The sequence below is a fragment of the Lontra canadensis genome, unplaced genomic scaffold (assembly GCF_010015895.1).
Source record: "Lontra canadensis isolate GAN:19392208 unplaced genomic scaffold, GSC_riverotter_1.0 scaffold61, whole genome shotgun sequence".
NCBI classification, from domain to species: Eukaryota; Metazoa; Chordata; class Mammalia; order Carnivora; family Mustelidae; genus Lontra; species Lontra canadensis.
Genome location: NW_022631055.1, coordinates 6,292,622 through 6,364,710, shown reverse-complemented (window position 1 = coordinate 6,364,710; position 72,089 = coordinate 6,292,622). Strand labels below are relative to the sequence as shown.

Here is a 72,089-nt window from a genome sequence, read left to right as displayed (position 1 = left end):
ATATCCTACCTCCACAAACTTTTCGCACTTTACTGCCCTCTACTCCAGATTTTCACTTTTTAATTCATTCCCTCTGCCTGAAAATCTTACTTGCTCTTTAGTTCCACAAAATCATTTCAAAATATCTTCCTTACCTTGTTTCTTCAGGTGGATTTTAAATGCTTTTCTTACATAAATCCCTCAGAGACTTAATTCAGTTTAAATCACACTCCTCTCAAATCTGGCTCTAGTGATATAGTAATATAATTCCATGGAGAAGCAACAATGCTAGGGAGCTAAGGAGGACAGAGGTTATCCACCCCCACCACCATTTTGGAATCTCTAACAGAGTTCCCACACATATAGGCATCATCTTTGTACGCCTTATAATGTGGTATGTTGTGCCTCAAACCTTTCTCCTATGAATTTTACATAACACGATATCATTTCATATCACTGTTCTCCAATTCTGTAATGTTTTCTCTGAACTTTGACAGTCCCCTCAGGAAAATTAAGCATTTTCAACCTTCCCACACTGATTACCTATGGAAATAAACATCAATACCATCCATTCTTGACAGGCCATACACATAGGATGGGTATTGAAAGGAATATTTGAGTATTTTATGCTATAAAATATAAACCTACATTATATATATATATATATATATATATATATATATATATATATAGGCTTGCCTCCAAAACCATTATGATAAATAAGCATAAATTGCTGTATGTTCACACCATATCCAAATAAATCATGATTATCTAAAGTAATTAAGGAGAGGACAATTGTAATCATATCTCTTGAAAGAAATGGATTACGAGGTGATTCATCATTTTGTAAAATTTGGAGAGAATCTCAGAAATCAAGGACTTAACTTCCACCACTTTCAGTTTCAAGAAGCTTTAGGTATCCCCAGCACACAAGTTCAGATTCTTTCTTTCTATGACAGAACATTAAAAGTGATCTGAACCAAAATCTAACTTTCAGTTCTGCTTAGAACTAGAAGTACATGAAATTTCCCTCCTCAAGTAAAGATAGCTTTAAGAATTGGTTTTCTTAACTTTTAAAGATCTCCTTACTCAGCTTGTGCTTTTATGCCCCAAAGTACGTCCTCACAAAAAACTCTTATTGAAAGAACAAGTTTGAGGATACTGAAACTTGGGACACTAGGAAAATCTCTTTATAATCATTCCCTGTTTATTTCCATGAAGCTGCCCATCTTGTAGCCCACTGATAATTTTCTCTACAACTCACATAGCTAAAGTGGTCTTGGTCTAACACTGTGAGACATGTCATTATGGAGAGCATGTATTACCAGTGCTGCTTTGGACAAGTCACTTAAATTCAGTTCCTTCATTTCTAAAATAAGCCATAAGGTAAATGGTGCGAAATAAAGATAATCAAGTTTGTTAAGGACTTAGTCACTTAATGGGCTGGGCAAAAATTAGTCATTCTTTCCTCCTTGTCCGGTATCTAAAGAAAGCACTTGGCCATCCAGCCTCCTCCATTTTTCGCATCTTCCAGAACCAATCAGAGGGAGAGTTCTCAGGTTTTCATAATGGAGAATCGAGTACACAGGAGCACATTAGTACACGAAAAGCCAGAAGGATTGCACAGGCTTGAGGGTTGAGGTGTAGGAGACAGTCATTGTCTGTAGTCATTGAGAAGCAGGGAACATCAAGTTTAAGACATCTGATTGTTAAGTATCTTCTTAAACGTGTTTGAAAAGCAGAAAAAGATAATTCTTTCAAAATTGTTTTTAACAGAGAGGCCTGACTGAAAGAGTTCCCAATAGCCAAAACTAGAATAATTTGGGTAATGGAATAAATAATGATAATACTAGATTATAACTCACAGCATAAAATAAATATCCGTGAGTCCATAGTGTAATAAGTCATTTAACAAACAAATGGTGTTCCTTGTCTTTAGTATTATTACCATCTTACAGAATGATTCTAATTAATAAGTGCAGAAGGAATGAGGAAAACAACAAACTACCATTATAACTACAGAGTAGCTGTAATAAAATAATCCACAAATGGATGCTAAATTTAGTGGGAAAGGTTTAGAGGGAGACGGGATATTTGCAGATTTTCAGTAATTTTGAAGGAAAAAAAATTACTAACTTCATCATGGAGAAACTCAGCAGACACCATCTTAACCAAGGGGTCGATGTTAACATCACCAGCAGTAAGACAATTCAACATCATGTATCTCTTGATATGATGCACTGAGAAGAAAGATGTACCATTTACATAATATTCTTGTTAAAAATGCAACTCTTTGAGCCAATCATTAGAAAAGATCAGAAAAACGCAAATCAAGAGATGTTCTACAAACTAATTGCCTAATACTCTTCAAAAGATAAAGAAAGATCATGGAAATTATCATAGGGTGGAAGAGACGAAAAAGACATCATAATGAAATGTACTGCATCATCCTGGATTGGCTCTGGGGACAGAAGAAAGGACATTAGTGGGGAAGCTGGTAAAAACTGAATAATCAGGGGCACCTGGGTGGCTCAGTGGGTTAAAGCCTCTGCCTTCGGCTCAGGTCATGATCTCAGGGTCCTGGGATCTAGCCACAAATCAGGCTCTCTGCTCAGCAGGGAGCCTGCTTCCCTCCCCCTTTCTCTGCCTGCCTCTCTGCCTACTTGTCATCTCTGTCTGTCAGATGAATAAATAAAATCTTTAAAATAAAAACAAAAAACAAAAAAAACCTGAATAATCAAGTTGATAGTTTAGTTAGTAGTACTGTACCCATGTTAACTTGTTTTTATAATTATATCGTATTTGTAAGATTTTAACATTCTGAAAGCTAGGTGAAGCATATATAAGATCTAGCTGTACTCTTTTTATAAAATTTCTCTAAGTCCAATTATTTTAAAGTAAAAACTTTAAAATATTATTTTGGTTGAATAAATGATTTTTTTTTTTGTTCACTACATTATTCCAGGATAGAAATATATGAGCGTCATTAATTGTCCTGTTAATTTTCAGAGGCACAGGCATATTTACCATGAAGCTAATGCAGCTTAAGCTTTAGGTCAATCCCCTCACTTGTTTGGGCTCCTAAACTAAATTTTATAGTTGAAATTGTGTATTCTTGTTCTAAACGAGGCCTCCTCCCACATTTTATAAGCTTCAGATTCCTCAAAACAGTGATCTGTCTCTGCCTCACTGTAAATGAAATTCTAAGATTGGTTCCAGTCTATTAGGGAAGAAGAAGCTGGAACCTGGGCTAAAATAACCAACCTGGGTATAGGATCAGATGTCAGGTGCAATGAAAACTATTCCATTTTCTTTTTTTTTTTTTTAAGATTTTATTTATTTGACAGACAGAGATCACAAGTAGGCAGAGAGGCAGGCAGAGAGAGAGAGGAGAAAGCAAGCTCCCCACAGAGCAGAGGCCCGGTGTGGGGCTCAATTCCAGGATCCTGGGATCATGACCTGAGCCAAAGGCAGAGGCTTTAACCCACTTAGCCAACCAGGTGCCCCAAAACTATTCCATTTTCAATGTCTAAATAGGCATGGTAAACTCTAGCTTATGCAGACTGGAGCTGATATTCATGGGTCCTATTTGACAAAGGAATAAAAGCAATTATCAGCCTCATGATAATATGGGACATGAGATAGGTGGCAATATGTTTGGGTATCTCTCTAGTATTTGGAGGAAAAAGCCCAGTCACGCAAGAAATAGAGGGTGAGAAAGGATGTGGGCAAGAGCTTGGCAAGATTGCTATGAAGGGGTCTAAGGTAGAGCTCCAGTTCCACTGAGGATACCAAGAGCTAAGCAGTAAGAAGAAAGGACATGACAATGGAGAGAGAGCAAAGCTGGGTTTGGTGACTGTGTGAGGGTTCTGTACCTTCTGAGGTTCTCAGAATGAGGGTTAGAGTAATGGGGCAAGTTCTAGACTATCCTTTGAGAAAGGAACTTCTAATGTTCCTCTTGTTCCAGCCAGCAGAGGGATAGGAAATAGGAGACTGTGTCTTCAGGTAGATGTACCATAATTAATGCTGTACAAATCCTGAATGACGAGGGCACTTCTGTCCAATTATTTTGATTTCATTATTGATCAACAAAACACTCACTCTCACTACACCTAGACCTTGCTAACTCAAGGGTTTTGTTTTTGTTTGGGGTGGATTTTTTCATCTACAACAATGAAATGATAACAAGAATAATAACACAAACATACATATATACTGTTTTTGGAGAACGTTGTATGGATCAGACATTCTTTCAGGGACTTGCCTTAATAAGCTTACTGGTTTAAAATGGCCCTATGTTTCTTTTCTAAGACTTGACAACATTTGAAGCCCTAGAATCAGGGAAGTGAGGAGGGTAGTCTGTGAGAAGTCTGGGGGAGGAGATAAAATGGAATTATGAAATCTCAAGAGGAAACAATAAAGCCATAACTAGGAGAAGAAATCATTTACAACATATTATCGACTTTGGGGTATTTTTCTTTACATTTTGTGATTTATGTTACCACTCTAGATGTAATGTAAACTTCTTAAAGAGTAAAACCTAGACACTTAAGCACGCATTAAACTATTTAACACATAAATATTGCAGATTGACCTATAAACTGGCCAACTCTTTACCCTGAGGTGCGAGAATTTTTATTAAAACGATAAAACTGATTAAAAAAAAGAGTTCAAATTCTACTTCCTAAACTCTACTTATTTGCAAGAGTTATTTCTTGCGTATCAAATATATCTGCCAGAAAATTGAGTTTCTCTCTTATGAATTCCCTAATTTAAAATAAAGGTTAGGACCATAAAGTTATCTCAGGTGGCTTTGGAAAAGTGTGTGGCTGGAATCATCTAGCACATAAAAAATTCACTTTGAGCTCCTGAATATGTTTTTTTTCCCCTCTCCCCTTTTTCTTTCTCTTCAGACTGAGCTTTTGCATGCCAAATCCTAGCCCAGAGAGACTTCTTTTCTGAGATAAAGTTATAGGTCCTGAAAGGAGTCAGTTACTATAAAACTGCTGACAGATACTTATCTGACATGGCTAGTGGGTACCATTAAGGGGGCCAAAACAAAACATTCATACTATGTGCAATCTCTTCACCATGCTCTAGTAACAGTCAAATGTGTAAGATTTTCTTTACTATATAGAGCCCATAATCCAGGAAGCCCATAGATAGGTAAAGGGAAATGTTCTATGGGTTCACCATTGAAGCCTGGGGTCCTACTGAATAATTCATTAATTGGGACTCATCATCTAAGGGTAAGGAATATCCTCCAATAGGAACCCAGCAGAAAGTCCTGGGAACTCATATCCCATGGATTTTCTTTAATGCTTTAGCCATGATATGTAGTGGGCAGAACAGTGTTTAAACAGAATGCCAAGCCTACCGGGACTTTGCCTGTGGGTGACAGATCTCTCTACCTTGTTACATTTTTCTCCCCAAAAGAATTTATATTTAAGGACAGGAACCATGCATCCTTTGTAATCACTTCCCTCGTGTAGAGTTAAAAGTAGCACCAACACATGATGCTAACATTTTACAAATGATCATATGAAAAATAATTGTTCTGTTATTGATGTAAACAGAATACAGGAAATGATTTTGCTGGGTTATGCTATGCTATTTACTGTAACTTGATTCAACCTAATGTGCAGGTCATTGTTGCAGCGAAGTGGAATTACCTCATATAACACTAAATCAACTTTATAATCCTTGGTTAATAGCCTACTTGCCTTGAGTAGTATTTAATTCTGTGAAATTCCTAAACAACCAAAAAATTTGAATAATCTCTTAAGGGCATGCCAGAATCAATGGCATTGGAGAAACAAAGCATAGTAATGCTCTATTTCTCTCTCATTTTTAGAAGCTAAATACTTGAAGCAAATATGGTAATTACAGTATACATTTACTTTAAAACATATTTTTGACTTATATCCAAAGCTGATTTCACAAGGCATGAGCATCTTGTCTGGATATCATATGGATATTTGGTGAATTCTCTTAAAGTGGTTTTGAGTTTCCTTTCATATCCAACAAAAGAGTACCATGTTGGGAGTAGAGATAAGAGGATTAGTTAATTTGGATTAGTCCAGTTGTCCTTCTGATCTGGGGCCTGCACTTTATGATAAATGAAAATTCACTATAACTGTTAATTGTGCGAGACCAATCTTAAGGACAGACAAGGTGATAAGCTTCCTAGGCATTGTTAGGAATGCTTTGCTGACTCAGAATATCAATTTCTTCTTTCTCACAGTTTTTGCAAGTCAGTGGTGTTATTTATTTTTTTTATTCCATCAGGTAACTAGTAAAGATCAAAAATGTATGTATCCAAATGGAAGTATTATTATTTCTAAGAGGGATAATTAAACAAACTCTTATCAGATAGGATTTCATTGGAGAAGTCAACGGAAATCCTTTCCGGAGCAAGCCAAGGGATAAATAACACATATCAACAAAAAGGATTTGCTGGTGAGATGTATGTCTGTGTGTGCTTAGTTAAAGGAAGAGGCACCTGGATAATATTAGATATTATCACTTACGGATAACCCTGTAAGTCCCTCATCAGTTTGGAAACAACCTATGCTCTAATCAGGAACTCCCACTGGTTTCTCTGTACGCGGGCCCAATGCAATGTCTTTCAGCCTTTCAGGTGAGACCCACAACACAGCCATGTGCGAGCAATCTGAGAAAAATGGACTCATCAATTGCAGAACGTAACAGCAACACGGAAAGAGCATGCACTTTAAAGGCAGGAAGAAAAAAACCACCTGCGTGTGATTCATGGCTCTGTCTCAGCCTGGCCGTTTGTCCTTAAGTCAGTCTTTTGACTTCCCCAAAACCTCAGTTCCCTCTGCTGTAAATGAGAATAGCAAGTTTATCCTGGATGATCACTACCAGGATGAAATGAGCCAAAGTTACAAAAATACCCGAGCATCTACTAAGAATTCAGATAGACCAAGTCACAGATGTAATTAAGTATTTCCAATCACATAGGTTTCGTTTATCCTCTTTCAGGCTACACATCGCTTTTTCATTTTTCTCTCTTTGACTTGATTTTACTTCATAAATCTTTCCACCACCACCCCAACAGATGTGCTATTTAATCAAATTTAAACCTGTCTAAATCCACCTTATGTAATAAATCATACCTAACCTGTCTAAAATCCTTTAACACATAATGGCTTCCCATAAGCTTTTCAAATGAGTAAACCCAAGACACTAATTGAAAATGAACTTGTACGGCAGAGCAGATCTCTGCTGCTTCTCAGAAAGGGAGGTTGCAGGTCTCCTTGAAAGTGAAAGCTCTTCATTTACAATGCAAAAAAGAGAAGAAAAAGAAAAACAGAACAGAGTGAGATGTGCAGGGCTGTGTTTCTCAAAGTTTGATCTATAGATGCTGCACTGACGTCTTAGGGCAGAGCTCAGATGCCTGTGAAATGAACCAGGTCACTATACTAATTAGGACTGCTCCTGCACTCACTAATGTCTCATGACAAAGTAACGAGAACTGCCACAGAACCCAGCTTCTCTTCTCTTCTCTTTGCAGGGCAAAAGTTACTTTTAAATAATGGCAAAGTAGCTACACAAATTGACACAGAAGAGGTCCTCCCTGTTGGGATAAAAATGGTTTATATATCCCTTCCCTTTCCTGCAAGGTAAAAGCAGAGTCTGAGAGAAGTTGAATAACAACGATACGGTTTGTTTCATGAAGAGCCTACTATGAGAGTTAGAAATGCTATTAAGCATTCTTTGGGCAGGCAACATAGCATGAGTCAGCATACACATATAGCTAAAAAGACAACGTTAGAACAATTCTCTCACAATGTTTTCTACATTAAAACCACTTAATATAAAACCCAAAGAATGCATTCCTTACTCTCAAAAGGCAAAACTAAGCTGAAAATTAAAAAAAAAAAAAAAGTAAAAGAAATTTGATCAATGTTTTTTAAGGCTATAAAAGAAAATTCTCCATCATCATTTTTAACCACACTTACTAATGTAAATAACAAATGTACTACCCTGAGTATTGGCAGAGAATGAAAAAGAATGTGACTTTAAACTTGGGATTCTAATGAGATTTTGTTAAAGTTCACACTCTTCTTAGCCTGGGTACAAACCTTGTCAGTGAATGAATTAATTTTTGGCTATTTTCTAATCTCATTATACTTTTTGTCAGCCAAATGATTTATCAGAATTACAGTGCCTAATGCTGTATATCTTGTGAAATATGGTCATCTGGACCAAGACAGTATCCTCATTTGACTCTTTCAATATATGATATTTTCATGAGAAGCAGGATATTCATTTCTGCCCCTCTACTCAATAGGGCTATAAATAGAGAGGCCAGCCAACCAAATCACACAATATTGAAAAGGTCAAAGAAGTACAGTATATTACTATAATTTACAGGATACTGCTCATGAAGTATTAAAACTCTTGACACCTTATTTAGGTGCAGAGAAAATAATGAAAACATAAAGCAGTGTGCGATAATCGCCTGATCACTGCTGTTGATTGCAGAGACAATACTGAAGCTTTCCTTTGTAGTTCAACAGGAATTGAACAAGTACAACGGTCTAGTCAGACAGTCAATAATAAAATTAAAGTTGTACTTCCTTTCATTCAATCAATATTGGATCCTAAAGAAAAGGAAATGGGGAAAAAAAATAAGGAAAAGAAGCACACTGGTCAGGACAAAGTCACAGGCTATTTGCCTGGTTCCAGAAACTCAAACTTATGATCCAGAGCTGAAGACACCGCTGAACACACTTGTTTTGAATCAGGCACAGATGGATTAATTTTAGCAGGTCACACCCATGATACAGGATGAACACAGGTAGACACACTATGTAGATCTAAGTCTCATGCTCTGTTTTTGTTCTCAATAATTCCTGCTTGAATTGTCAAATTATTTGTATTACTGAATTAAGGTAAGAGCTAAAAGGACAAGTGCTCATGTGCATGTACGTGGTATTTGTGGGGCAAAGCCCATATAACTTCATCAATGAATGAAAAAACCCAAATCTTCTTCTTCAGTAAGAAGAGATTAAAGAGGGCCATAGTTAAAACCTTTCACTACAGTTTTCCCCCCAAGAAATTTTATCAAATCCTAGAAATTCTAATGCACTCATTCAAGGACATCAATTGCCAGATATTCTGTAAGATGTTTCAGAAAGCAGGAAGAAAACATAATTCCCAAATCTACCACTCTCTCTTCCTTTCCACCACCGCTGTCTCAATGTAGGTCATTCTTTTCCACTACTCAAAGGTAATTTTTTTTCTTAAATAGACAATTATCCCTCTAATGCATTCTTCATATTCTTACCAAAGGGAAATTTTCTAAAATCAAAATCTGCGGCACCTGGGTGGCTCAGTCAATTAAGCATCTTACTCCTGATTTCAACTAGGGTCATGATCTCAGGGTCCTGGGATCGAGGCCCCAGTGGAGCCCATGTTGGGCTCTGCTCCAGCGGAGAGTCTGTGTGAGGATTTTTCTCCATTTCCCTCTGTCTCTCTCCCTCTCACAACACCCCCTTACATGCTTTCTCTTCCCCAAATAATTAAATCTTAAAACAATAAAATGAAATAAAAATCTGATATTATTTCTTTGGGGCTTTAAACTTTTCCTTGTTTTCTCATCTTTTCTAGCATTCAAGCTTTCCACTTGCCATCCATGATCCTTTTGGATTTGAGTCCTGCTGGTCTCCTGCCAGGCCCTGCCTCAAAATTTCATTGGTACCAGTAAGCCCCTGAAACCACTCATAGAGATCCTATACAGAATTCCCACATGAAGCCTGCCACCTCAGCTCCTACATTACTAACACATTTCCTTCTTAAATGAACAGAGAAGGTTGAGAAGTTATAGCCCTTCTTCCAATTAATATCATGGAGTCTTCTTTATTTAAAGCCAAATAAGAAGTACCAAATAGTATTAAAAAATCACTACACTTATCTCAAGGTAGAATGAATACTTTGTGCAAACCTTCTCTTTAGATTTGCTGTTACATGCTGATCTTCCCAATATACTTACCAACTTAAAAGGAGACGGGAAAAAGCAGGGGGAAGATTTTTAAGAGGAAAGAAGTAGAAGGAGGGAAGGAGAGAGGGAAGGAAAAAGTAGTGATCTCAGATGAGCCAATCTAATAGAGTTTTTGTGACGGGATCAGCCTATTGTCTTGATTCTGATATGTGATGAGTATATAAATTGTGTCTCTAAATATTTCTTCAAAGGACAAAGCATGCCTTCCATTTCCTAAATGAGTCACCTCGGAATTTTCCTACAGAAAAACTGTTTTCTACTACTGACAAACAAACAAACAAACAAAATCTGTTATCTGCCACCAAACATGAATGAGGAATACCAGTCTGCTGATAGAACCGTGTAGACAATTGAAATCACACCCCTTTTAGTCAGGAGACATAAAGCAAACTAGGAAACCCTAAACGGTGCTGTGTTTTGCAATGTGTGGACAAAGTGTAGCACAGAAATCATTTAATTTGTTCTTATTTCTTGATATCCTGACATTACCAGGTCATTGTGATGAAAAGATCGAAACTGTTACAGTGTAGAGAAGGGAGGTCGTCTAAAGTTAGACGAATACCATGACAACCCCACTTAAAATGCCAGCCCAAGCTGCTCACATTTTATGTATATTATTTTCCTTTATTTTCTTGGCATCACATACATGTACCTGGAATGGTACAATCATTTATTATTGAAAATCATTTTCTCTGATGGAAGACAGCTGATTAAGACATATATTAGAGATACATTATGCAGTCTTCAATATTACTAAGCATTTATGATAATGAAGATGAATTTAATATATTTTAAAAGATAACAATAAAGGAACTAGTAGTAGCTTCCTTTGAGTCTTAATAAAAATGAAACACTTTTCCAAATTGGCTATCTTCCCCCAAAGAATGTCAGCACCAGCACCATACTGTTTCCTATCTCTTTGACCAGAATCTTTCACAGAATAGGTATATAATATTTGCTATTGTTAAATAAAAGCAAGATCCTACAACTCACTGTAATGTTTGCTACCTCCATGCTGTTCTACATGTTACTTCCTCTTTCTTGAAAGTATTTCCTTGTCTTCATTAATAGACAGAATTCTGATCTATCAGTCAAACCCCAACTCAGATGTTGCTTCATCCGTGATCCTGTTCACTGCTCGTCATTCCCTCCTCTATGCTCTTTTTATATGCAGGATGTACTTATCTATGCAGGATGTACTGTGCCCATAAAGTTAAATTATATTGTGTGTTTTCTAGTTTCTAAAACATTTCAGACTTTGACACTGGGCTCACCCTCCCAATCTTAACATTCCTGTGGTCTAGGGTGACCACGCTTCCTTGGTTACCTAAGACAGTGTCTGTTCATGCCTGTTTTTCCCACTGACCTCTTCATAACACCCTCTTATTCCAAAACGTGCCTCTGTTTGGAGAATACATCATGTCATTGCTCAACTCTTGTAACTCTTGTCAACTGATAAAATTCTAAGCCACCTTACAGAGACCCTTCAGTTCTATTTGATCAAAACTTGACTTATCTGATCTCCACCTCATACACTGGGGTCACAAAGAGCCCCACCTCTACCTTGGTTCTTGCCTTTCTAGGCATTGGACTCCTATTTACCAAAGTTCTTGACTTAACTCACCCATCTTTCCTGGCTGGAACTCCCTGCTATACTCCTGGTTCCACAGAGCTTTTCAGTATTCTAACACTTTTATCAGAGTCTGGACAGCTAGGTCACTCTTGACCTCATCTTGAAGATGAAATAAGGGTTCAGATAACCCATCCCATCCCTCTTTCTTACCAGATAACATAGAATTATTTATTTCTCTCCCCAATACTGAGTATACTTCCTAGCACATCGCAGAGGCTTAAAATATTCATTGAATTAAACTACAGAGTAACTGTGTCCAGGGCTCAATTGCATCCTCTCAAAATTCACATGTTAAAAGTCATATTCCCCAGTATGCCACAATGTGACATTTGGAAGGCGAGATCTTTACAGAGGTAATCAAATTAAAATGAGATTATTAAGGTGAGTCCTAACCCAACATGAGTGATGACCTTATTAAAAAGGGGAAATATAGACCCAGAGAAGATGGCCATCTACAAGCAAAGGAGAGTGGCCTGGAACATAGCCTTCCCTCACACCCTTCAGAGGGAATAAACCCCAATGGCACCTTGACCTTGGACCTCTAACCTTCACAACCATGAGACAATACATTTCTTTTGTTTAAGCCACACAATCTGTGGTACTTTGTTATGGGAGCCCAAACAAACTAATACAAACTTCAATGTATTTTCTCACATGTAAAATAGAGATAGTCACATTGACTACCTCACAGGGTCTATGTGAGGATTAAATGAGAAAGTTTAAGTAAAATGTTAAGCACAAAGATGAGCATATCCAATAAATGCTGTTTTTGCTATCATCATCTTCCCAGCTTGCTTCAATGGATTATGCATTCTTGCCTAGTCTATTCTTATGAGCTTTTATTTATTAACCTTCTAGCTAAGGTAAAAAAGCCAGATATTTTCCTGATTCTTAGAATATTTCCTTTTCCCTTTTACACTTAAAAACATTTTAGTTATATATTTAATTTCTAAATTCTATTTTATTGTACCTAAACTTAATTCTATAGCCCTACTTAAATGGGGAACACACTCCAGGAGACTTCAGGTAAGAGGTGTGTTTAATAATTCAAGTACATCAGTTACTAAATGATATGCTCTTGGTTGCTTTATACCCTAGTTATGAAAAATCTCTCAAAATGAGTGCCTTTGAAGAGTGGATCCCATTCATTACTCAAAATCATGTTGTCTGATAAAGAAGAGCTGATTCAGATGTGCATTAGAGATGTGATACCATGTGCTCCTCTAATAGTAGTAAAAATTTATGGTAATAAACTAAAATGTATTTTAAAGGAGTGTGATAAAGTAACTGATAATATCTTTCCTCAGGTATAATAAGGATGATCAATTTTACTAACATTGAAACACAGAAGTTTATCTTAAAATATAAAATCATGTGAATGTTTTAAAGGAAATTATAACAACTTTCTGGAAATCTAATATTCAGAAGAAAAATATATTCCTAGCATCAAAGTGGTAACTTCAGAAACAGACCATCAGAGTGGCATTTAGTACATCTAAAGGGCAGCATAGTAACCTAAAACTTTTGACATTTACATGTAAGCAATATCTTAAATATGGCAATATATTTTAGAAAGTTTTGCTTTTAAGCTAATATATTCTACTCATATTTTGTGATCACAGACTTATTTTGAGCAAGACAAGTTTTATAAAGAATTGTGGCCACTGAACTTTGGAAAGAATGTTCTAGACATAGGATGCAATCACATGTTGGAGACACACTACTTAACTAAGAGTCAAAAGCGTGGATTCTCATGGCCACTATTGCTTGTTTCAGTAAAGTAGCAGAAGCACTAGATGTCTCACTTTCCTTGTTTGTATACAGTAGAATACTATCTGCTCGGTTATTATCAGGATTGTTATAAGTAGTACATGGGGTAATGTGTGTAAAATGCACAAAATAGGGTGCCTGGGTGGCTCAGATGATTAAGTGTCTGCCTTCATCCCAGGTCATGATCCAGGGATCCCGGGATCGAGACCCACACCGGGTTCCCTGCTCAGTGGGGAGCCTGCTTCTCCCTCCCCCACCTACTGCTTCCCCTGCTTGTGCTCTTTCACTCTCTCTCAAATAAATAAAATCTTTAAAAAAATTTAAAAAATGCACAAAATATTTTACTTTGATGTTCGTCAATATAGTTTATCAGAGCAAAAATCAAGTTCTGCTCTGCATATACCCTGTGCCAACACAATTTCTCTGCTGTTTTGTTATAAGAATGAAGAAAAGAAATTTTGCATGATTTGTATGAGGTTATAATCAGAAACTATTATCCTATAAAACCTAACTGGCAATTGCTGGGAGTAGTCATGTGGAGGGACCCCTTGTCTTCTTGGATGACGATGAACTGTTTTGCCACTACCAGAGCCATTACATGTATGGAGAAGTTTGTTTGTGTGGTATTTAATGCTGAAATAGAAAATTAGGGTTTGTATTGATCTCTACAAATAAAATGTATTAAAATCCTATTAATGGGAGCATTATCACTGATAGACTGATATTTTAAACATTGTGAATTTCTTTTCTGTGTTTAGGCACTAGTGATTTGGTGGAACAAATAACAATATTGCAAGAGTTAATGCTTACTCTTCATATGGCCGAGATGAGGGATAGAAAAAAATATTTAATTTGTATAATAGAGGGAAGACTGGGTGTCTTTTTTTTTTTTTAAAGATTTTTTTATTTATTTGACAGACAGAGATCACAAGTAGGCAGAGAGGCAGGCAGAGAGAGAGGAAGGGAAGCAGGCTCCTGCTGAGCAGAGAGCCCAATGCGTGGCTCGATCCCAGGACCCCAGGATAGTGACCTGAGCTGAAGACAGAGGCATTAACCCACTGAGCCACTCAGGCACCCCTGAGGGAAGCCTGGGTGTCTTAACTGGTTAAGCATCTGCCTTCAGTCTAGGTCATGATCTCAGGGATCTAGGATCAAGCCTTGAATCAGGCTCCCTGTTCAGTGGGGAGCCTGCTTCTCCCTCTCCCTCTGTTTCTCCCCACTGCTTATGCTCTTTCCCTCTCAAATAAATAAATAAATAACTTTTAAAAATATAGTCTGTGGGGGAACCTGGGTGGCTCAGTGGGTTAAGCCTCTGCCTTCGGCTCAGGTCATGATCTTAGGGTCCTGGGATCGAGCCCCCCATCGGGCTCTCTGCTCAGCGGGGAGCCTGCTTCCCCCTCTCTCTCTGCCTGCCTCTCTGCCTACTTGTGATCTCTGTCAAATAAATAAAATCTAAAAAAAAAAATCTATGCAATCAATTAGAAACAAATCTTGACCTTCATTATGTCTCACTGTCTTCATTTGTCAAAGAAAGAGAGCAGTATTTACTTCTCTCACCGGTGTGTCATACAAATTAACTTAATAATGATTATAAGATGCTGTGAAAATTCAAAGAGTTCTCTATGTGTTTCTTATGGTTAAATCTCTCAATGTTCAACAGGGATAAGTCTATCTTAAAGACTTACCAACGTTATAATCTACGTTACGATATCCCATTCCTGTAGTTAGGATAATATAACTACTTGAAGTTCTTGGAAAACGTCTGTGAATGTTTATTTTTACATAATTTTAAGGACTTTCAGGTCAGTAAATTTTTTTTAAGCAAAATGAATAATCATTCATTTGTGTGACCAAAAGAGGGACAGATAAACTTTACTTCAATATGTATTTAGGGTTTAGTCTCTCCCATTTCTTTGATTCAGCATAGGGAAGAGAGTATTAATTAAGAGGTAATGAGGTTACACACTTACCTAATCTTTAGGCAAGAAAAAGAAAGCCCTCTCTTCTACTACTTTCATTATTACATCACTTCTAAATTTACTTAATGTTAGAATTACCAGGCAAAGACCACCAAGGAAACATGTTGGTCATATGAAGCTAAGTTCAGTAAATTTGCTCTACAAAAGAATACTATCTTCACAGGGCTTGAGTAGGGTCTCAGAAGGGAAGAGACATTAAGACTCCTTAAAACATCAAGCTGATTTTAGGTTGAAATTAGTAAGCATAATATTGGGAAGGGAAAGGTCGAGGTTTGTTAACTCTGCAAGTTTCTGAAAGAGTTAACTTCTCTGAAATCTGCAAACTTTGAAACATAAAGACTAATATGGAGAGTTAGTGCTGCTCTGGTCTTCCTGTAATAGAATGTTTTTGATAATCAGTTTTAAAAACTAATTTGAGCTTACAGCTCTTACCAGCCCCCATCCCCACCCCCCGTATCTGTTTTGTTTCTTAAACTCCACATATGAGTGAAATCATATGGTACTTGTCTTTCTCAGAAGGATTTAATTCCCTCAGCATAATACTCTCTAGCTCCATCCATTTAGTTACAAATACTTTGTGTTGCACATTATGGCTTGGTACAGTTGATCTTTTTTTGCAAATCATAATACACTTTTCAAGATGTAGTTTTGCTTGCATTTCTTAGTTCTAATCCTACTTCTGCTTCTGTTTTAGCCTAAGAGGAAGGGCAGCCCATTATTTTAAGAAAACAAGACCATTCCAGATCTTCACTGAATCTCCCTATTTCATGATTATATGTCAAATATTAATACTCTTGATATCTATAATTGCTGGACCTTCTTGTTCTTACTTTTGAATGATCACATTTTTGAAATACATAGTTTAGTGGTAGTCACACAGCAGACTTCAAGATTCTAGACACTGAGGAGCTAACACACTTGGTAAACTAAATATTTGGTAACTAAACCACAGATATATGCTAAGATCTTCCTTTCATAACCAGTAGCTTTCTAATTTTAATTTGGATTTGTATTAGCTAACTTTGTCAGTGTTTGAGGAATTGGCAGACTATCAGGTGAACGTCAAAAATAAAGACATGGGGAGTACCATGACTGGATAGGATCATCTTTTTAAAGTACAGGTAAAGAACAAAACCACAGAAGGATGATGAGACAATCGATGATCCTGTTCTTGAGTGGTTTGGAGAAAGGACCCGTTGTGGCCTGGCAGCCTATTGGTTTGGAACATCGTCTTCTGGAGTTTCCTTATAGATTATCTCCAACAAATATAATTTTGGTAGTTTGGGTTTTGTTTATGTAAAATAGACAAAGTTGATTCAGCTTAGAAATATCTGCCCAAAGATCAATCTTTTAGAACTTCTCTGTGTGATAACTCTTAAGAATACTTTTCCATTCCTCTCCAAGAAGATTCAAGTTTAGTTTTTCTCTGCTATTGTTTCAAAAAAACACCCACTCTCTCGGCCTAGGATAATATAGAGACTGATTACATGGTGCTCAGAAAGGTGGTGTATACCTATTAATGGTAAAATGATAAATGAGCGGCTCTTGATTCCTTTTATCAAGCAGCATTATTAGAATGGGAAAAGGTTGAATTCTCTATTGAAGTATAGCACACAATAATTTGTAAACATGTCATCAATGATTAACCTGTGGGAACAATATGTTATGAACAGCATTCAATTTATCCTATATACTGAACTATGGATGCCATCAACTGACAAGGTTGTTTAAATCTTAATACAAAATATATTTGTTGATGTAGTTAAGAGTTAACATATTTTCTTGACTTCTCATTTACCATTTCTTTTTCCTTCATCCCGAGGTTGTCTATTGTATTTTTTACAGAATTTTATCTTTTATTCGTTAGTTTACTGTGTTCAGTTAGCCACGGTGTAGCACTGTCTATTGTATTTTTTTATGGCACCCCAAGCTGACTAAGACACTTCTTAAGGTGGAAACTTATAGACTTATTTCTTTCTTCTTCTATTCTATATGCATTTAAAGCTCTAAATTTCCCCCAAATCACTGATTCAGAAGCCTCTCCCCAAATTTAGGTGTATTAGTTACCTTCTAGTGAGATTCAAATATTTTAAAATTTCCCTTGAGTCTTCTTTGGGTTTTTTAGAAGTCTGTTAATTTTTTAATATTTTGTTATTTTTATAGTGATTATCATTACATTTACTTAATTATATCATGGCCAGAGAAAATATTGTTAAGATTTCAATCTTTTGAAATACATTGAGGTTTGTTTATGACCAAGCATGTGATCAGCCTTGGAAAATATTCCATGACCCTTAAAAAAAAGTTACACTCCTATTCTCATTGAAGTGGTCTGCAAATGTCAATTTTGTTACATTAGTTAACAATTTTACTTGCATCTTCCATCTTGTTCTTAGTCACATTTTTTAATCATTAGTGATAGAATCTTATAAAAATCCATTGCCTTTTTCATTTTAGTTTTGTCTGTTTTCATTTCATATATTTTGAATCTCACTTAATTAGTTGCATGCACATTTCAGATTACATGTCAACCTCGTTGCTCCTTTTATCATGAAATGTCCCATTTTATCTTTAGAAATAATCTTTCTTAAGATAGACTTCCCTATGACTCTGCAACTGCACTACTGGGTATTTACCCCAAAGATACAGGTGTAGTGAAAAGAAGGGCCATCTGTAACACCAATGTTCATAGCAGCAATGACCACAGTCACCAAACTGTAGAAGGAGCCAAGATGCCCTTCAACAGATGAATGGAATATATACAATGGAATTTTATGCCTCCATCAGAAAAGATGAATATGCAACTTTTGTATCAACATGGATGGGACTGGAAGAGATTATGCTCAGTGAAATAAGTCAAGCAGAGTCAGTTATCATATGGTTTCACTTACTTGTGGAGCATAAGGAAAAACACAGAGGACACTGGGAGATGGAGAGGAGAATTAAGTTGGGGGAAGTTGGAGGGGAGATGAACCATGAGAAACTGTGGACTCTGAGAAACAAACTGAAGGTTTTGGAGGGGAAGGGGGTAGGAGGTTAGGTAAGCCTGGTGGTGGGTATTAAGGAGGGCACGTATTACGTGGAACACTGGGTGTGATGCATAAACAATGAATCTTGGATATTGAGAAAAATGAAATAAAATTTTTAAAAAAGGCTTCATCTAATATTACACATTAATATCGATGTGTATCAATATGGACATGATACGCAAATTCTTTTGGTTGTTGTCTCACGTATCTTTTTTCCACCCTTGCCTTTGAAACATTCTCCATCTTTATATGTAACATGTCTTTAGATGACATACACTTAGTCTTAATTTTTGATTCACCCTTACACTGTTTTATAATTGTAATATTTATTGCATTTTCATGTAATGCAATTGTTTATTTAGTTGGTTTTACATCTACCATTTTGCTAGTTTTTTCTCATTTGTCCTTTCTAGATTTTGTTATTGTCTATTGGCTGTGGTTCCTTAGTCATTGTTCCTTAATATGTTCTACAAGAGGGAATGCTAACAACTGAAGTTGAACAAGGAATAATAAAGAGAAATCATGAAGCAAGCATTTTATATGTCCTCCTAATGAGGCTAAATTTTAAAGAGGCCTAATGATACTGAAGAGTCAATAATATTATTTTGACACTTGAGATTTGCTTTGAATAAGAGCATGTCATATGAAGAGTATCTGGATGAAACTAGACCAAGAAGGAGGAGGGTTTACAAGCAATCTATAAAAAGTCTGTTAAACATACAAACAGCTTGAAATTAAGGAATTCAAAATAAAGATGAAAAAGAGAGGACACATTTGAGAAAATTCATAGGAGAAACTGTTGGAATCTGGTGATGGAAAGACGTGGAGGTTTTGACCGTGTTTCTAAGACACTATTGAGTTTCTGTCACAAGAACCATGGTTGTTGACAGTATCATTCCTTGAACAAGGCATGCTAGAAGACAGGTAGACTTGAAGAGGGCTTGAGGTTGTTTTAGGACTTGATGTGTTTTCAGATATTTGCGGGATGCCTACGTGTCTAGTTAGATACCAAGATAGACAAGTCTGGATATTCAAAAAAAGTTTTGGTCTAGACAAACACATGTGGAAACCAACTGTAGGTAGTGCTTGAATAGGGAGAATGAAATTTCTTCAGGCGTGTATAACTGGGGATTTACACGTGTGTATGTAAATGCACACATATAAATGTGTGGACTTATATGTGCACACACGGGACTATATGTGCCGGTGTTTTGAAGTGTTGTGTACAACAAAATCTAAGGTCTCTTTCAACACCAAACAAAATAAAACAAAGTGCACACTAAAAATGAATTCTGTAGACATCAAAATTGATAAGGAGACTCCTTCCCAGTTCAACCATTAGCTTTTATCTATGAAGTGATTCCATTTAATGTTCTGTTTGGATTGCAACTATTGCAAAAGAGTTGGGGCCTTTTGGATTCTGATTACATTTCTGGGAATATTTTTAGTCTGTTTGCTCATGAGAAGTTAATAACCAGCTTCACTGCATAAAAAGACTATGATCTACTCTAGAAGGACAACTGTGCAGAGTCTAACAACACTGCCTTAACTTTTAATGGAGCAGATCTTAATTACAACCAATTTCAGCAGATTGTAAAAAAATTTTTTTTTTCATACTGAAACTTGGTCATTTCACATGATTCATAAACCAGGACTTTTAAAACATTCATCATGGATTTTTATCATGGCAATATTTGAAATGTATTCTTAGAATTTAGAATTGCCTAAATCAATCTGTGCAAACTTTTGCTGGTAACATAGTAGGTTAGAAGGGGAATAAGGAATTAGCAACTCCAACATGGAACAATTAAGGAGTGAAGATTCAGATGAGAACTGTTACCTAGGATACATGTGCCGCACACAGTGACCTTTTCTTTTCTGGTGGTTTCACATGTTCTCACAGATACTCGATGAGCCAGTTTATACTACAGGACACAAATATCTGAACACTGCTGGACTGCCTTTTCATTGTATGCCCAGCGCTCAGTCACTCAAACATCATTGTCACACTGGTTTCAAGATGATATACATATACTGAAAGTGAGATGCTTATGTTTATGACTTTGGAAAAAAATATTATCATTCAAAAATAGCACTGCCTTTGTTAAAGCTTAGACTGTTATTAAAATATTTCCCATTATCATCTTCCTACAGGGCAGAAATAAATAAACAAGGAAAATAAGTTCTCTTAGGAATGCTCTTTTCTCATTTCCACGGAAAACTCATACTCTTCATATGAAATATATTTGTTTTCTATTCAGGCTGCAATGTTTCTTACCCCAATTCACTGATATTCATTCTGCTAACTTCATGCTTTACTGAATATCCTAGGGCTATGATAATTTACACACCCTCTGCCTGCAGAGGATGTTGCAGGTCAAATTGTGCCTGTTGACAGAAAATGATACAATGATGCAATTCTCTGCTTCTGGTCTGTGCCTGGACTATTGCACCCACAAAAATATTTGTCTATCTGGTTAAGGCAAAACACTCTATAGAATCATGCATGAGGACAGGCAATGTAGTCACTATGCTGAAAATAGAGTATATGCTTTTAGAGGTCAAGGCTGGATTTATTCATCCTGCCCCATCCACTTTGAACCTGTTCCTGAAAATCTGATATACTGGTTTATATTTAACAGTTGCTTAAAACGTGACAGTGAAGGACTGCTTCAAAGAAAAACAAAACACTAGCCAATACTTTCAGGGATAAAACATGTCAAATTCATATTCTTCTTCAATTTTTCTCTTAAAGAGATGTGCTATTTGTTCTATAAATGCCTAAAGTGTTTGTTCCTTATGCATGTGTATAAATATCCATCTTATTCCAAATATTAATATCTTAAACTTGCATAATTTTAGTGTCCTATATAATATTTTATAAGAGTCTCACAATCACCCTATTTCTACTATAACATGAGTTGTTTAGTACCAAAATATGTGCCTTGTTTATATCTGTAATAGTGCCCAGGAGATTATCTGACATTTTAGGTTGATATTCTAACTGTTGAGTGAAAAAGTAAATGAATGAGTAAATAAATGCATCAATCAATTTCACTAGAGCACCACAAAGTATGTCAGCACCACAGGCTAACTCTTGAACTCCATTCAGATTACTAATGAGAAGTAGGACAAAGGAATGTTGCTGATGAGGGAAAGAAAACAAATGAACCAGACTAAGTTTATTACTTTGGAAATTGAAACACACACATTCCTGGAGGTGTAGGAGATAGACTGCATCAAGTCATAGAGCAAGGATCAAAGTGGAGGAACCCTAATAGGCCCAGTGGAAAAGTTCAAGGTTGCTGGATTTGAGAAACTACAGTTAGGTCAAGTGGGAATTAGAGTCATAAAGAAAGATGGGCAGCAAAAGGAGAAGAGAAAAAGAACATACTTTCTGTTTTTTATTTCTATTATTGAACAACAAAGTTTCACTAACTTAGCCTACTCTGTAGGTCAGAGATCTAGTCATGACATAGCTGGGTTTTCCGCTTAGCATCTACAAGGGCTGAAATCAAGGTGGGAGCCAGACTGGGTCTCACCTGGAGCTCAGAGTCCTTTTCCTAGCTCATGTGGTCCTTAGCAGAATTCAGTTCCTTGCATTTATAAGACTGAGGTCCAGTTTTATTGTTGACTATTGGCTGGCATTCATTCTTGTCTTATAAAGGTAGCACAGAGTTTTCTGGCCTGTGGCCCTCTCCCTATGTCCTCTTCAAGGGCATCTGGATACCTTCCGGTGCTTCTGCTTGTTCCTCTTAAGGGTTTCCCTGACTGAGCCAGGCACACCCAGCTAACCCTCCTTTTGATTAGAGCTTAATTTCACCTACAAAATCGCTTTGATTAGAGCTTAATTTCACCTACAAAACCTAACCATAGCATGGAGTGGTGAAACCCCGTCATAGCCACATACCTTCTCCACTGAAGAGGAGAGGATTGTGTAGGGCAAGCACACCAGATGGGAGGGATCTTAGGGGCCATGCTAAAATTTTACCTACCACAAAGAGTAAATAATTAGCATCTGAGAAAGGGAGAAAATGAAAGGCACAAAAAAGGAAAGAGAAGGAGGAATGTTCAAAAGACTTCCCAGAATGAGGGGCCCTGGGTGGCACAGCTGGTTAAGCATCTGACTTTGGTTTGGCTCAGGTCTTGATCTCAGGGTTGTGAGATTGAGCCCTGTGTGGGGCTCTGCATGCAGCATGGAGTCTGCTTGAGATTCTCTCTCCCTCTGCCCCACCTGCCTCTCTCTCTTTCTCTCATATAAATAAATTTTTAAAAAAGACTTCCCAATAGCAGAGTAAGAGCTGTTGATTCCTGAATGTTCTATGTCAGTCTTGGGGATAGAGAAAGGTGAAGAGAAGCAATCTCTCTGAAGGGAAGACAGGAGAAAAAGAAACTTAGTATTTATCCAGAGTATGATGATGCCTTGTCAAGAGAAGAATTAAAGGAAAGGAGTCAGAGAGTGTTTACTTAGTGATCACATTAGGAGGACTATGATTATAAAATTATAATGCTCTAAGACATGTTGGCAGTAATTCAACTCCCAAAGAGTAAGTGGAAGTTACAGAGGTGGGGTAATGGAGTATGTTTTGAAAGAAATATAGTTTGGAATAAAAAAATTCTCAGAATTGCTGGTTTGATTATACAGAATTATAGTGATAAAAACTATATGAATGCTCTTCAGAAATGAAATGACGGCTAGAAAAGACAAAAGTGAATGACTAAAAAGGCACTAGAAATGCTGTAAGTTTGAACTACCTAAGAAAGTGGTAAAAATGAAAAACAGAAGTAAAAGCATTTAGAGTAAGTCCAAGGTGTCGTCTAATTCATGATGTGGGCAAGTGTGCTCCCCTGGCTACATATGAGACATCTGTCAGGACTCTGTCCCACAAGCAGAGAGGTGTTGGCTGATATATAGGGCCGCCAGTGATAAGCAACAGTATATTTTTTATTTAACTGCTTTAAATATGGAGAGGAATAACAGCACACTGCAGGTGCAAAAATAATATTTCAAGCCAATTATATGATACAGAAGGGCATATTTAGCCCAGCTAGTCATATCTGTAAAGATGAAAAATTTAAAAAAAAGGTATGTGGAATAAAAGGGGGGGACATATTTCAGAGGACAAAATTTGATTTAAGAGATTACTGCCCATATTATTTCAGTTAGAGCCAGTGGCACTCAAGTTGACCTGGGGAAAAATAACAATGGCTCAAGCTGAGGAAGAATTGGAAAAATTCCAGAGCTATATGCATCATGGGACGATATGCGCTTCATTCTCCAGTAGAGTTCTTGTTCTAGGAAACTGTGAAAGAAAAGAAAACATACAGAAGTTTGAGGAATGAGGACATAGAGAGAAAGGGGGAAGAGAGAGGTACTGGAATGAAAAGGGCTAAAGGAGTAAGACAGAGCAATAGGCATTTCAGATAAGGTCAACAGGTGTTGCAAATGGCAGGAATACAGAATAGAAGCACTAACAGATATAAAGAAAAGGACTATGTAAAAGAAATACACATATTTCCCAGAGGTGGCATTCCAGCTGATCCCAGGCTCTTACCAAAGTATGTCTTTTGCCTTGCCGTTCCCTGGCCAACTTCCACTTCTGACTCTTGAACGGCTACCCACAGTGTTCTCTTGCCGTCCTTAGCTTGCAACCTCTTTTCCAAGTCTGCCTTTCCTGGCAATTTTCCAAATTCCCTTTAGCATGCTAAAAGTAAACTGGAAGGATTCTATTTTTCCAGAACTATTTTTAAATTGATTATTATTTATTGCTGTGGAAGCGTGACCTAGTGAACTAATTCCCTTAATGATTCTACCTGATAAAGCTTAATGAGATTTCCCTTCTGGGAATTGCACATTTTGTTACAAGGAAGGGATTACCCAAGAGTGGGTTTTTCAGACAACAAATGGCTAATTGAGAAGCAGGGTCTTCCCACGTCTATTAAAATTAAACTACACACATTTTAACAATGTTTATTCTTCCGATCCATGAGCATGGAATGGTCTTCCATCTTTTTGTGTCTTCTTCAATTTATTTCATAAGTGTAGTGCCTAGAGCAATCTATACTTTCAATGCCATCCTAATCAAAATTCTACTGGCATTTTTCAAAGAGCTGGAACAAACAATCCTAAAATTTGTATGGAACCAGAAAAGACCCCGAATTGCTAAGGAAATGGGGAAAAAGAAAAACAAAACTGAGGGCATCACGTTGCCTGATTTCAAGCTTTACTACAAAGCTGTGATCACCAAGACAGCATGGTACTGGCACAAAAACAGACACAAAGACCAGGAGAACAGAGTAGAGAGCCCAGATATAGGTCCTCAACTCTATGGTCAAATAATCTTCGACAAAGCAGGAAAAAATATACAGTGGAAAAAAGACACTCTTCAATAAATGGTGTTGGGAAAATTGGACAGCTATGTGTAGAAGAATGAAACTTGAGCATTCTCTTACAGCATACACAAAGATAAACTCAAAATGGATAAAAGACCTCAATGTGAGGCAGGAATCTATCAAAATCCTAGAGGAGAACATAGGCAGTAACCTCTTCAACATCAGCCACAGCAACTTCTTTCAAGACATGTCTCCAAAAGCAAAGGAAACAAAAGTGAAAATGAACTTTTGGGACTTCATCAAGATAAAAAGCTCCTGCACAGCAAAGGAAACAGTCAACAAAGCAGAGAGGCAATGCATGGAATGGGAGAAGATATTCGCAAATGATACTACAGACAAAGGGCTGATATCCAAGATCTATAAAGAACTCCTCAAACTCAACACGCACAAAACAGATAATCATGTCAAAAAATGGGCAGAAGACATGAACAGACACTTCTCCAAAGAAAACATACAAATGGCTAACAGACACATGGAAAAATGTTCATCATCATTAGCCATCAGGGAGATTTAAATTAAAACGACATTGAAATACCACCTTACACCAGTTAGAATGGCCAAAATTAGCAAGACAGGAAACAACATGTGTTGGAGAGGATGTGGAGAAAGGGGAACCCTCTTACACTGTTGGTGGGAATGCAAGCTGGCACAACCACTTTGGAAAACAGTGTGGAGATTCCTTAAGAAATTAAAAATAGAGCTTTCCTATGACCCTGCAATTGCACTACTAGGTATTTACCCCAAAGATACTGATGTAGTGAAAAGAAGGGCCACCTGTACCCCCATGTTCATAGGAGCAATTGCCACAGAGATTATGCTGAGTGAAATAAGTAAAGCAGAGTCAGTTATCATATGGTTTCACTTACTTGTGGAGCATAAGGAATAACACAGAGAACACTGGAAGATGGGGCAGAGAAGTGAGTTGGGGGAAATTGGAGGTGGAGACACACCATAAGAGACTGTGGACTCTGAGAAACAAACAGAGAGTTTTGGTGAGCGGGGGTGAGCCTGGTGGTGGGTATTATGGAGGGCACATATTGCATGGAGCACTGGGTGTGGTTCATAAACAATGAATTCTGGAACACTGAAAAGAAATAAAATAAAGCAAAATGAAAAAAACTTAAACTACACACATACACGTTCAGTTGCCCTGCAAATACAGCTAGCCCTGGGTGAAGGTCATGAAGCTGTGAGAGAAGAAAGTCTGATCTTTCAACTGTGCATCTCTTATTTGTACCCTACACATTATCATTTGTGATCCTAAAACAAAGTCCAGGCTAAGAAAGTACTGATAATGATAAAATTCTGGTTTGTGACTTCATTTAGGGGGAGCACACTACCACGAGCATTTACTGAGGGATCTGCTATGTATCAAACAGCACACCTGACATTAGGGATACAATACTGAGTCATTGTCCAGCTGTCATAGAGCTCACAATTTAGCAATACAGCGAGGAAAACAGTCCTATACACAACTACCATATTTTGGTAATTCTAAAACACACTTTTTATTTATACTCGATCACCTCTGAAATAGAGATCACTTCTGAAGCTGAAGGCATCATAGTTTCATGTGAACCACTTCTATTTCTTAATGATGTGTCAAGTAACAGGGTACATTGCAATCAATGACACCTTAGATTTAAGAAATAAAACTCTAATTATAAAGATAGAATGCTACATGGATCTTATTAAAGAACAAAGGAGAAAATGAGAGAAAACCATGTCAAATTTCATAGAGGAGTTGATTCATTAGGAGTATTGATGAAAGTTCAAAAGATTTTACCAGGGAGGAGGGATAGGTCTTCTGATCACAGTGAACAGCAAGAACTTACTACATTTTTATCTTAACACAATGGCAACACAGAGTGGTGGTTTATAGAACTCCTTGGAGGCCGGGTATGAAATGAAACTGGAAAGGTAAGCTGTGATCAGATAGGAAAAACCTTTAAATGACTCTAAGTGTAGGTTTCTAAGCACTAGTAGAATATCATTTGTCTGATTCCTTGAGGTTTGTTATGCTTTCTTCATGTGTCAATGATAGTGAGCTCATATTAATTTTGACTACCTGACAGTTTTAACTAGCTTAAAGGAAGCTTGTAGAAGCATTAAGAGTACTCAAGGTTAAGTTGTCAAATAACAAGAAATACACAAAGGTGGAAAAGAACAGTGATTTTTCCACAAAATTATTCAATGAACACGAGTTTAAAAGTCCCCCTTTCTTTCCTGTTTGGGAGTTATCCATCCATTAATGAGTTTTATTAGTATAGGATTTTAAACTTAAAATAGTTTTTATTAGTATAGGATTTTAAAACTTTCTTTGGGGACTTAAATGTGTATGTCTCCACTCCCTTCCCCACCTGTAAGAGGGGATGACAGTCATTGCTAGTATTAAAATTGCCACAGGACAGGAACAAGTTTGATAATGATTACTTTGTTAGCTATTCTTTTGTTTTTCTTATTGACTAAGGAACTGTTAGACATGAAGTCAGTAACTCAGGATTCACTTAGCTCTCAAAAATCACATCTCTGGCATCACTGTATAGCCAAGACTATTTTTTTTTTTGTCCAAGAATCTTCACAAGTTCTTGTTTTGTGTTAGGCCAACATGTGCCAGAGAACGAGTTATCAGCACAGTGTGGTGAATCTAGATCTGATTCTCAGACCCAGGCGAGGCTGCAGAGAACAGGGACACACAATGGGCTGTGGATTAGGGAGGGCAACTAGTGGACAGAAAGAGAGGTACTGCTGGCCATGCTCAGTCTTCGAGGTATGCTAACGTGTACTCACTCCAGTCCCCAGCTGTCCTCCCATCAGTGGTCATTAAGGTATTCATGCCAGTTATTAGGCTATTACTACTCTTCAGTTCCAAACCCACTTTTTTCTTTTAAAGACTATGTATTCATTTGTCAGAGAGAGAGAGAGAGAGAGAGAGAGAGAGCACAAGCAGGGGGAGCAGCAGGCAGAGGAAGAAGCAGGCTTCCCAGGGAGAAGGGAACATGATGCGAAACTGGATCCCAGGACTCTGGGATTATAACCTAAGCCAAAGGCAGACACTCAACCAACTGAGCCACCCAGCCCCAACCCACACTTTTCACACCACTTCCAGATGTCAGATTAGGACTCTGCAAACACATTCTTACTTTGACATCTAGCTCCTCATCTGCATTCTTTAATACTTTGTTTTAAATAAGCTGGAGAATTTTGGACTGTCAATAGCTGAGGCTGTGATTCATGAATCTTTGCATGCCTGATACCAAACATGATGCCTGACAAAGAGTAGAGCTGAAAAAATGTTGCTTAATGAATGAATGAAAGGGCCTGAAGTAAGGCAGAAATAGGGAAATTAAAAAAGAAGGATGGATTTGGAAACTTTTAACAATTACCAAAATAACTGCTTGGTGGAGTGTGAAGAAAAAGAGGGGGTTAGAATACCTCTAGAGTTTGCAGGCAAGCAGGTACTTAGACAAATGGAGATATCACAGAGAGATTAGAAGGACAGGAAAAGAAGGGATTGGTGAGACTTGGAAGTAAATATTCTCACATTAAACACTCAAGCATTTGTCTGCCCCTTAGCCAGGCACATAAGCCCTCCTTACACCAGTGATGGGTTTACTTGAAGATAAAGCCATGGTCAGTTCCTACTTCACCTCAAATAGGGTATAATGCTCTAAGAACTTCGTGAGGTGTGTCGTTAAGCCAAACTTGCTTCATCAAATGTTGGTGCCTAATATTTGTTTATCAAACTGTTGGTACATTCCTGATAAATAATATCCTGAGATGTTATTTATCTTGTTCATCTTCTCTTTTAATATTTGAGATATCAGTCATCTGTGCTACAATCTCAACCAGCTCTGGAGCTTTACAAAATTTCCCTTCTCAATTTCCTCATAAGCATACCTACTGCCACTTATTATACTTAGAGGTTGAGAGTAATTCCTATCTAGCTTTTCACATCTCAGCTTCAGAGTATTTTTTGCATCCTGAAATTTAATGCTGCTGTGAGAAAGCAACTACCAATTGCTTTAAAATAAAGACTAAAAGACAGAACAACCTTCAACAGATGCATTAGATTTTAAGATAATACAAATACGGAATTCAGGCATTTGCTTATAAAAATTAAACCATTAACCTAGAAGCACAATTAAAATAACTAGGTTCTGGACTCACTTAGAATTATCAATTAGAGCAAAATTCATATAAATTATATATCTCTATTAATTAAATTGAAATGTAACTATTTCCAACCAATTGAAGTAGAAATGCCTAATATGTAAACTGAAGAAACTAGATACTTGTCTTCTTTGGGGTCCTTCCAGTTCTAACTTCTTTGGTTTTTAATAACCTCAGCACTGTCAATCACTGACTCAAACTTCAACTACAGAACATCACAGAAACTAATGCCCAAGGAGGGCAAACATCATGAGAAGCAGCATAACATGTTTCCTGTGGCTAATATACATGATGGAAATGTTCACTAGTGTTCCGTTTTACCCAAAATATAGTTCTTTAACTGACTAACCAGATCAGGAATATTGATTTCTCCAATGATTACTTCTTCTCATTGTTACTTTTCTCTAATCTTTTAATCATTTTTTTTAAATGGCTAACAGTCAGGGCACCTGAGTGGCTCAGTCAGTTAAGCCTCTGCCTTGGGCTCAGGTCATGATCTCAGGGTCCTAGGACCCAGCCCAGCATCGGACTCCCTGTTCAGTGGGGAGCCTGCTTCTCCCTCTGCCCCTCCACCCCTTGTGCTCCCTTGCTCGCTTGCTGTTAAGTAAATAAATAAATAATCTTTAGAAAAATAAATAAATGGCCATCCATCAATTTCCGTGATGCGCCTTTCCATGTATCTTCCCTGAGGCCTTCAATCTCAAGACTCACTTTTGTAAAATGGCCCATTTTCAAACAACAAATTCATTTAACTTATTCTCTTCTATATAAGAATTCACTTTAAAAACTTTGTTTTAATAGTTTATAAAATTCAAATAAAAAGTTACACCGCATTGATAAATACCGCTTACCCTATATACTTGCACAATGATCTCCCTCTTTGCCCCAACTTGGTTTTCCCACCCAGCTAAGGACATGAGGGGAGAGGTCTCTGCCAGAAAAATTGCTTCAAGAAGTAATTTCGAAGTCTCATGCACTCAAAAATACACGTAGCTACTAGAGGAGTAAGGAAAGTGTGACTGACAATGATGTAGACTATCTACACATATTATACAAGACTGTCTCATACCATGCCAGAGCTCTCACTCTTAGATTAGGCTAGAGGTGCTGACGTGGGCACCACACTTTGCAGGACCCACATATTATAAATACACGACTACAGAAATATGGTAAAGACACATGGGGGCATCTGTCACTTGGAATTGAGCACTTGAGCCTGGCAGAACCCAAACCCAAACATTAATTCTTATAACTAACACCATTCAGGAAAAAAAAAAAAAAGAAAAAAGAAAAAGCAACTGCATCCAAATGCTATAAAAGTTTATGGGTTGTGCCACTGCCTATATTGGAATATAAAAATGCTTAGGTTAAGAAAAAAAAATCAAATTAATTAAACTGTTAAATACATCCTCTGAGATCACACAAATGTAACAGACTTTCTTTAACAAAATATTATTTCTCAGTGTGCCAAGTGTTTGTTATCTTACTCCCTTTCTGGCTATTCCAGTTGGAGGCTCTCAATACTCAGTGTGGTATGCCTAACAATTACAAGGGGGCTGAGGAACAGTTCTGTAATATTGAATAAATCATATTATTCTTAAATTTATATATATGGGAGTTAGAAATAACAAGCTTAAGACTAACACTGATATTTTCTATTGCTTTTACATGGACTTTGAACACCAGAACTGTAAATCTTATTCTTTGTACTTAAAGAAGTTAGTAAGTTCACTGCTTCAAAGGTTAAATACGATTCCATCCTTACTGATACAGTTTAATTAAAATTATTAGTATTAATCAACTGTAATGGGTATAATGCATTTTTACAGGAAATTTGTATATCAGAAAAGAAAAAACTTTTAAACATGAAAGACAATTTTACTTTTTCAATCTTTCACTTTATATTATTGCTCTATGCGTATTTAAATTTTATACACATTGGATATATGCTATTTTTAACCTTTATATTACTAGTGTTACTAGAACACGAACTATGTGAAAATCCTGATTATAACAAAATGAGTCATTTTGATAAAATAAGCCAAGATAAGTACATTTACTGAAATAAAGATGTGCCAATTTAGGAGTGATTTTAAATTCTTTACTCATCCAAACATTGTCACCTCAAAACAAAACACCCAGACATGTCCAAAAGTAATTAAGTTCATCCACTTTTAATATTTTAATCACAAATTTCTAGCATTAAAATAAGCCTTACTTTTTTCCATAAACTCTTGTCACTATGGAGCTTCTTTTTCTTTTCTTAGTAGTGTAAAACCTGTTTTACTCAGCAGATGGCTCTTAAACTTTTACATATTTGGACTTACATTTTGCTGGCCTCAGTTGATACTGCTGCTTGGGCTCCAGGACTGTCTGGGATGGGTTCACTTGCCATGACATTGTCTGATGGAGACCTGCAGGGCTTCCTTCCAGTTCAGGACCTGGGGACACAGTATGGGACAATCTCTTAGAGCCAAATATGGATACTCTGTTTGGATGTCAAAAATACAGAATCTGAGCATTAGAGAGGACTCTAATACAAACCCTTCACTGCATCAGGGAGATCATTGACATGAAGGAAAGTCACTTGACTTTCTTGAGTTTGAAACTGGGTCTTGGGAAAGAGGCAATCCTCTCCCTTCAGTGCATCAACTTATGTAACAAGTATTTCATGAAGGTATGTTTAGGTTTCTTCACAAGTTGTTTGGTTCTCTCAATACAACTAATTTAACCAAGAACACATAGCCAACTACCTATGAAACAGAAAAAGAAAAGAAGAGGGGAGAAGAGCCAATAAAATAATATCTTCATGTTTTAGAAATGTGACATGGTCTTGCTGCTGCAGAGAAAGAATAAAAACAAAAAACTTCCCAAGATCCCAGGGACAGTAAGTCCATATGCAGAGAAGAACATTAATTTAGTAGCAGCTCATATTCTTTCTATCTGAATGCTACAGAATTTTTTTAATACAACATAGAATAAAAGGCACAACTTTGGAGGCATTTTGAGATCTTTTAGTCCAAAGCAAATCATGTGGTGTATGCATTAACCAATCTAAAAGTGTCCTTCAGAAAATTAGAAATCACATACGCTCTTATTTTTTAAATATTTGTTTATACATTAGGCATTTATGGAATTATGGTGCAATATTATAACTTCCATCTCTTGCATTTCTATCAAACTGACATGAATTCCTTTCCTTAAGTGATCAAAGACTGAAAGTAAATAAATGGAGAGAAAAGCAGCCCAGACCCGAATCTCAGACTTGAATGCCACTAGTCCCAGGCTCCCACCTGCTACTGTAAGTAGTGTCTCAAGAAACATCTGTCACAAGGACTCCACCCCTCCCTCTTATCAAGGCTCCACATTCCTTCATAATGAACAAAATTAACCCAAAAATGCAAATATGGTGGGATCATCATGGTAAGTGTCTGCTTAAAAAATTGTGGTCTCACTTCTCATAAGGCAAGGGCTTGATTCCTTAGAATATCTATCTTAAATTGATGTCCAAACCTAACTTTGTGGACCCACAAACTCTAACTCTATGTCATGTACCTAGTCATTATTACCTATAAATGAAGCTTCATCCCCTCATACCTTTGCCCATCTCATTTCATTATCTCCCCATAACCAACCCTAGTACATCAGGAAAAATTCTGAAAGTTTCAGATCCCAGTTGTCGGATTTTTGTTTATTTGTTTTTCCTATAGTTTTCCCAGCCTCTTCAGACTACAAATTCCTTTTCCATCTGTAATTTCCTCGTGTTTTATGCAATTCTCCCTTGCAGCATTTATGCTGAACTTTAAGTGTTTATGAATGTCCCTTCTCTGCTTGACTGTGAGTTCCTGGGGCAGCAAGGACAGTACTTTATTCGTTTCATGTGCCCGGCAACTAGTAGGGCACCTGACACGTATATACCCAATAAATGTTCGTGAAATTGAATCGACTCTTCCAGGGGGCCTATTGGCTTAAAATTACACCAAGGTAGACATTACTGATATAAATCTTTCCTTGAGGGCAGAAGGCTTTTATTTTGTTTTTAGGGGAGAGTGCACAGATTGCTTGAGGGCACCGAAGGTGAGAAAAATATACAAGACATTTTAGGACTCTTCCTTTCAATAGATATTTCCAGTTTTAGAGCCTAATTATATAATGCAGAAGAAAACATCTTTCTTTGTTTATTTCAATGTTGATGTAGCACTTGGCCAGCAGAGGGAGAAAATACAATATGAAATACAAGCACTGTATTTAGCTCTCTCCATTACAAATAATGTGATTTCATATTTTTAAAACCAATCATGTCAGAATACATGTGACTCTGATCCAAGAATATGCAGTTATTCAAATAATCTCTACCAACTCCCCAAATTTAAAGTCTCACCCTTATTTTTCTTTAGGATTGGGAGAACTCAGCAGTGCATTTTAGTTGAGAGCCAGTAAGCTCTCATCTGAAATTAATGGAAAATTATGCCTTTCAGAGAGAGCTGCAGTTTCCAGATGCTCACTCCTCCTCTCACTGAACACTGATGAAATCAACTGGATTATTTAGGCCCTAGATATTCCGTTCCGTGGGTTCAAGAGCAGTTAGCCAAAATGTGGTGATGCAAGATGGAACTCCTTTTCCTCAACAGCAGCAGACATGCTTCTAAGATGGCCTGTCATGGGGAGGTATGGATAGGGTGTGATTGTCCACGGTGTGTCAGAAATGCAACATGTTTCCACCCATCAACACCACATGTGCCTGAGGAAAATCAAATACAGAAAATGCATAATAACAAAAAAGGTAAAATAAGGATGATGACTCACATCAAAACCTGGTCTTTTCTGGACATTATAATTCACCATTCTCATTAGCACCCATCAAATAAAATTAGATCTTTAAAATAATGAAACACAGGAAGTTTTCGCAACCATTGCAAACACCTCCTGTTTAGATAATACAGTTTGTAATGAAAACAAAGCTGAGTATTCACAATAGCAGCTGTTGCAGATAGTTTGTGAATACAATGCACCATCCTTCCTTCTGACACAGTAGAGACCTCTATATTCTCCAAATTCTATTATAGATACTATATATACTATGTATATTATTTATGTATATGTATAGACATATACATACATACTTATTTTGGCTTGGCTGTCTCTCCTCATACCTTTCCTATTCTTAAGTCAACCATTTCAGTGATGTTCATCAGCACTATCTGTCCAATTATCCAAACCTCAAAGTTGGGCTGTATCCATAATACCTAACTCTCCTGTACTCCCACATCCAAACATTCAGGAAGTCTTACTGACTCTACCATCTCCACGTTTCAAACTGTTAAGAGTCCTCACAAATACCACAGCCACTGGCATAGCTTCAATATCCATTCTTTTCCTCCTAGTTCACTACTTCATCTTACTACAGTCACTTCCCTACAATACTCCTCCACACTGCATTTAGAGCCTTTTTCATTTTTTTAAAGATTTTTAAATGTATTTATTTGACACAGAGAGAGATCACAAGTAGGCAGGCAGGCAGAGAGAGAAGGGGAAGCAGGCTTCCCTCTGAGCAGAGAGCCCGATGTGGGGCTCAATCCCAGGACCCTGGGATCATGACCTGAGCAGAAGGCAGAGGCTTTAACCCACTGAGCCACACAGGTGCCCCAGCCTTTTTCAGGTTTTTTTTTAAGATTTTATTTATTTATTTGACAGACAGAGATCACAAGTAGTAGGCAGAGAGGCAGACAGAGAGAGAGGAGGAAGCAGGCTCCCCGTGGAGCAGAAAGCTGGATGTGGGGCTTGATCCCTGGACCCTGGGATCATGACCTGAACCGAAGGCAGAGGCTTTTAACCCTCTGAGCCACCCAGGTGCCCCCTTTTTCATTTTTTAAAATGTTGACATTACAGGGGCGGCGGGGTGGCTCCGTCAGTCAAGTATCTGCCTTTAGCTCAGGACATGATCCCTGAGCTCTCGATCTAGCCTTGTGTAGGGCTCCCTGCTCAGTGGTCAGTCTGCTTCTCCCTCTGGCCCTTGCCTAGCTTGTGGAATCTCTCTCTCTCAAATAAATAAAATGTTTTAAAAATAAATTTTGACATTACCGATTCATATAGTATTATAAGAAATAATTCAAAGAGATCCTGTGTACCATGTACTCCATTTCTCCCAAGGGTAACTTCTCCAATGGTAACTCCCATAGTACCATGTCACAACCAGAATATTGGCATTGATACAGTGCCCCCAATGCTCCTTCATTTTACCCTCTTATGACCACATCTACTTCCCTTTTCCCTCCCATAGCCCTAATCTGTTCTCCATGTCTCTAATTTGGGGATGACACTATATAATCCTTTGGGATTATTTTTTAGTCAACATAATTCTCTGGGGATCCATCCACATTGTTAGGTACAAAGGTACTATGTTCCTTGTTATTGTCAAGTAGCATTGCATGATGTGTATGTGCCACAACTGGTTTAACCTTTCACTTTGAAGAACATCTTAGTGTAAGGACCTATTTTACTGTCCCTGCTCCTCTCCCCCAGGGGACTTAAAAACAAGTACCAGAAACCAGCTCCAGGTGTGGAGGCCAAGAAAAACAAGGCTGTACCCACCTCGAGTCTAGCCCTGACATAAGTACAGCCATCTTAGCAAAGCAAAAGCCGGCACCTTGCACTGTAAGGGTGGGTTAGCATAAGAATGGCCATCCTGAAGGCCGGGAAGCCATTTTACTGAGCGACCCTAACCAGCCCACACACGCACGTAACTTGAGATAAGAGAAAGTAGCTAAAACTTAAGAAACAACTTAATCATATACCACCAGGGTGGTTAGGCGATGGTGCCACAGGGACCAGATGTTAAAGAAAACAAATGGTTAACTTGCAGAGATCACAATCCTGCAAGACAGGAGTCTCCCTTGGTTTGCAAGTGTCCTGGTGATTTACAACAAAAAGGGCTATCTCTTCAATGGCCCAATTTCCAGAGACAAAGGGCTCAGTTCCTTAGGGCCTAAGGTCACCCCCCCCACCATAAAACTGAAGGAGGCTGAGGCAGAAGGAAATGTAAATAAAGTTAAATCTCTTCTAAACCTAAATCTCACTTAACCACCAGGATGGCACCAGGGTGACACCGGGGTGGCAAAAGTTTAAACAAAGTTAAACTGTCAAAGTGGGGTGTAAGATATGTATGTAGCTATGAAAAAGTGCCTTGAAAATGCTATATAAATCCTTGGCTCTGAGAACTCGGGGTCCTTGTTGAAACCCGCTGCGCGCCAGGCGGATACTTGGGCCCCAGCTAGCTGGAAATAAACCTCGCTGTGTGACTTGCATTATCGAGAGTATTCTAATTGAGGGGTGGTCGATTCTGTACCCTAACATCAGTTATTGGTTATTGTGAGTAAACTTGCCATAACAATTTACATACAGGTTTTCATGTAAGCCTAACTTTTTATGTATCTGGAATAAATACCTAAGAGAGGGCAACTTCTGTGTCATACGGTAGGTTCTCGTATAGTTTCAAAAAAAAAACAACAATCTTTTCCAGAAAATCTAGGTCACATTTTATAATATCCCCATCAATGTAGAGTGATGCAGTTTCTCTGCATTCTTACCAGCACATAGTGTTATTTTTTATTTTAGTGATTTTGATAAATATATGGCAATATCTCATTGTGGTTTTAATCTGCACTTCCCTAATGTCTAATGATGTGGAAATCTATTCATGTGTTTTTCTGCCATCTGCATTTCCTTTTCAGTGAAATGTCTTCTCGTTTGCTCTGCCCTTTGATCTTTCACTGCTGAGTTTCAAGATTTCATTGCTTATTCTAGATACTAGTCCTTTGTTGGAAATGAAGCTGGCAAGTACATTTTCCTACTCTGTAGCTTGTGTTTTCATTCTTCCAACAAAGTCTTTCATAGGACTAAACTTTTAAATTTCAATGAAATCTAATGTCTTTTTCATTTTATGGAATGTATTTATGGTGTGAACTCTTTCTGCCTAATCATTGAGCAGAGACTTCTTCTTGAGTTTTCCTGTTAAATTTAAGGTTTTACATTTGGATCCATGATCCATTTTGATTTTTTTTTATATACAGTGTGATACTCAGGTCAGGGTTGGTTTTATTATTAGCAGTAGCAGCAGTAGTATTGATGTCTAATAGCTCCAGCATCATTTCATGAAGATTCCTCCATTAAATTCCATGTACATTTTATCAAAACCCATTGTGTTTATTTGTATGGATGTAATTCTAGGTTATCTAGTTTGTCACACTGATCTATGTGTCTAACCCTTAGACAATACTACACAGCCAATTCCTATAGCTATATAATAAGCTTGGCAATTTCTTAAAAACAATGGCCACTGATAGAAGGATAATACAGAGTTAAAGGAATGTGTAACAAGTCTAATTTTTGAAAGCATAGTAGACCCAAAATATGACTTGAGGACCCTGAGACTGAAGGATGTAAATAGTTAAATCCAGATGGAGGACTGGCAGACTTGCGATTTCAACCACCAACATAGACAGGGTTTAAGGCACAGACATCCTGTGGGCAGAGTCTATGCAGCTATCATCACTTAGAATCCATGCTTTTTCATCTAGTGCACTCATTTGAAAGTAAACATAGTCCCTCTACTAGGGTGCTTTGTAACAAAGGCTGCTTGAGCACAGGAACTTGGTCTCCAACATAAGCCCAGACAATGACCTTTTACTGGCTCTTATTCCTGACTAGCCAAACTCTCCAGCCTATTTTTAGCTTCTGGGTAAACCTCCAGCCACTGCCTACCTATTTTCCATCCATCTTTTTCCCTACTTCCCTACCTCGCCACCCTCTGGACAAGAATCTCACTGAATCTTAGCTATTGTTATCATCCACTACCTTCCTCAATACACATATACACACATACACACTTTGATCCACGTACACAAATTTAATGTAAGAGACCCTTCTGTTCTCAACCACAATTTAACCAAACCACTCACTTCCTGCCTGATTTCTTATGCATAAGAAAGGGGCAAATCCAACCACATTCAAAGATAAAAATTTGTATCTGGATTCAAAGATTAATATGATGACCCACATAAAATAATATTAGATGTCTAATTACGAGAAAGGCTAGAGGAAATACTTAAGCTTTGAAGTGACAGCAGAAATTCAAGCTGGTTGAGCAAGGATTGACAATGACCCCTAAAGGCTTAATCCCATTTACCTGGGATTAAGACAAAAATGAGAAGATTAATATTTCTATTACACACACCCCATTTTTATACTTTTTTGCCCTGTCCATTGACACTAGCTACATTATTTTCTTGTCCCTGAAAAATAGTTCATTTAAATTTATTCATAAATTTTTTATCATTCCATCAATGAAATTCCATTGGTTTCTCATGAGTGCCTAACCATTCAAATTATAAATGTTCATTGCTGTAGGACTTAAAATTATCTTCCAGAACAGCAGGTGTTGCCAGATTGAAATTAGTATGTATATCACACAGTGATCTGCCTCTACTTAACGACCAGCTGACTGACAGACTAAATACTGGGAATTTTATCTATACTCTGTATCATTTATACTACTGTGTTGCCTTGCCATGCAAAAATACTTTCTGCAACTTGAAATAACCCATTCTGTAGTCTCAAGTGTAGAAAAAACATATTGCCATAATTTCTGGGTTCTGTCTTTGGATAGATCCCTCAGAGAATGGCTGTTGTAGCCATAGAATACAGTGTTAACATCTTTTTATGGGCTGCACTAAAGACTGAGTTTGCCACATAATGTTGATTTCACTTAATCTAGAATATTATTACGATTTATATTTCTGTAATACAGTGTTTTTCTTGCTCCTAGATGTTAATATGAATGGTAGAGTGGAAGGAGACAGAAAAGGAAAGCAGCAAAGAATCCGGACAATATCATATGACAACAGTGAAATTTAATGTAAGTATACTTTTACTGTGGCTGAAACCATGTGAAAGTGGCTGTGGTAGTGAATAGACTGTTTTAAGGAATAAAAGACGGTGGGGGAACAGGTGCAGAAGAGTGCAGAAGGGAAGAGTAGTGATTCAAATGGAAGCCAGAGATAGGGATACGTCTCAGACCTTGCAAGACATTATAGCATATGTTAAGAGATTTTGGTTACTGTTCTCAGGACAAGAGAATTAGATCAGCTTTTAATCAGAAAATTTAATTATAGCTCTGCTTAGAGATAACCCAGTCATTGTCAAATCAGATTCCAATGTCTGATTCTACCTGTTAATATTTATCAGCCATTAAAAAAAATCTTCAAAATATTGATAATCTGTCTAGGTCAGTAATTGTGGCTATAGTATGTATGTTTATTTTTGAGTTCTTGAATGTACATTTAAATTGAAGTTGACAAAATTTCATCTATTTATTTTTTAAAGTGACAGTTGAAATGTTCCACAGGATAGGTGATTATTTACTTATTTGACAGCGAGGGAGAGCATACACACAAGCAGAGAGAGGGGAGATGAGCTGGGAGAGAGGGAGAAAATCTCAAGAAGACTCCCTGCTGAGCATGGAGCCCAGTGGGGGCACTCGATCACATGTCCCTGAGAATCATGACCTGAGTGGAAACCCAAAGTCCAATGCTTAACCAAATGAGCCCCCCAGGTGCCCGGAGGAAAGCTTTTAAGGAACTATTATGAATGACTTGTATTTTGGACCAGCTTGTGCTCAAGGACACACTTTGAGATAAACAAGACTGTATTTGAAGACCCAGCTGGTCAGAAGATCCCTGTCTAACCCTAGTATTTTTGAACTTTATTCCTAACTTGTAGACTAGAGAAAAAAAAAGTATTCATTTAGCTGCATGATGTTTCACAATAGGACAATTAGATTTAAACTTCTGACTGAAATGATCTGATAGGAAGCTAATGTTCAGCAAGAAAGAATTTTTCTCCCAGTAACTCTATTCAGTTACATTATTTCCCACTCCCAGTGCTTGACACATCTGTGAATCCTTTAGATCCCACTGTCATTTTAGTCCAGTATATCACACAACTTTGAGAAGTTTGCTATCTATGTTTTAGGTATATTAGTCCATGGTACTCCTCAGCAGCTTTTCAGAAGCCTGGTGTAGATTCAGCGTTTCAAAATCCTACAAGTACTGCTCTCCCTTCAGCTAACGCCAGGTAGATTTTTGATAAGTGAGTAGCAGACATTTGGGGAGGATAATAATCAGGTAAGAGAAGTACACCAAATGTTGCTGCCCCAACTCCTCAGAAAGAAAAGCTAAAATTCAACTCTATATAAATCCAAGTCTCCAAGGGAATGTCCTTAATTCTGCCTTGTCTATTTTTCTGTTTCCAGTTACTTTTTGTAACTTGCTATTTCATCCCAGATTATATTTGAGCGGAACCAGAATCAGCGTAAAGAGATAACACAGGTGAGGAGGCAGCACATCTTTCTTCTTTCCTTTTGTATATACAGTGTGGAGCTACTCGTTAGCCCTTTCTCCAATCTGAGAAAAATGTAGCTCCCAGACATTTGAAAGGTTAGGAATTTAATGGACAAGAGAGAAATATATTCTGCAGCTCCTGTGACTGGATATTCCCCTGTGGGTGATCTCCTAAGTCTACGGGTTGCTGACAGCTGCTGCGAAGCAGGAAATCAAGCCTGCCTACAGTAGCTGTTCACATTTTTCATTAAGGAGAGGGTTACGTCCCAGATTCTCTTGGGTCAAATGCGTACCCCTCACCACCACAGTATCCGAATAACGTAAGTGAGCCCGGAAAAATAGCAGTGAGATTCAAAGGGAGTGGGGTCAGGTTTATGCAGAGAAAAATGCACCTCAGACCACACTATTAATAAAGTATGAAAAATTCCTGGAAGGTATGATAGTGTATAATGCGCACATTCCATCATCAGAAGTTCATATTCATGCATTCATGTATCTCTTCTCAATACACACCTAAGTCTATCATCTCACTTCATTCTTAAAATTTTTTAAGGTCCCTATATTTTGAAGGGCCTGAATCATAAAAGAAGAGTCTGATGAGAAGTTAAAAATCCCTAAGACTCAGTGCACCTTATTTAACTTCACAGGGGACTAAAGCCTGTAATTGATTTTCAAATCTGCTTGAGGACATGGCCCCGAGTGTCTGAGGATAATGGCTCACTGGAAATCTGTGGCTACTATTATAGCTCAAGAACTAAACCTTTAAAGCCCGCAATAAAACAGCTCATCTATGGAGAAGATAAACTAAACTTGAGACATAGCAGAACGCCATAACATTCTAGCATTCGGTGGAACAACTGGTCCACGGTGCACGTACCCAGTGCTGCTGGGACCTTAAGACAATCACTGAAATGGCTGGCTCTGACTGGGAGAGCTCTCCTGAGATACCGTCTCAGAGGATTTGCTTCCCTCTTTGCTTGGACTCCTAGATTCTTTTCCACATTGCAGCTGCCAGGACTCGTAGGTCCAAAACTGCTTCTTCATTTACTTGGCTGGTATCTGGGCTGAGACAATCAGAGCAGCTGGATCTAGCCAGGCATTTTGTTCTTACCCTCTCCATAGGAGAGCTAGTCCGGGCTTCTTCACAGAATGGCTATCTCAGAGTAGCTTCCTACAGGGCAGCTGGTTTCCCCCAGAGTGACTGGACCTAGTCTAGGCAGAAGCTGCCAGACTTTTGACGAAACCTGGGAAACTTACAAAAACAAAACAGAACAAAACAACCCTCAAAAGAATGAAAACACGATTTCCACTCCCTCATATCGGTCAAGTCATTCACATCACAGAGGAGGGGAATTAGACTTCATCTCACGATAGTGGATTTGCAAAGAATTTGCAGCATTTTAAATGTATCTCGAAACAAAAAGACATTCGCAGTGAGAAGATATATATTTAATTCTGTTCCTCTCTTCTATACTTAATCCAAGCAACTTGAATGCTCTAGGCTTCTGTTTTTCCCATCTGCAAAGTGGTAAGTATGATTCCTGCCCTTCCTACTTCCCAAAAATAATGCCACAACACAAAGAATAAAAAATATGGCAGTGCATTAAGCTATTCAAGAAAAATTTGAATTTTGCATTAAAGAAAGAAAAACATCTGAATTAATACCATTACCTTGGGGTAAGACAGAGCTAAATTTAACACAGCTCTACCACTATAGTTATAAGGCCATAGGCAAACTACAGAGTATCACTGAGCTTTGCTTTCCTCACTTCTAAAATAGTGAAGAACAACAGAGCCAACTTTACGATATATAGTATTTAGCATATTTAGGACAATTCCTATTACAAAGCACACAATAAATATTAGCATATAGTTATAATTTATTTCCATCAAGTATGAACTCATGATATACTGATGAATGACAGGACCACGATCTTCGATATGCTGATGAAGACCAGACCACATTCAATACCCTAAAGGTGTCACTTTAGAGAAGATAATGTGCTATAAACCATCTTTTTCCCCTCTCTTTATTTTTCCAGTCAGTGCACAATATACTTCTTGTTACCGAGAGCCACCAGTAGGGAGGCTCAATGTAATTAAAAGATTGATCTTCTGGAAACAATGCTTAATAACAGGCATGAAAAAGTGAGATTAATTCTGCATTTTCAAACAGTGTCCTCAAGTTAATTTAACCTGAGCCATTTGTGAACCACCTAGAAAGTCTGGGATCAATATGTCCACGCTGAAATCAATGTACCAGAGAGAAGAGGAGACAAACTCCAATTGGTTAGTTCATTCAAATCAGTGGAGCCTTGGAGAAGAAGCACTTAGTGGAACATCTATTTTGTATGCTCCAGATGCTGCCAGTTCAGACGTGCAGGGCCAATGTTTGTATTTTCCTTGTTCTCTAAATGAAAAAATCTTTGTGCATCTATGAACATAAGCCTCCTTATAGTTACATATCCAAAAACATTTGTGTATTACAAAGTCAAAAAATGAAACTGGTTCTAATCAAGTTCTTCCTTCTTATACTTCAAAAACCTACCTCTAAACAAACAAGCAAAAAAAAAAACAAAAACAAAAACAAAAAAACAGACTTTGAATAATCATCTACCAGGTTTATTTTCAAACTTTTCTCACTGAAGCATCTTTGGGACATCACATTTTCATTACTATTCTTTTCATGTCTTTATTTTATTCTCTTTACCTATGCTACTTGGCCAGCTTTTCTATACATTTGATTTTCCTCCAATATGGTTTCGCTTTTGTTCTATCAGTCTCTAGTAGTTGACAACTTTTCTTCAAATTATTGCAGTTTGAGAGTCATTGAGAACCAAGCACGAGAAAGCCCGGCATGAAATGTTACTCATTCTATTTTCTTTAGTCTCTTTATCCCAATAGTATAGCTGCTTGGGTATTTGTTTCATTTTCTCTTCTCTTCCTCAATGAAAAATGTGCTCTACAGACAGAGAAAGAATTCCCCCTTTAGATTACTGATTATTACCTTTAACACCAACATCAGTAAGTCAGAAGAAAAATATAGAGGTGAAAAATACTCCTGAGTAGTCATATAATTCAGTTTGCAGGAAATGTGAAAATCTTCATTTTTTTAAGTCATTCAAGCCCATAATAACTTGTGTAGAAATCAAGCAAAACAAAACAAAACAAAACAAAACAAACAAACAAAAAAAAAAAACCTAGCCCACAGGTTTCAGTAATTTTTGCTAGGTCATCCAAATTGTGTGAAAATAGTGTTGTATGTCCTATTTCAGTTATGAAAACACAGTACAATTTGTGTTTCTTGAGCATTTCTTTTTTTATTTTGATTGTGGGGACAGATGTGAATTTATTTCATGCTCATTTTGTATTCAGATACATTTTAGCAAAGTATAAACATTTCTTTTTTGTGTGGGATATAGCATCCACATATCTTGTCTACCAAATAAATTATTTACAATAACCCTTATATATGTCATCCTAACTTCCAACTGGCTAAGAAATGTATGAGGAATCTAAGAGCCAAGCTCAGAGGTTTGCACCAGGGAGCAACCTCAGAGAATGATCTTACAGAAGCTCACCAGTTGGTAACCTAGACACAAAAACGTCAGGAGAAAAAAAGTTAAATTCTACTTCTCTCATTTATGTATTAGAGAAAGTAAAAAGTGTTTCTATTATTACATCTTTCATTAAGAATAAAATGTAGACGAGAAAATCATCTAGGAACAGAAAAAATTCTCTTTAGAAGAATGAAATGTGTTGAGCGATTAGAGAATTTCACACCAGTAATTGAGCCACAGAGAATATTAAAATTAGAATTTATTAAATAGCAACTTCTCTGAACCTAACAGACCATATGAGCAACATGAGGTACACACTCTAGGTTCCCAAAATGAATATTGGCTAACAAACAGAAAAAAGTCGAACATGGGCTTTAGGGTGTAGAACCCCCTAAAAAGGTTACCAGCTTATTACCAAAAATGGTAAGACCTTAATCAAAGAAGTAATTTATATATTAAAAAATGTAATTTAAAAGTCTATTTTGGGGGCAGCTGGTGGATCAGTGAGCTAAGCATTTCACTTTGGGTTAGGTCATGATCTCAGTGTCCTTTGATAAGCCCTGCCTTGCCTTGGGGCTCCGGCCTCAGCGGAAAGTCTGCTTAGTCCTTCTGCCTCTGCCCCACCGCCCACTCAGGCTTGCTCACTCTACTAAATAAAACATTTATTTTTTAAAAAGTATATTTTTGGGGGGCACCTTGGTGGCTCAGTGGGTTTAAGCCTCTGCCTTCAGCTCAGGTCATGATCCCAGGGTCCTGGGATCGAGCCCCGTATCCGGCTCCTCTGCTCAGCAGAAAGCCTGTTTCCTCCTCTCTCTCTGCCTGCCTCTCTGCCTACTTGTGATCTCTGTCAAATAAATAAATAAAATCTTTTTAAAAAAATTATATTTTTAAGTCTATTTTGTTATTAATGCTTTACTTTTGTAGAATCCATTTCAGCTTACTGTATTTAAAATTGATTATTTCATTTGATGTATTTGACCCCTATAAAAACTCTTTAAAGTTGTCAGGCAAATTATTATTTACTGCCCATTTCATAGTGAGAGAACTGGGGCTTATAGAGTGGATTCACCCAGTCAGCCAACTACCAAAAGGCAGAATCAGTGTCACAACTTAGGCCTTCTACTTTAAGACATAGAATTTTTCTGTCACAATACAGATTTTAAGAATTTCACAAGTCCCTCTTATTAATGACTACGTTTTGTGTTTCTTTACATCTTAGGATTTTGTCTGATTAGAGACTAGACTTGCCATAAACTATTTGACTTGATTCCTTTAGTTGGCTTAGAACATAAACTATTTGACTTGATTCCTTTAGTTGGCTTAGAACTGTCTGTGCTAGAGTAGATAGAGAAATCTCTTGTCATTTGAAATAATACACTGTTTACTATATTTTATTTCTGAATCATCAGTTCATGGTTTCTTTTCAGTCATCTCTTTTTCATCTCAAAATGTTAATGATTTAAATTTTCCAGTAACTAAAATGTCACCCATTCTAGTAAAATATCCAAATTTTTTTAAAAATGAAAATAATTCATGAAACTAATCTACAGTGAAATCAAGTTTTCATAGTTACATCATTTTATACTGTTCCAACTCATGTGGATTATATTAACTTTCTAGATGTTCATGTTTTCCTTCCTATCAGAATAACCATGCACTTGAAAAAATATATATATATTTTTATATATATATAAAATCTCTGGTCTTTGAACACTCAGATACTCAATATACTCAAAATCCCTCTCAGGAATGTAACATGCTAAAAATATCCTTCTTGTATATTCCCGCTTTTATTCAGAATGATTCCATATTCTCACAAAGGGCATCTCAATTGTTCTCCCAATTTAGCTGGGTGATGAATGTGATGGAGAGGAGGAAAATCATTTTATCCCCTTTTATTCAAAAGAAAACATGACAAAAATTTTGAGCAACACAACACAGGTTTAAAGGCATGTTAAGGAACTTCACTCACCTTCTTCCGACTCATCATTAAGTGTGAGTTTTGCATTGTGCTTGTTTTTATAATCAAAAAACAAATCTAATGGAATGAACATATGCCTAATTAAGGAAGTCATCAATTTGAAACCACGACATTATTGAGCATTCACAATGATTCTTTTACTTTTAGTGCTTTCTTCTTTGGAAAGCAGGACTTCCAGGTTGTCAGAATTATAATTCCTGTATTCTCCATGATAATTAGCATGACCAATTCTTGTATTAATCACATGGCTTTCAGCTGTGACAGGGACTGACAGAATGGAGACCTCTGAGTTATTAGATAGTAGGTTTCAGATTAAATCTTTGCATCAAAAAAAAAAAATCTTTGCATCATCCATAAGTCGAAGTCCAATTTATCTAAAAATTCATATTAGACATATCCTTAACCTCCTTAGTTTTCCCAAGCTTCATGAGAACTATCCTTTTTCTTAGTCTGCCCATGATATTCCAACCAAACCATTATTTTAAGGTGCCATAAAACTGTTTAGAGTAAGTTAAGAATGTTGAGGTATCTACTTCATCAAGTTTAAGTATGGCCCAAGTTTTAAGTGTTCCTAGTGTTTCCCTGCTGCTCTCTGTACTTGGACACGTCATATTTCCAGCTGGGTTAGGGACCATTAGCCTATCCCACCTTACTTCATCCTGAAATACTAAGTCCAGTGACAGCACCTAGCTTAACTCTGGAGAATTCAACAATTTTATTATTTGGGTCTCTGGATTCTTTGTCCACATTGCCCATTTGAATGACTAAAGTTCATTTTGTTCAAGACAAGATAGGTGAATCACTATGTGTGATCTTCTGACAAGGACAGGGAGAAAAGTTGCCTAGGAGTTACCCATCACTTTTTGGGAAGAGAGTGTTTTGTCTCACCAGCATTAGTATAGCACTTTGTACTTTTAAAGAGATTACAAATACATTATGCCATCTGATCCTCACAAAAGCCCTTTGAGATAGGCTGGACACTTTAAAGACAAAGAAATCGGCTCAAAGAGATTTTCTAACAAAGCTTGTTAGTTAGTGGCAAAATTAGATCTCCTGATGCTTAGCCTGTGCTCTTTCTGCCACACTGAAAGCTTAGCTGGACGAGTTGAAAGGAAAATTTTCTAAGGCCTGCAATACATCATTTTTAAGAGTTTATCACTTTCTTATTATTTAAGATTTTTTTAAATGTCCACTTTAGATAAATGGGAAAATCTGGAAAATATAAATTGGATGAAAATGAGCAATAATAGCAATGCCTACAAGAAAACTTGTGTCATGAATACATTCATATATATTTATGTAGTTGACATAAACTACATAACTCCATTTATTTACACTGGGGAAATTTTTGCACATGTGCATCAAGAAACATGTACAAGAATATTCATAGCAGGAAAGGATAGAAAATAATCATTCAAAATAATAATAATAATAATAATTCATAAACTCTGAAGATTATAGTTCAACTTCTTACAGTGTCAGTTTCCAATTATATTGGCAACATGTTTTCATGCTTCGAATATTTTTCAGAAGTTTTAAAATACATACTATTTTAACATCTGGAAATGTTACCATAACTTTTATGCTATTTATAATTGCCAATCATACTTTTTCTCATCTTTCACATAATCAGTAATAAGTAATAAAGAACCTTGGAATTACTTTCATTTTTAAAAATTAGAATTGCTGGGGCACCTGGGTGGCTTAGTGGGTTAAGCCTCTGCCTTCAGCTCAGGTCGTGATCCCAGGATACTGGGATCGAGCCCCAAATCGGGCTCCGCTCAGCAGGGAGCCTGCTTTCCCGTCTCTCTGCCTGCTGCTCTGCCTACTTGTGATCTCTCTCTCTCTCTGTCAAATAAATGAATAAAATCTTTTAAAAAAATTAGAATTACTAATCATAAATTATGCTTTTAAAAATAAATGCTATAAACTCTTTTATGTTTTCCTATAGCCTATATCAATTTACTTTTAATGCTGGTGAATACTCACCATTACAGTGTAATTTAATATTTGCCAATTTTTGACATTTCACTATGACCAACTCTTATAAGTTAAAAGGCTTATTTTAATTCCAACTCTTCTTCATAACTGCAGGAAATCTCAATCTTCCTGGTTAAGTCACTAGAAAAAAATAAGCTGCCTAAACACTATTTTTTTAAAGGTTTTATTTATTTATTTGGGGGAGAGAGAGCACAAGCAGGGGGAGCAACAGAGTGAGACAGAGGAAGAGGCCCCACACTGAGCAGGGAGCTTTACGTGGGGCTCGATCCTAGGACCCTGGGACCGTGACCCCAGCCAAAGGCAGAAGTTTAACCAAATAAACCCATTAGGCCCTCCAACATAAACACTATTTTACTTATTTCAGAGTATTATAAGACAATGCCATATTTTACATAGTCTTCTAAAACTCGGTTCTTTACTTAAACTGCCTCTAGTTTCACCCATATAGATAAATGTTCCTATTCATTGACTTTTCACTGTATAATATTCCACTATATAGATATACAATTTATTTACTGATTCTTCAGCAGGGAACATGTGAGCTATTATCAGTTCTTTGTCATTACCTCTAATGCTACGAATATTCTTTTTTCTCTTTAATGATAAATTCACTTATTTTTCTGAATTTAGTTTGCTGCATGCTATTCCCTGCAAAGATGGAGCAACCACACAATGTCCATGAGGCCCCAGTCACAGAGCTGAGTATTATCCATACGCAGCACAGTACATCAGAGGTCTAAGAGAAATCCCCCAACCTAGGCCTGCTATTTTGGTTTCAAATAGTCACCCAGATCCTCCTTACAGACCCAGAAAGATGGTCCTTCTTTCCCACCTAGGAAAAGTTGATAGCAATGCTTTGAAGAATACTTTGGCCCTAAGGGTCTGATGTCCCCATTGCCTGAGGAAACTTGAACTTGTGACCACAGGGTGCAATTCCCAGGAACTTGGCTTCCATGTCATTTCCTCAGAGTGCAGCCATGGTTTGCTCAGCTGTTCCTCAGATGGTCTTCTTGGGCTGGCATTCTGCCTGTGGGGGTACCAAACATGCCGGTCCCCAAGCTTCTCTTTGACCAACACAACAAGGTTCTTGTCTAGCTTCTGGTGTGGTGGTCATTCTTTTCATTGGCTTCTCTATAATGCAAGCTCCAAGTCAGCTCTCTTTGCCAGTCACTGGGCTTCATCCAAAGCACAAAGCTCAAGGCCTGAACACATATTCTATCTCCATCTGCTGTCATAGAGCTGCCATATCTAAGGCCAGTGGTGGCCACTGCAGGCACAACATGCCCAACAGTCTCCACGAAGATCCACTGCTCCAGAGTGTGGCCTCAAGGGCCAGGCTACAAGAACTCAGGCTATTGGCCCAGAGCCCCTTGATGCACTGCTAGTCCTTTGCCACCCCTTAACAGTCTGTCTTAAGGGCACTGCCATTTTTCTACCCTCTCCTGTTATGAACATTCTTGTACATGTTTCCTGAAGCACATGTGCAAAAATTTCTCCACGGTAAATAAATAGAATTATTTGGTTACAACATGGTACTCTTGAGAAGAGGCATCAAACCAGTTTAAAATAATTATGTTCATAGAACTAGGTACTCACAACTTTCTTCATTACTATAGTTAAGAAGACAAGAAACTTGGTTCAAAAACAAGACAACAACAACAAAAACAAACAAAAAAAACATTATCTAGGTTCCAGCTAGTTCTCATTTCCTTTGGATTTTGTTCCTAAATTTTATTTCATGTCATCAAAGCCTACTTGTAACTTATGTTCTGGACCATGACATTAAAACATACTCCAGAATGACATCTTAGCATAGCAGTAGAATAACCTAGGAGAAACACTTGGCAGTGACCTGTCCATGGGTTTTCTGAAGCAGAAAGAGTAGGTGTGATCTCATAATTGATTATAAATATTTACTGAACATTCCCCTGGTGTTATAACTTGGACTCAGGGAAAGTTAAGATGAACAAAAATAAGAAAGGAAAGGTCTGGAAATCCCAGGTCCACAAGGTAATGTAAGTGCCAAGTGTCAGAAAGTGTAATCAAAGAAAGGAGTAAACTGTTTCAGCGAGGGTACTCAGGGATAAGTGACCACATGAGGGTTTGAGGACAAGGAGTTCTCAAACTGCACAAGCAGAATGGTGATACCATTCATCAACAGACTAACCTGGCAAAGATCTAGAGCAACTCATTATTCAGGCAAGGTAGACAAATGAAAGGGAACTCATTTGGAGGGCAACTTAAAGAACACTTCAGAGTCATGTGTGCATATTATGAAAACTTATGAACAGGTCTTATGAGTGTGATGAGATGAAGAAAATTTTATTCACAAAAGTGCCTCTTAGGGAGAATACTGCATTTACTTGAAAGGCCAGCAGCAACAAATATTCTTAGGGCAAAAAGCTCAGAAACTCAAGGCATCAGTAATGGCCAAGATTTTACAGAAAAGAATAAATACAGCTTTACCAGAGATGTACACGCATGAGTGCGAGAGAGAGAGAGAAAAATAAGTTGACAGAAGAAAGTAGGTAAGGAAGAAGAACAGATTATAGGACTGAATTAAAAATCCTTCCTACCACTGCTTCTATATATCTTCAGCCAAAACATTTCCATGAAGTATTCATGTGGATAGATTTTTTTAATCAAATCTAGTAAAGGCTGAAATACAAGTTTGGGTGGAGACAGGGTGGAACCAAGATAGGACACAAAGATGTGAAAGCTGGAAATGCACGTAACCCAAGGAAAATAAGTTAGGATCTTTAAACTACCACAGGAATAACTTTGGTCTACAGTCTACTGTAGAAATGTTATGCAAATGAATTCACTTAGATCTATGAGGAGGTAGAAGCTCTTAGCTAACTCCTACTTTCCACAGACAACCTGCAAGAACCCCAATCCTACCTGAAAACTCAAGTGCTGAGATTAATACAGGACCCTTGGCAAGACTTATGTTAGACTGCTCTGATGGATAGTTTAAACCTCAAGTTTCTCATGTACTCCACACTTGGGATTCCCAGTTGTCTCCAGAGCCAGTAGCTAGTTTGAACTCAAAGGGATAGAGTGGGCTGGGTGATTATGTTACACAATGAAAACACTTCAGACAAGGGATCCAATTCATAGCACACACGGCTCACAATGGACATGTGGCATTAGAATAAATGCCAAAAACCGCCAAAAAAGACAGCCAGTACTGAAGACTGAAGTTGTCTACATATATAGAATATGGATTGTTTTGAAGGTTAGCCTCATGAGGTTTTGAAATAGTTCGCCTATTTCTTGTTAAGTTTGGTTAAGATTCGCCTTTCACATATGAACCAGGTGAAGGCATTAAGGAGCTATCATGGTGGAGTGCACAATGAAAAAACTGAAAATAAAAACACGGCAGATTCTGCATAGATAGAGACATGGAGAATAATGCAACGCATTGGGGAGAGACCAGGTGACAGAATAAGAGCCAAATACAGATGGCCACATCGAGCACACCCAGCCAGAGCACTGGTTTTCTCCTGGATTTAGTTGGCAATCTTTCTATATCCGACTTGCTTTGTATTAAGCACTAAAAATAAACTTTACTGTGTCTATGTTAAAAAGTAGGGGGGAAATTAAAGGTAAAACCCCAAAGTCATATCCCATTGATCATAAGATTTTTTTGAATCCTCATAGAGCTTTCCCTTCTAAGAAGAACAAATTTAAGCCCATCTTCCTTGTCCTTGTACAGTATTTGTCTACCAACCAGCAGTTTTGTTCCTCTTTTCCTCCCTCATCGTTTATCTTAACGACGTGGTGGGCCCGTCCTCCCTTCCATCACAGTCTGACACTGGGGTATATGAGTTTTGCACTCATATATTCAATGAGAACTGCTGAAGATTCCAGCCTAGGATGTAGGTTTTCCCACACTCATCTTTCTATTGAGAACAGCAGAGTATCAAGGTTAAGAACACATCATTTGGAGCCAGTCTGCATGGGTTTAAATCCTGAGTCTACCACATACATACAAGGTTTACCTCTGACAATTACTGACTCGCTCTGGGACACACTTTATGAAAGGGTGACGATAACATTGCCTTCCTGTCCAGGTTGTTATGAACATAAATGCTTTGAAATATAATGAATGCTTAGAACAATGCCTGGCACACAGCACTGTGAACTCTTTGGCATTATGATGATGCTTAGACTAAAACACATCAACTCTTGTATCTTCATTTATTTATTTATTTTAAAGATTTATTTACTTATTTTAGAGAAAGAGAGAGAACACTCACAAGCAGAAAAAGAAAACAATCTCAAGCAGACTCCATGCTGACTCCAGAGCCCAAGATGGGGCTCAACCTCATGACACTGACAACATTACCGGAGCCAAATCTAGCACTCAGACGCCTAACAGACTGCGCCACCTAGATGCACCACATCTAGTCCTTAATCTTCAAATTCATGCCATTGTGAGAATAACCTTCGACTCTTTTTCTCCTCCAATTTTTTAGCTGTGATCTCACCCCTAAGCTGCCAAATTCCTTTTGGATATTGTCAACAGAATGTTCTGCTAGGACTTCCAGTTACATGCCCCAAACTGAAGACTTCCATTTCTTTTTCTTAGACTATTTGTCTCTATTCTGTTTTCTTTTTTTTTTTAATTCTTTTTTTGTTGTTTAAGATTTTATTTATTTATTTGACAGAGAGATCACAAGTAGGCAGAGAGGCATGCAGAAAGAGAGAGAGGGAAGCAGGCTCCCTGCTGAGCAGAGAGCCTGATGCCGGGCTCTATCCCAGGACCCTGAGATCATGACCTGAGCGGAAGGCAGAGGCTTAACCCACTGAGCCACCCAGGTGTCCCTATTCTCTGTTTTCTAAATGATATCGTAACTGTTCTGTTCACCCAATCTCAAAACCTACTGGTCAATTTAAACCATGTATTCTTCAATTTCCCTCTCTCATCTGTCTGAGTTCTCTTTTTTTTTTTTAAGATTTTATTCATTTATTTGACACAGAGAAAGACAGAGCATAAGCAGGGGAAGTGGCAGGCAGAGGAAAAGAGAGCAGCAGGCTCCCTACCAAGCAGGGATTGTCATGCGGGACTCAGTCTCTAGACCCCAGGATCATGACCAGAGCTGAAGGCAGACACTTAACCAACTGAGCCACCCAGATGCCCTGAGTTCTAGCTATCCCTTTCAGATATGCCCCTCTTATGTCTCTACTTGACTTTTTTTCTCATTTCTTCTCCATTGCCTGAGTTCAGACACTCCGAACTGCTTATTTGAATTACTGCCGTAGCCTGTGAACTGGTCTCCCTTCCTCTACTCTCTTGCTCTTTGAACACACCTTCTATGTGAGCAGCAAATCATCATGTTAAAACCCTATCTGCCCTAATTACTCCCCTGCTCAAATTACATTAAATTTACAACTATTTAATAGTACTTTAAAGCTCATTAGGTAGATTTTCAAGATGCTTTATGATCTGCCCACTAGGTATGTCTTCACATTTGTCTTCCATGACAATCAAAGCTTTCTCTGCCCCAGTCAGGTTCATAGCTGCTGGCTTCCCAACCACACCTAGTTTTCTCATCATGTATTTTTATTTTGTTTTGTGTTGTGTTTGCTGACTAGAATGTATTTCTTCTTTATCAAAATTTAGTTCAACAAATTTTTTTAATTTACCAATATTTTGCTCAACATTCAAGACCTAATCCAAATTCCCTTTCTGCATGAAGATTTTCTGACTGCTTCCCCTGCTTCATTAAATTAAGCATTTCTTCCCATCCTTCATTAGATTGAGCATTACTTCCCTCTCCAATAGGACTTGTTTAGAACTGATAAAAACGGCCATACTATATACTTGAGAACACCTCTTTATGTACTTTAGACTGGACTAGATAATTTATAATACTATCTACGTTATTTATAATACCCCTATAACATAAGTAACTATGATTATCTCAATTTGCATACATTGAATTTGAAGATGAGAGATTAAACAAGTTACTCAAAAGCATTCCTAGTAACAGGCAGAAACATAGAGCCATATCAAGTATATGTATCTTTCAAATCAGAGCTCATTTCATTACCATTTATTTCAGTCTTCTTTGAAGGATCATCTACTAGAAGCACCTTGAGGTGCTTACTAAAATGTAAATTCCTAGTCTGTTAAGGAAGGGATAAAGAAATTGGCATCTTTAATAATTTCCTCAAGTGATTCTCATGCACTGGCAATTTTCAAAATTGGAACCTCTCTTCTATTATCTTGATTATTATATGTATTAAATTCAGTGGTGAACTATTTTCTTGAGGGCAAGAGTCATGTCTTACTTCTCTTTGTATCTGCCACAGTTCATAGAACAGTGCCTTATACATAATATATACTCAATAAATTTTAGTTGAATTATTGCCAATTTCTGTTTCATCATAGCAAAAATTATTATGAACCTGTTAACAGTGAGTAATATATTTTTTATGGCAAGCTGTGAATTTTTAAGCTTTGACTTAACATATACACACATAAACACATTCACATATATATATTAATTGTAGAACATTTGGAAGGATGCAGAAAAATAGCAAAGATCACCCATGAATAATGTCTTATTTCATATTCACATATTTAAGTATTACTTCTATGTACTTTTCCTATCTTTTAGGAAAATTATATGTGTGTGTGTGTATTTATATGTGTATATATACATTTCTTTGTAAAAGTGAAAACACAAGTAATTTCTATCAATTTTTACTTGATGTAAGATCCAATATTACTATTTAAGTATCTCTCTCTATATAGTGACCTTTGTAAAATTGTTTCCGGATTCTAATGGGGTTTCCAAATAACAGAAGTACTCTCTCCCTCTTTCAAGAAAAAATTATAGATGTTCAGAAGAGAAAGTCCTCTTATTTGATTTCTGGGGGGTTTCACCGTTTTGTTTAGTTTTTCATTTTGGTTTTGGTTTTTGTTTTTTGGGGTTTTTTGTTGTTTTTTACTTAGTTATGACAGGAAGTTCTATGCCACATCTATTAGAAGGGTCCCTCTTGAGTAAACAAAGTGCAATACATTGTCCAAATAGGAAAAGAAAGTTGCATGAAGTTTTTCAGTAAAGGGGAAAATTGCAACTCTGCCCCCTGATGCTCATATACTTTTGAGGCTCACTGTTTCTAGCTGATACAGATAATGCTAATTCCAAAAGGATAGGTAATATGTTTTATCTTTGAAAGTTTCACACACAATGAAATTTATTTTTCCCTTATTTTCTTCACGTATCTAGGAGAAATTCTATCCACTGAAGGTTAAAAGGCACATTAGAGTAGGAGTCACAAATAAGGAGTCTTTAAGCAAAAGATGGCAGATTCAGTAACTCATTAACTCTTCTCTTTATAAGTGGTCCATTTTAAGAACAGTAAAAGAATTAAAGCACAAAACCAAGAAAAAAAAAAAGTAGTAGAAAATACGGTAGCAAAATCTTTTTGCAATGGTAAGCCAAAGACAAATGGCAATTGACTTAGTAAATGCAAGGAGCTAAGACCCGGAAGCAATGAGAAAAATTAAGAGGCAACACAAATTGTGCTAAAGGCCAGAGAAATTTCACTTCAAGTACATCTTCAAGTAGGAACAAAGGTGGGCCTGAAAGCAAGTGGATTGGTCAATCTAACATTGACCCCCTAAATATCTTCCAAGAGTCCACATAGCAGAGTAACAACATGACCCCAACTTCAGCAGAAGACCAGAGGAATATGCTCTCAAAATGATAATACTAATTGGATTTATGCCTCAATACCATACACAAAAATAAACTCAAAATAGACAACAATCCAAAAATAAGACCTAAAGACATAAAACACTTAGGAGAAAACATAGGACGAAATATTAACAACCCTGGATTTGGCAATGGATTCTTAGGTTGATCTCAAATGCTTGAGCAAAAAAGAAATACATAAATTGGACTTTGTTGAAATTTAAAAATTTTGTGCAAAGCACTTTATGAAGAAAGGGAAAAGACAACCCACAAATTAGGTGAAAATATCTGCAAACCATATATCTGATAAGGGTTTAGTATCCAGTATGTATAATATACTCTTTAAATTTAGCAACAAGTGACACCTGGGTGGCCCAGTTGGTTAAGCATCTGCCTTTGGTTCTGGTTGTGATCTCAAGGTCCTAATTCTTGATCAGTCAAGCCCCCGGTACTCAGCCCGCATGAAGCTCCCTGCTCAGTGGGGTGTCTGCTTCTCCTTCTCTTTCTCTGTCTCTGTCCCTCCTCGTTCTTTCTCTTATCAGTGGATAAAATCTTTAGAAATAATAAATGAATAGATAAATTCAGCAACAAAATATAAACCACCTAATTAAAAAATGGAAAAAAAGACTTAAACATTTCTCCAAAGAAAATATACAAATGGCCAATGAGAAAATAAAAAATGCTGAGTATTATTAGTCATTAAATAATGCAAATTAAAAGCACAACAGATAACACTTTGCAGCACCTACTGGGAAGACTAGAGGGTGGGAAGGAGGAGGGGCAGAAAAAGAATTCAGGTGTTGGCAAGGATGTTGGAAACTTCAAACGTTGCTAGGAGTAATGTAAAATGATTCAGTCACTATGGAAGAATTTTGCTCACAAGGTTAAAGAGAGTTGCCATACGACCAGCTATTCCCTTCTGCAACATATATTCATTCCTAAATATATTTTTAGGTATATACCCAAACTATTTTAAAACAAACACATGTACGTGAATTTTTTTTTTAATTTTATTTATTTATTTGACAGAGAGAGATCACAAGTAGGCAGAGAGGCAGGCAGAGAGAGAGAAGGAAACAGGCTCTGCGCTGAGCAGAGAGTCCGATGCGGGGCTCAATCCCAGGACCCTGAGACCATGACCTGAGCCGAAGGCAGAGGCTTTAACCCAGTGAGCCACCCAGGCGCCCCTGTATGTGAATTTTTAATGTGGTGCTACTCACAAAGGTAAAAGGTGAAAGCAAGCCCATCAGTTGACACATGGGTAAGCAAATTGTGGGGAGAAATATATATGAATGTATTGAATATTATTCACCCATAAAAAAGGATGAAATACTGATAATGGTACAATGTGGATGAATTTCGAAAACATTACAATAAGTGAAAAAAGCCAGACACAATAGGTCACTTACTGGATGATTTTATTTCTAGAAAATATCTGTAATAGTTAAATCCATAGAGACAGAAAGTAGATTGGGGTTACCACAGGCTGGAACGAAAGGGAAATGGGGAGTAACTGCTTCATGAGTTTGGAACTTTCTTATTGCACTGATGCAAATATTTTGTAACTTCATAGAAGTGGCAATCATACCACACTGTAGATGTACTAAATGCCAATGAACTGTCAACTCTAAAATTGTTGATTTTATCTCATGTGAATTTAACCTCAATAATCTTTAAGATTATTTTGTTAAGATTTTATTTATTTGACGGAGGCAGAGAGACAGTGTGTGTGCAAGCAGGGAGAGCAGCAAGCAGAGGGAGAGGGAGCCTGTTGTAGGATTCCATCCCAGGACCCTGGGATCTTTATTTGAGCTGAAGGCAGACACTTAACCGACTGAGCCACCTAGGTGCCCCTTAAGAATTATTTTTAAAGAATAATAGAGAATTCTTGGACAGGAGGGCACTAGGCACAACTGTGGTTTGCTGTGCCACTGTAAAAATAGGCAAATTAAGTTAAAGTAAATTTACATGCTAAATGAAATCCTCATCTTGCTTTCCAAATTTGGTTTCTCCAGAATTCTGCAAACAGTATTTTTAAAAACTTCAAAGAGGAACGTAAAAGATATTTTTGTGTATGAGAAAACTAGCCCTAAAGAAAAGATATAAAGATATACAAAACACATAAGCCAAATTATGCAGCCAGATCATCCTCCAGCCAAGTCCTCAGGTGATGGAATTCACAGGCAGGTAAACTATAATCAACTCTTTAGGGCCTTACTCTTAAATTGGGGTGAACAGCAATGGACCTTTCACATGAAAAAAAAAAGCAAATGAAACACAGAAAGGAAAAGAGAAGCAATTTACACCAGGGAATGCAAGACAAGACATCTCATAGAAGATATCAAAAAAGTGAAGTAAGAATAGGGTGATTTAAATAAAAGGAAGAATAATCAACAGTGATGTTGACACAGTTTTGGAAACAAAACGTGACAAGATAGATAAAATTCTCAACAGAAATGTGGGACATCAAGTTGACTAATATTTCAAGCCAACAGGTAAAATTAAAAAGAAATAGAAAAGATAAATCAACTGAGAATTCAAAATGCAAGTGAGAAAAAGGAGGGGAATAACCAAATACCTCATTAACTATTCAGAACTGAATTCCTTTCCTTTGATTTTCTTGTATGCCCTCTCTAATCAGGATTTCCCACATTCCGTCAAAGCAGCTTCTGTTAGTCACCCATCATCTCCAAGTTGTCATAGTCAATGTCCAATTCTCAGTCTTCATCTCCCTGAACCTCTATGCATCATTTGACACAGTGGCTTACTTCTCCCCTCTTAAAATTCTTTCATCATTGGAAGTCCAGGAAACAACTCTCTAGGTCCTCCCAACACCTGACGTGGGGTTCCACCTTAGTCTGTTTCACTAATGTTGTACTCCTCGGACCACACCTGGGCTGCTCCATGAAACTCTTCTTTGCTAACACTCCCTTCAATGCTTCATTCTATCCCAAGTCCCTAAATAGCATTTCCAGGCTGGTGATTTTCAATATTATGGCCTTAATCCAGAACTCTCCCATGAATTACATCCTCCCAGATCTAATTAGCTATTCAACCTCTCTGCTTAGCTATCTAAGAAAAATTTCTAACTTGAAAGTCCTAAAACCAAATTTATTATGTTCAGCCCTCAAACTTGTTCCTTCTCCACCCTTCCCTATCTCAGTAAAGGGCAGTCTCATTCTTCCAGTCATTTCAGCCAAAATTCTTGCTGTTATTATCCATTTTCTCTCACATTTAAGATCCAATTCATTGGCACTTCACATTAGATCTCTCTTTAGAAAATGTCCAGATTCTAACTATTTATCTTCTACTCCAGCCGTACCCACCATGGTTCAAGCTACAACATTTCTCATCTGAATTATTACGGTAACCCCTTGTCATGTCCTATTCCTAGCAGTCCTATTGCACTACATTATCTCCTCTTAAAAAAATCTAGGGAACCCTTTAAAATGTAAGCCAAACGACACAATTCCTGTGGAAAAAAAAATCTCCAGTTAACTAATAATATACCATATGTTAATTAAATTGGATTTAAATTAAAAAATATCTCCAGTTGACTCCCATCTCACTTGATAAAAGCCAAGGCCTTGCAAGGATTTGTAAGAAACCACATAATCTCAATTTATACTGCTCTGTACCTTGTCAAGTCTTCTACTGTATCACACCATCTTTCTTGAAGTCCCTCAAATATGTCCAGCATATTTATCCTTTAGCATCTTTACTCTTGCTTTCTCACTTTTTTCAGATACTTTTTCTTTTAAGATTATTTATTTATTTGACAGACAAAGATCATAAGTAGGCAGAGAGGCAGGCAGAGAGAGAGAGAAAGAGAGGAGGAAGCAGGCTCCCTGCTGAGCGGAGAGCCCTATGCAGGGCTCCATCTCAGGACCTTGGGATCATGACCTGAGCCAAAAGCAGAGGCTTTAACCTACTAAGCCACCCAGGCACCCCCTTCCACGTACTTTCTTAAATGATATTTCATCAGAGAGACCTTCACTGACCATGTTACTTAAAAAAAAAAAAAAGATTTATTGTCCTATTTAAATGATTTATACAGATAAAAATTTGAATAATGTTTTCATTTACCAAAGAGAATCCCCAATTCCTACCACCCATAAAAAATTATTAAGTAATTAGCTTTCAGGGCAACTGTCCTTGGAAATAAAAATATATGTATTTAGGATGACTAGAATGTTATTTCTGATGGAAATTAAGTTTTATTTACTTTATTAATGGGAAAATGAAGAGTAATAAATTGTTCAACGTGGGATAGATGTTTCTCATGATAGCTAGTATTTTTCAAAGTGCCATAAAAGATTTAAGAAGAATCATTACAAAGATGAAGTCTTCTAGACAAGATACTGATAGTAAAAGACATTTATAAATGATGTATCTGATAAAGGGTCAATATCCAAAATATATTTAAAAAAATCTTATACAACACCAGAAAACCCCAAATAATCCAATCAAAAAATGGGCAAAGGACATGAATACATATTTTTGCAAAGAAACACAGCCAGCAGACACATGAAAAGATGCTAATCATTAGGGAAATGTAAATCAAAACCACAATGAAATACCACCTGGCACCCATCAAAATAAAAAAAAATGTAGTAACAAGAGTTGGCAAGTATGTGGAGAAAAGGGAGCAGTCACACACAGTTGGTAAGAACGTAAAGTGGTGCAGCTACTGTGGAAAACAGTATGCAGATACTTCAAAAAAATTTAAATAGAAATATCATGTGATCTGGTAATTCCACTACTGGGTATTTATACAAATAAAATAAAAACACTAATTTTGAATGATATACATAGCCCGATGTTTATTGTAGCATTATTTACCATAGCCAAAATATGGAAGCAACACATGTCCATCCATCCATAGATGAACCATAGATGAATGAATGAATGGGAAGTAGTACACACGCGCACACACACACACACACACACACAGAGCCCAGAATATTAGCCATAAAAAAGCAATTTTTCCATTTGCAACAATATAGCAAGTGAAATAAGACCAAGACAAATACCATATGATTTCACTCTTAAGTAGAATTTAATAAAGTAAACAAACAAAGAAAAAAGAGACAAAAACAGACTCTGAAATATGGAGAACCACTGATTGCCAGAAGGGAGACGAATGGAGAATTGGGTGAAATGGGTGAAGGAGAGTAAGAGTTCACTTGTTTTGATGAGCAAGGAGTAACGTATACAATAGTTGAATTGTATTATACACCTGAAGCTAACTTAACATGAATGGTATGTTAACTATACTGCCATAAAAAATGTTTTTGATGTTTCAAATTGAGATCTCAATATAGTTCTTCCTCTAATAATTCTATCACTTATTTTAGTACTTTTATCTCCCAAGATTTATGAATCACATTATTGATTTTATATTATCAGAGTGTTTAACATTTACATTCCATTCTATAATTATAGTTCTGATGGCTCTTTAGTTGTAACTCAATATTTAAATAGATTCAATGATGACTATCAGTTAGCCAGCTTACCAGTCTGGGACTTTTAAATTTCTATTCATGTTTTAATGGGTTGGATTTCCTTTTTTGTTTCAAGAAGGAAACATGGATGGTCTATTCCCTGGATTCTTTTATGTTTAAGGTTTCTCTGTTGATGTTGCCTTTGAGCTGTATCTTTGGTGAGTATATGGTTTTGGATCACTTCTTCATTTAATAAATAGATGCTTCTCTGTTATATTCCACCACTGAATGTTGTGGTGGATTCACCTGAAGTCAGCTTAGTCCCTCCTTGCATTTTACTTTTAATGCTTCTATCCATCTAGATGACTGAAAGATTCATTCATGATAACAAAGGTATACATTAATATTAATTATTTTGTGTCACTTTTACTGTATTAGACTACATACTTTCAATACTGAATGCTCAACTTGTTTTATTTTAGGGAAATTAAAGATCGTATTTTTCAAGTCTAGTTTTGTTCTATCCATTGGATTTCTACTCCAGAAACACAGCTATTCTCATGTTGTCTGTCTTCACACTTCATACTGTCTTCCACATCTGTTATATTCTCTGCTATTATACCTGAACTCTTTCATATATGCTATTAATACTATTTATGCTATTTATAGTATTTATAATACTATTTAACTATGCTATTAATACTATTTCAGATCTATCTATCCTGTTTTGTTTTCAGCTTATTAGTTTGCCTTGTCAATTGGCTTTCTTACCTCTGCAATTTCCTTTGTAATCTCATTCTTAAGTGAGTGTTTCATTGGCAAATTAGTATTTTTACTCACCTGCTCAACATCATAGAGTACTTGTGAAGTATTATTTGCATGTCTCGGGTGTATGTTATTTCAAATTGTGTTCTTTTCCTGGATGGAGTCTATTGACTATGTTTTCATCCTTTCTTCCCATGCAGAAATTACCATCTACCACTTCCCAATATTGATTCTCTTCTTCCTAATATAAGTCTAATTTTAAGCACATGAAAGCTTGGATTAAAGGAATTTTTCCAGCTTCCCCTGGAATTAGGTATGGTTATGAGGTTATGTTCTGGCCACCTTAACATAATTAGTAATGCCTCTAAATTACGTAAAGTGACCTGTAAGAGGTGAAATATGCTTTGTTTTTTCCTTTCATCCTTTTTCCTAAGTAAAATGTAAATACAAGGCTGTAAATTAAATGGCCATTTTGGAGCTGTAATATGTTGGAGCCTTGATCTCTGATTATATTGTTCACGGCTCTAAAAAATCTGAACATCTACGTACAGACTTTCAACATGACAAATGAATTATTAAAAATCTTGTTTCACTTAGCATAATACTCTCTAGCTCCATCCATGTCCTTACAAGAGAATATTATACTAAGTGATATAAGTCAGTCAGAGAAAGGCAAATACCATATGATTTCACTTGTATGTGGAATTTAAGCAACAAAACTAATGATCATCGGGGGATGGGGGAAGGCAAACCAAGACACAGACTCTTAACTATAGAGAACAGACTGATGGTTACCAGAAGGGAGAAGGTGGGGGGAATTGGTGAAATAGGGGATAGGGATGAAGGAGTGTGCTTGTGATGAGCACCAACTGATCTACGGAAGTGCTGAGTCACTACATTGTATTCCTGAAACTAATATTACACAGTATGTTAAATAAAATTCAAATTTAAAAAAATCTCTTTTAAGCCACTACTACCTTGCCATTTGTTTTGATTGCAGCTAAAACTAATCCTAACTGCTCAGCTTTCTCCATTCTTTCCTCTCTACCTCCTTATTTCTATTTCATTTCTTGTCACATCTCTGCATAATTTCATGCCACTTCTCTTCATTTTGCTCATGCTTCACGGCTCTGTTCAGGTCTGTGTTTGCTGTCATGTCCTGTGGGAGAGGCTTTGTTAGAGACCTCTCATTTCCTTTCTGAGCTCTATCTCGTCTGTGAGCAGGGTTTGGTGTTCTGTCTGTCCATTCTTCTGTAGCCTGATGACTGGATCATGGGTATGGAAGGGGGAACATCTGAAGCTGTGTGCCATCTTGGGGGACAGGAAATCAGGTGGCAATATTCAAATGCTACTCTAGAACTTGCTAGCAGTGTGACATTGTGTCAATTATTCAACTTTGCTATATCATGGATTCTCCATCTGTAAAGAGGAATAAAATTAATACTTCTATCATGTGTTAGGAAAACCAAGGAAGACAGTAAAACACGAAGGATTAGAAGTTCAATTGGTGCAATTACAGCACTATCTATGTTGAGAGCATAATTGCCATTATCCTACATGAACTATAATGCTTTTTCTTCGTTTTTGTTACATGTACACTGAGTACACTCTACCCAGCCAACGTACATCATTTTATCAAGATAGAAAACCTCAAAGAAAACCTCAAAGATCAAAGGGTACCTATCAGTTTAGTATTGATATCGATCTCCATCAGCTCTATGCCTTTCACAGAGCCTAATGCAGAGTGTTTTATTGAATTCCATTTGCATATTATTTATCTCATAGGCATCGAAATCTTTCTAGTCTGCTTTGGTTCAGATTCCAGTTGGGAAGTGATCTTGAAAAGTGGAAGTTAACCTCTACGTAGAATCCTTCATTTCCAACAATGGCAGCACTCTTGAAATTATGTCATAAATTATGGGTAAATACTTTTGAGGTTCAGGACTTCTCTCTGTTTTAGTAACATTCTGCAAACTTCACATGATAGGGCTATAATTCTGACTTTGTTTTTATATCTTCCACCATAGGTCTCAAAGAATGTCCACAAACTCTCCCTGTATCTCCAGGTTATTAATTTCATTTAGACACTAAGCACTTGGGAATCATAGACATTAAGAGCCCTGGGATAGCAGGAAAAACTGAGTCCAGACATCCTTACTCCAGCCCAGTACCCCATTCACTGCTCAATCTTTCAGAAGTCCTCTGTGAGGCATGCTACATTTGTTTGGCAGCTGGGGAGCCTGAAACAGTGCAATAAACATAGGTACAGAATAATGACACAAAAATCCCCATCACAAATCGAAATATTTAACCATTTCTCCTGTTCACATTTCCCCTATTTAACTGAGTTGGCTGATAGTCCTTTTCAACAAGCAAGCTTTATTTCTTCCTTTAGAAAAATTACAGAATGGCTCATGATCCAAGAACAATTGGCACAGATTTGAAGGCACATTTGCAGTGAAGTATTTTTAAATTGTAGATGAATTCTCTCTGCACTCTGTTTTTTTTTTTTGTTTGTTTGTTTTCCTGACCCAGAAAACATGAACTCTGCTCTGTTATATATTAAGCTATCAGCTTTGACCCCATTTTAGATTTGGTGGTGGGTTGTTTTGTTGTCTACCCTAGGATTCATTTTGGAAATAGAAAATTATTTTTTATGACCTAAATATTTATGAAAATTCAGCAAGAAACATTTACCTTAAAAAATCAAGTTTGCAAAAACCTACAGGTTGTTTTTGGTCTACAGAAATAAGTACTGTGAAGATTAGGATAAGGTGGCCTCAATTGTACCATTTCTGTCTTTAGTAATTCCACTCCATTCCAAACACATACACACACTCACACACAAAGATGGCAAATGACAGGTGAAATTGGTGGAAGAAACAGTTTTCCATGCCTCTATAGGCTATACTATACAAAGGGAGGAAAAACACTGAAAAGAGGCAGAAATGGAAATTTCTGGCCTTACAGAATTCTGACAAGATGATCTTCTGTGTCATGGCATTCCTGGAAAACAAACGATGAGTCTACAATACATACTGATTATATGTCCAGGTTTGGTTAAAGAATCCTAGTTCATGATTTTCTTCTTCTGAAAAAATAAGGAATCCTATGGCTTTCAAGGAAAAGCAGAGATAGTAAATGTCCACTTAAAGTTTTTTCCAAACTTTATCTTTTGAAATAAGCTCTAAGCAAAATGAGACAAAGCAAAATGCCATTACAGAGACGAGCAGAGTGAGTATGGTTATGGTTATCACACTTGAGAAACTTAGTTTTACTAGACTGAAAATATATTAGCTACTGTAGATTAGCTGCAGTGGACATAAAGTAGAATACATTCCAGATTCTTTTCTTCAAATTTCTAGCAGGCCTTGCTAACAAGATGTTTTTATTTTTGAAAATTGTGAACATGATCAAGGTTGATTAAATAAGCTAATTACATAGTACATATATTGTTCTGCTTACCTTCCAAATATTTATTACAGTAGGTTAATAAGAAGGCTTTTCTTTTTGTCAGATTTGCTAAGATCTGGTTTTACTGCTCATCAACATTCTGCAACATTCAGAGCCATATGACACCGAGAATAAAAATAACGCTAAAACCGAGAACCAATTAACAATTATTGACGACTTAAATATGTTCAACTTGTATGTTCTACTTAAGTAAATAGCAATTATTGATATAATACCACATCCACTTAGTAAATTTTTTTGGCTTTAGCCACATAGGAAATTTTATAAACCATGGAAACAGAATTCTCAAGTTTGCTCTTAAAATAATTAATCTGCAACTCATATCCATATTAAAATCAGGTTGATATTATCTACCCACTTCCTCTGAGCCAGCTTTCTCCTTCATCTTTTTCAGTCTTGCTTCCTCCTTAAGTACGATCCTCAAACCACAGTCTGTAAAGTCTGTAGAGATCTTTCATAATTTTTCTAAAACCTATCTCTGCTATGTCATGTATATTTTTACAGTAGGGTCCATTCTATTGTTGCATAAATGCTGCCACTACAAGAAGTGATTTCTCCTAGGGGCGCCTGGGTAGCTCATAGTTAACTGTCTGCCTCCAGCTCAGGTCATGATCTCAGGGACCTGGGATGGAGCACCCTGCCTTAGGGCTCCCTGCTCAGCATGGAGTCTGTTTCTCCCTCTCCCTCTACCTCTGCCTCTCCCCAACCCCACCTGTGCTCTCTCTCTTCTCTCAAATAATAAATCTATTTTTTTTAAAAAGTAATTTCTCATGAATCCCAAAGATATACATGCACATGCACACACTCTTTTTATCACATGTTCTCAACTATTAAATTCTAACATTGGAAGCATTTCTAGCTACAAGAAAGATGAAGTTTAAACAATAATATAACTGATCCAAATGGTAAAGTCTAGGAATGAGGCAGTGTTCAAGATCAGTTGATTGAGAAATTCATTAAGATCATCAGGTGTCCAAGCTCTAGTTACTACTCCCATCTGCCATTCACAATAACAATTTCAATGTAAGAATGTTTCCCCTAATGTTTTTAAAGTAGCTATGAGGAAGGCAGACAGACAATATTTCTTCTTTATTTTGGGAATGCCAGAGAGACTTGCTCCTTGAAAACTCAACTCTAATGGTAAAAATGACTCTTCACTGAACTTCTGCCCACATCTTCCATAACTCATTGGCCAGAATGGACCACGCAACCATTTCTGACTCATTCCTATTAAGGCAATGGAATTTTGGTTTTTAAGTGTATTTCTTTTGTTTAATTGAATTCATGGTTTAATTTTTTATTTAATTCTATACATTTTATTTTCTCAAGGTCTACTTTTAATATTTATATCCCATCCTTTTTCTGCAAATTATTTCAATTATAATTTTCTGCTAGTAATTCGATAAGGAACAAAAGGGCTGATTTATAGAGATGGTTCTTTGTTTTAGAGGTAATTGAAAAAAAAATGAATGGATGTCAAAAATTCCACTCAAGGATTATAAATTTGCAAAAGGTAAGCAATGTGCTTAAAGAAGGTGGTAATACTTTACATTTTTATTGTGGAATGAGTAATGGATAAGATAAAATCAATTTTAACGAAGAACAGAGATTTGATAATCAGCAAATTTAATAATAATGGAACTAAGGGGACTCCCTTGATACTTGAAAGAATTAATTAAAGACAAATAAAGGACATTTCCCTTAGACAGAAGATCAAATGAGTAAGAATTCACCAAGTACTCAAGACACCATGGTAATACAGTGTCTAGGAATTGTGATTATTATGAGGCATAGAGAACAGGCCCTACCATGAAGATATTTATACATGGAAGGTTCAGAAAATGATGTAGAACATTAAAAAGCAAGAACAAATAAACAATAATTGAAGACAGCTATAGTACATGTCTTATAATTAAAAACATTATAATTTGCCAACCAAATTATTCTGGCAATTTCTATTAGAGGTCATAGGGAGATAAACACTAAATGAACATAAGAAACTTACCAATTAGGAAGTTACATACAGATTAAAACATAAATTTATCTTTGTTGGTAATGCTATCAAATACTTAAGAAATAAAACAAGTTTTCTATAAACTCAGAAAGTAGAAGAGGACAGAATGCTACATGATGAAACCAGCATATCCTCAATACAAAAACTGGATAAAGACTGTAAGACAATCACAGACCAAACATTCCTCTGGAATGCAGACACAAGTCTCTTAAAACAGCATTCACAAATCAACCCAAATATATATTTTTTAAAAAGATAAAACATAAGGACCAAGTAGAGTGTATTTCAGGTATACAAGTCTCTTTTAATATTTGAAATTCCATCAATGTAATTTACCACAGTAACAGAAAAAGAAAAATCACAATAGATACAGAAAAAGCAATTGAAGCAACTGAATCAACTTGATTAAAAAAAAAAAATCTCAGCAAGACTGGAATGAAACATCCTCACACAGAAAAAGCAGGGTATATATGAAAGTCCCACAAATAACATCTTCGTTAGTGGTAAAATAATGAATGTTTTTCTCCTTGTATCAGCAAAAGGGCAAAGATGTGTTCCTGTAACTCCTAACCAACCTTGTAACTGGATGTTTCAGCAAAAGCATTAAGGCAAGGAGCAAAAGCAAAAAGCTTATAAGTAATTAAGAGGAAAAAGAAATAGCATGGAGGGCAGTAGGAGAAGGAAAGGAAAAATGAAAGGGGAGAAATCAGAGTGGGAGAGGAACCATCATAGACTACAGACTCCGAGAAAAACAAATGGAGGGTTTTAGAGGAGAGGGGTGGGGGTGAGGTGGGGGAGATGGGTTGGCCTGCTGATGGGTATTAAGGAGGGCACATATTGCCTGGAGCACTGGGTGTTACATGCCAACAATCAATCATGGAACACTCCATCAAAAAAATTAAAGAATAAAAAGTAAAAACAAAAAATAGAGAATTAAAGAAACAGTTTTTTTACAGAGCAAACTGCATTTATTTAGAAGCAATATACTCTTTATGTAAAAATACTAAGGTATCTATTTTAAAACTAGAATTAATAGGGGAATTTAGCATGATAACAGGATATAAGGTCAATACACAAAAATAAACTGTAGTTCTAATGCTGGCAACAACCAACTGGAACATTAAATAATACCACTTATAATGGGATTATAATAATGCCATTTATATTTGTACAAAAACCATAAAATACTTGGAAATAAGTTGCCCATATGAAATGCAAGATCCCTACACTCAAACAAAATGTCACTCAGAACATTTTTGAAAACCTGAATAACTACATAAGTATACAATATTCATTACTTTGAAGACTTACTATTATCAAGATTCAGTTTTCCTTCATTTGAGATTTGATTTATAACTTAGTTTATTTATATAAATTTATACACAAAACTGATTTATAAATTTAATGCTGTCCAATAAAAATCTCAGGTATCTCTTTATAAAAATTGATAGGCTAAATCTGAAATGTATGAGGAAATCAGACTTGGGATGTCCTAAATATTTTGGAAATGATAGACAAAGTTAGAAGACTTAGAAATGTAGTTTCAACAGATACTAAAAGCTACATTACTCAAAACGGTGTGGTAGTGGCATGACAGTAGATATACAGAACAGTGGAATAAAATAGCGAATTCAAAATAAATTAACACATATGTGGTCCATGGATCATCAATAAAGATATCAATTCATCTCAATGGAGAAAGAAGTCAGTCAAAAAATAGCATTAAGAATCTGAAGGAAGAAGATGAGCCTCAACCCCAAACTCAAACCACATTCAATAATTTGAGACAATTCACAAACCTACCCATAGGAACCAAAAATATAAAGCTTCTAGAAGAAGCTTATTAGAATAACTTCCTATTCTGAAGTACACAGAAGGTACTGGGCACAAAACCACTAATCAAAAAAGAAAAATAATAAGGGAATGGTGAGTATTATTAAAGTAAGAACTTCATCAAAATCTGCCATTAATAAAATAAACTCAAATCACAGGCTTGGAAAAAAATATTTTTGGAACATGTATTTTACCAAAGATTTATATTCGGAATGTATAATGAACTCATATGAGTCAATAATGCAATGGGGAACAAGTGAATTTAAAAATGGTCGTGAGACTTGAATACATTTTTCAAAAGAGAAAAGATGGACCAGTAACCATTTGAAACGAGGGAAATGCAAATTTGCACTTTAATAAGATACTGTCTCATAGCCACCAAAAGGCTCAACTTTGTAAGACTGATAATGTCGGGATGATAAGGAGCACCTGGCACTCTCATACATTGCAGGTGAAAGTATACAATAAAATGCCTAGTTTAAAGAACTATTTGTCAGTTTTTTATGAACTTAACCATATACCTTTATTATAACCCCCAAACTCCATTTCTTAGTATTTTCCCAAGATGAGTGAACATGTGTTCATAAAAAGACTTGTACAATAATATTCTCATAGAAGTTCTATGCATTAAAAAAAATGAATGGTTAGAAGCCCAATGTCCTCAGCAGAAGAATAAACAAATCATAGCGTATTCAAATCACGGAATGCTCTACACAATAAAAAAAATAATGAGTAACGTCTGTAATGCTACAGATGAATCTCACAAGCATTATGCTGAGCATTAGAATCTAGACTGAAAACGTAGATGCTGGATACTGCTTTTATATAAAGACCCAGGACAGGAAAAACTAGTCTGTAGTATAGAAACCAGAGATAGCTGCTTCCAGCAGAACTGAGGGGAAGAGGACAGGAAAACACAATGGAAGTATTCTATATCATGATGTAGCTATTGGTTACCTTGGTGTATACACTGTCAAAACTCATTTAACTGTAAGCTTAAGACATGCATATTATACATGAATTTTGCTGCCAAAACTATATGCCATTGACAAAAAATCCATGCATTTCAAAGAAAAATCATGAAAGGCAACTATCATCATCTCCTACACAACATGGCTCCATAGCAAATAATAAAGCAGTATTAGTCTAGGGTAATTGAGCCAGGTTAGGCAAAGAGTCCTAAAGGGGAGGTCAACACACTAGCTGAACATTACCTAGTCCTTTGCCTTTTCTGGATCTCCGTTTTCTCATCTATAAAATTAATGTGGCTAGGTCTCAGTTGTTTTTTTTTCCTTTTTTCCCAAAACTAACTTTATGTATCAGCACATATATGTGACTATTAAATGCAGGTCTTGTTCAGCTGAAATGGTGTGGGACTTCATTATAAACCCATTCAGGACTGCTGTCCCCACCATGTGAGCTGCTAACGCACCTCAGCGAAAACGTGTGATTCTGGGGAAGACGGTTCAAAGTCTTGGATGCACAAAATTGCTTTAAAGTAATTAACCTACAACTTGTTTTTTTAAACCTGCAATTTATTTTTAAGTTGTCTTATATAGTGATTAATCCTCTATGGAATAGATCCGGGTTATTTTTATTATTTCATGACATCAAAATGAAATGTGCTAGGAGATAAAAAGAAAATGAATGACCTCTTGTAGAAAGCATTACTGGTGAAGTTTGCTGGATTGAGGTTTTTTCAGGTAGGAGGTGGGGGGAGGGCATAAAGAGTAAGTAAGCAATTGATATTTTTTTTATTGAATTGGCCATATTCTTATTTTTCGATTGGACTTTCTTTGAAAACAATGTGCAAAGGACGGACACCTTTCAAAAGACTCCAAGAATCCTAAACATCCCCTTGAACGGTAATTTTTTTATTAAGAAGCAAAACAAAGCTGTGACACAGAATAAACTATATAAACAAAAACAGCTAAATCCTGTTATCTGGAGTTAGGAGCACAACAAATAAACATGAAATATGGACGTGGCACTATGGAAATAGGTATCCTATCAAACAGGCAATTAAAAAAACTAAAGTATAGTGAGCCACAGATGCATTCATTTTTAAAGCTGGGATGAATAACAAGTGGACCCTTTGCCTCTCTTTTCTCTTTCTTACAAAAGAAAGCAGGGGGAGAATGTATTTCACATCCAGTGGAGTACGTATTTTCAGACATTGACACATCTTTATTGCTCAATCTGTTACTGAAAAAATTAAACCTGTTCCTGTAAGCTGTGGACAGTCGGCTCAGCGGTACATGTTACCAGCCTCTACCTGAGTTAATTTACCATTTAGAACTCCGTGAGTGTGAAAGTAATCCTCACAGTAAACAACGTGTACTCCACAGTAAATACCGCATTATCCCCGAGCTGAATGATGCAGTCAACTCCATAAATAAAAATCCTGGCAGGAATTCCGACCTTTTACAATTACAAACTAATTCTTGGCTGAAAATAAACAGTGTGGTAATTTCATTCATTATGGGCAGCAAACAAAGTCCCACAAAACGTATGTGTTTGAGAACCTGTTGTCTTCTGGTTAATGGATGTTAATTTTGGGGTTCAACTATATGTCTCGATCATTTCACAAGAACAATTACAGCATAGGCCCACAAAGACTGGTGTGAAGAAATCGAATTGGCTAAAATGTGCGCTACAGGAGACTGCTATTTGCCCAAAACTTCTAAGATCTTGGTGACACAATTAAGAGTAAGTTTTCTATTATGGAGACATTTGCTACAAATTAACCTTCAATTTCTTTTCATAAGTGGAAACTAAAGACACTAGTAATGTGGTTCGTTAGAAAATACCTTAATTGTGGGGTGCCTGGGTGGCTCAGTGGGTTAGGCCTCTGCCTTCGCTTCGGCTCGGGTTATGATCCCAGTGTCCTGGGATCGAGCCCCACATCGGGCTCTCTGCTCCG

General features: G+C 36.9%; 1 pseudogene; it reads right to left on the bottom strand.

The window, feature by feature from the left end:
• Positions 1-48,798: 48,798 nt before the first annotated feature.
• LOC116879461 lies at positions 48,799-49,352 on the bottom strand (annotated as a pseudogene).
• Between the last annotated feature and the right edge of the window lie 22,737 nt (positions 49,353-72,089).